At 42.0% G+C, this 71,801-nt stretch overlaps 4 protein-coding genes and 1 pseudogene across 7 annotated transcripts in view; 2 read left to right on the top strand and 3 right to left on the bottom strand.

Moving 5' to 3' along the window:
- Nucleotides 1–1,350, top strand: part of SKIP5 (SKP1/ASK-interacting protein 5) — a 4,928-nt gene extending 3,578 nt beyond the window's left edge. The window contains exons 4-5 of the mRNA XM_088899036.1: nt 755–813; nt 895–1,350. Coding sequence (XP_088755162.1) covers nt 755–813; nt 895–1,246 — 411 coding nt within the window. The 3' untranslated portion in view covers nt 1,247–1,350. The remainder of the gene's footprint in view (nt 1–754; nt 814–894) is intronic.
- A 7,797-nt stretch (nt 1,351–9,147) lies between these two features.
- On the bottom strand, nt 9,148–9,699 carry LOC148802512 (uncharacterized). Its single transcript, XM_088897914.1, has one exon. The coding sequence runs from the start codon at nt 9,697–9,699 to the stop codon at nt 9,148–9,150; it is 552 nt and encodes a 183-aa protein (XP_088754040.1).
- A 13,170-nt stretch (nt 9,700–22,869) lies between these two features.
- LOC104590937 (NagB/RpiA/CoA transferase-like superfamily protein) lies at nt 22,870–53,413 on the bottom strand. Of its 4 annotated transcripts, none has more exons than XM_088897749.1 (12): nt 53,260–53,377; nt 53,098–53,149; nt 52,892–52,965; nt 52,648–52,802; nt 51,483–51,770; nt 51,006–51,135; nt 37,459–37,566; nt 37,234–37,336; nt 36,985–37,110; nt 30,931–31,124; nt 24,097–24,232; nt 22,870–23,429 (listed from the first exon to the last, which is right to left on the bottom strand). In XM_088897749.1, the coding sequence occupies exons 3-11, from the start codon at nt 52,942–52,944 to the stop codon at nt 24,136–24,138; spliced, it is 1,254 nt and encodes a 417-aa protein (XP_088753875.1). In that variant the 5' UTR covers nt 52,945–52,965; nt 53,098–53,149; nt 53,260–53,377; the 3' UTR covers nt 22,870–23,429; nt 24,097–24,135. The 4 variants fall into 4 exon arrangements, with proteins under 4 accessions (XP_088753875.1, XP_088753877.1, XP_088753874.1 ...); XM_088897751.1 differs by having other exon boundaries at nt 53,115–53,149; XM_088897748.1 differs by lacking the exon at nt 53,098–53,149 and having other exon boundaries at nt 53,260–53,413.
- On the bottom strand, nt 37,982–47,025 carry LOC148802511 (THO complex subunit 5B pseudogene; annotated as a pseudogene).
- A 7,535-nt stretch (nt 53,414–60,948) lies between the features above and the next one.
- Nucleotides 60,949–61,746, top strand: LOC148802510 (uncharacterized). Its single transcript, XM_088897913.1, has one exon. It carries the CDS (start codon nt 60,949–60,951, stop codon nt 61,744–61,746), a length of 798 nt encoding a protein of 265 aa, XP_088754039.1.
- The last annotated feature ends 10,055 nt before the right edge of the window (nt 61,747–71,801 follow it).

Here is a 71,801-nt window from a genome sequence, read left to right as displayed (position 1 = left end):
CATTTCTTTTTGCTTTTGTACCTTTGTTGGCTGCCTTCAAACTTGCAAGCTTTTTATTTGTCAGGTGTTGATGTAGAGATAAAGTTAAAGCCCAGCACTGTCACTACTAGTCTGCTCAGATTTTATGTTGTATATGCTGTTGTTGAACCATTGACCCTTTTAATTAACATAATTCTTTTGACCCTTCTTTATTCTGCTTAGAAGGTTCCTGGTGTTGCCTTGCTAACCTCTGTTAGCAACTGAATTTTCATTCGTTGATTGTTGGTTTTTTTTCTGTAGGTAACCTAACTTCAATGCCTTTTAGTCAAGTGGCTTTGGACCAAAGTTGTATTCAAGTGGATTACCAAAACCAACCATCAAGTTTGGGGGGAATGGACAAGATGACCCTAATAACTTATATAACCTTTTACTTGACAATTTTTCTTAGCAATAATTTGTGGTAAACTACCATTCTAACATTGTGAGTTGCACAAAGTTTCTGCATGGAATTTACCACTACTCCACAATATAGGGAAAGGCACTCAGTGCTCACAGAGGAATGGAGATGTACAACATGCATTGACTGTGCTACCTAAAGTCAAGTGGATATAAAACTTATCCTGCAATCTGTGCCCCTAATTGAGCTCGGAGATGCACAAACTTGACCCCAACAAACATTGGAAGCTTTGGCCAATATCTATCAACCACCAAAATGTACCAATTTTTCCTTTTTGATTGTTTTTTTACCTCTTTTACCATTGCTTATCTTGTTCAGATTGGAGGGGGCGAGCATCCTGACGACACAGTATTAATATGTTCTCGGGGGTCAGACAGGTCTGCAAGATTCCATTTTGTTTTCTTTTCCTGTCATTCAAAAAAACTTTGCATATAAATAATGTGATTGTTCTTGGGTAGTGCATTGGAGTTCCTGTCCACTTGTAAGGTGGCAAATCTTACAGTAAGGGCTGAGCTGGGATGTTGCTTGCTTCATCGGAGTGGAAGGCTGACCATAGAGGGATGCGTACTCCAGTGTGATGATAACCCCTTAGACTACCTCTCATGCCCAATTGTGAGTACTGCCAGTGGTTCGAGTGAGTTCCCATCATCTGTAGCAAAGAACTCTAATGACAGTGTATCTGTTTCTCGGACACGGATAGAAGGTGGCGCTAAGGCTGTTTTGACCAGTGGAACCCTGGTTTTACAGCATGTACGAGTCATCTATGCTCGAACTGCTATATTTTTCTGGTTTGATGTAGTGCACAAGTAACTAATTATTGTTGTCCTTAGCTTGTGTTATAAATTAATAACTATCAACTTCTGAACTAGTTGGTTTTTTATTTTTAGTGTTAATAAATGGAATCCCATTTATCATATTGTGGCAGTAGCTTGATTTGAAATTAGTATATGGTTCTGTTGGTTTAATTCCATGTTTTGAATCATTAAAACGTGCGAGAGGTAATGAAGCTTTTGGTTCATCTTTCCTGATAAGGAAGTTGATGAGGGCAGATTTGGCCCTGCAGTGAAATTGCGACACGTGGCACCTCACGACAACTAGGCAAGCCCCCAGGCAACAACTTACCAAGTTGGTCCCCCCCCGGGCACCGGTTTGGCTGGCCTGGCGCGACCTGCGCGACCTGGCCGGATCAGCCTGCCACATGCGCCGACCTGGCAACCTGGCCCGGACACAGGCACCGACCCAGCAATCTGGCCCGGACACAGGCGTCGACCTGGCAATCTGGCCCGGACACAGGCGCCAACCTGACAACATGGCCCGGACATAGGCGTCGACCTGGCAATCTGGCCCGGACACAGGCGCTGACCTGACAACATGACCCGGACACAGGCGCCAACCTGATGACCTGACCCGGACACAGGCGCCAACCTGGCAACCTGGCCGGACACCGACCCGCTGACTGACACAGGCGCCGACCTGGCAACCTGGCCCGGACACCGACCCGCCGACTAACACAGGCGCCAACCTGGCAACCTGGCCCGGACACCGACCCGTCGACAGACACAGACGTCGGCCTGGCAACCTGGCCCGGACACCGACCCGTCGACTGACAGGCGCCGACCTGACAACCTGGCCCAGGCGCCGACCTGGCCGCCTGGCACAAGCGCCAGTCTGACAACCTCGAGGAGTTCATCACCGTACCCCGGTTCTGACAGGATATGACGTCTTACCATTTGAAGGCTTTTCACCCACCTAACCCGCGAGGGCACCACTATATAAGGACTCCGACCCCCAAAGCCAAGGAGGGGAGAAAAAGGGTATGGTAACCACCGCTCTCTAGCTCTCTCATTTCTCTCCAAGCCCTCTGTAATCAGAATGCTAACTTAGGCATCGGAGAGTCCCCATCGGGAAAATGCCCCCGGGTCCTCTGATTCAATTCCCGCAGGTCCCTCAGCTCCCGCCGTCTACAAAGGAGAGAAAATCACCTCACGCGGGGGGTAGTCGGGTAGCGCTGCACCAGGGAGCTCCACCATCCTCTGAGTTGCAAACCGCCTAGGAGCAAGTCAAGTGACGAGTTCGCCACCAGGGAGCACTGCCGGGCAGTTCGCCACCAGGCAGTTCGCCACCAGGCAGTTCGCCACCAGGCAGTTCGCCACTAGGGAGCACTGCCGGGCAGTTCGCCACCAGGAAGTTCGCCCCCAGGCAGTTCGCCACCAGGCAGTTCGCCATCAGGCAGTTCGCCACCAGGGAGCACTGCCGGGCAGTTCGCCACTAGGCAGTTCACCATCAAGCAGTTCGTCACCAGGCAGTTCACCATCAGGCAGCGCCACCAGGCAGTTCGCCATCAGGTAGTTCGCCACCAGGGAGCACTGCCGGGTAGTTCGCCACCAGGAAGTTCGCCCCCAGGCAGTTCGCCTCCAGGGAGCACTGCCGGGCAGTTCGCCACCAGGCAGTTCACCATCAGGCAGTTCGTCACCAGGCAATTCGCCATCAGGCAGCGCCACCAGGCAGTTCGCCATCAGGCAGTTCGCCACCAGGCAGTTCGCCACCAGGGAGCATCACCAGGCAGTTCGCCACTAGGCAGTTCTCCCCCAAGAAGTTCGCCACCAAGTAGCTCATCACCAAGGCACGTCACCACCAGGTCAAACACGAGGTACTTAGCCAAAAAAAAATTTTACACATCCCAAAAAATGGTACGTGACCAAAAACGGTTACATCAGAAGTCTTCTGCAAAAACGGTGCTATTGCAAAGTCGTACCTAAATAGCTGCATTGAAGCTGCTCAAAATTCATACAGGAGGTAGGTATATGGAGGAATGAAAGAGACCAAGTCATAGATTCTAGTATCTTGGCAAGGGTGATTTCGGTCGGGTTCTTGCCCTTAGCTCTTATTCAAGACTTTGGTTGATGGCAAATTTGGATTTTGGTCCTCACAAAACCGTCCTCACAGCCTTTCCAGTCTGCATTAAAAACATCTTTGTATTTGTGTGTTTTTTGCATCTGTTTGGCATCGATGCCGTTGCTCCAGAAAACAGTGACACATCAGTGCCACGTGCAGGGCTGCGGTTGGATGAGTCAAATGTGCTTATGTGGAGGTCCAAGGCGAGGGCCTCGACTTCGGCCGAAGGGAGTGTTCTGATGGTGTTGGGTGGATTGTTAGGTTTCCGAATGTGATGTGTCTTGTGGTGGCATTGATGACTTTGCCTTTTTTCTTCCCAGGGTGAGCTGTGGGAGCCTATCCCTTGAGAAGGCTTCAGCCTCGGCTTCAATGTTGTTCTCGGTAGATTGGAGAGAGATCTTGACCCCTTGTCCTACTCTGGTGATGATGTGGAAGCGAGCTCGTTGCTGCCTCGGCCTTAGTTGCGGGGGCCTTTGGCTGGGTGCCCCAGCGTTCGCATTAGTGAGTTGGCCGCCTGTGGGTGAAGCTCGTCTTCGTCAAATGGCCATGGAGGAGATGAGTTTTGGGTGAACTGGGTCGGCCTAACTAGTCGAGCCAACGGGTGATAGTGAGTCGGCCGATTTGTTCGCTCCGTGTCGTTTCGTCTTTCCAAGGCAAAGGACGCGTGTTGGCACACAGACGAGGTTGTGGAGGCGATTGCTTTGTGGCCGTCGGATGGGGTGCGATCTGGGTCGTCCATTCTTCTATAAATAGGAGCCTCATTCGCCATTTTCCCCCATACTTGCTCCTAAGTGCTTTTGCCTTCGAGTCCCTTGTTTCCCAGAGCCCTCAGCTTTAGCTCCCGTCTTCAGAACTTCCTTGTCCTCACCCTCGTCCTAGGTAAACTTCTCATCATGTCTTTCTTTGACTCCAACCCAAATGCTAGGAATTGTTGGATACCTCGGGGGCGAGCTCCTTACAAACCTCCTCTCCTATCAACTCCAGTCGATGCCAATCGGTAGCCGAGATCCTGGTCCCGTGTCCCGAGGGCGAAGTGCTAAGGGAGAGGATTGCCCCCGGTGACGCCAAGTGCGGCCGAAGGGGTGAAGACTCTCGTGGTGAGAGCGCTGGATTCGTGGCGCCTAGGGAGGCCGAGGGATCCCCCTTGGTGGTTCAGGGGGAACCGGTTCCCAAGCCGAGCCCGAGGACGGTGGCCAATTATGCCGCCCGAGGTGTGCATATACAGCTTTTGCCGCGCTTAGAGCTCGACAGCATCTTAAAAATCGACTAGGTGAAGTCTTGAGCAAAGAGGTACTACATCCCTCGATCCTACCAACTAAGGGTCCCCGACACTAGTGACTGGCCATGGACGCCGGAAGAGGGGGAGATATGTGTTTATCAACATTCCTTGAGTTTGGCCTCAGCTTCCCCCTTCATCCATTGATCTGCGAGCTACTGAACTAGTACAAGATCACTCTTAGTCAATTGGCCCCAAATGCCCTTAAGACCATCATCGCCATGATGGTGGTGGCTCAGCTCTGAGATGTGGACCTGACGTCGAAGGTGTTCCGAGCCATGTTTATGCCAAAGAAGCACACCTCTGAGGCCGACATGTATTACTTCCACCCCCGCCGAGGCCAACCTGTAGACAACCTCTCGTATGTCCATAACTAGAAGAGTAAATTCTTCTTTATCTCCTATCCTAAGGGTTGGTCCTTCAAGTCGGGCTGGGGGAGATCTACTTGTCCATCGAGAAGTCTAAGTCGATGATGCTTTGGGACGATGAAGCCGCCGTGGTAACCCATCTCCTTAGGGAACGCTTCAGGCCAAGCCCCTTGTGGAGGTTGAACTCCCCTTGGTTTTTGCGGGGCTCAGCTCTGCTCCCCTCGGTAGGAGAAGCCCTTGTATCGGCTATTTGACACGTCAGGTCTTACTTTACTTGGTACTGATTTCTTGTTTCTTCTTGTAGGGATGTCATTGGACACTAAACACATGCTGCTGGAGAGAGCTCTGGCAAAGAAGAAGGCTCCAGGAGAGGGGCCGTCGGGGCAGACGTCGAGGAGGCCTGCCAACAAACCGTGGATGCCCGCCCGTGCGAAGAGAGGTGTTGTACCCGCCGAGAAGACGTCCCAACTACAGGCCCCCACCAGTGGAGGGGGGGACAGAGGAAAGGGGCCGATGGATGCAGGTTGGCCGAAGGAGACGGGAAGGAAGAGGCCGACTGAGATGCTGAATGCGCCCCCGACGAAGAAGCTGGCGCATAAGGACCGTCTTGCCGAGGGCGGTGAACGGAGGAAGGGCGCTCCCCTTGCTTCGAGGAGGCCTTTGGCCAAGGGGCCTACAACTGGGCCTTTATCTGCCCCTCCCTCTACATCGGAGCCAATCGAGGAGGGGCAGCACCTCGCACGAGTATTCCAGCCAAATTGCAATGTTCGTGAGGGCGACTTTGTCGATGCCGAGGAGGTTGGTCGGGCCCTGGTGAAGAAGATGATCCCCTAGTGGGATCGTCTTGGCATGATGCAGATGGACCCCGTCCTCGTCCGAGATCGGGGATCGAGGACTGAGCTTCCTAGCCAATGTGAACTTCAACTATTCCTAATTTGCTTCTCTACTTGCTCCCATTTTCTTGACTAACAGAGGTGTTTACTACGGGTCTGTCGACATTATGTTGACCTAGGAGATCGGGCCACCCTCTTCCTCGATCATGTGGATTGGGTCAAGGAGAAGAACGAGCAGCTTGCAGTGTGGGCTGCCTCTGTAGAGAGCAACCGAGATGATGCCCCCAAGGCCCTAACAAACGAGAGGCAGCTCCAGCAGACACTTGAGGACAACCTGAAGGCGGAGCAGGCCCGTATTACTCAGCTTCAGGAACACTTGAAGAGAACAGACCTGGAGCAAGCTCGTCTTGGCAGGGTTGCGATGGAGGCCTCCAAGCACACTACGGAGGCCGAGGTTCGGGCGGCAGAGGCCGAGGCCAAATCTCAGAAGGCCATCCTTGCGTGGAACCAAACACCGGAGTATTAGAAGTGCCTGGTGGACTACACGAACGAGGCCAACTTGGAGGGGATCGAGGACACCAAGAAGGCGTTGGTGAAGCTGCTCCTGGAGTTCTAGGTGGATGACCTGGTGGTGCTCCCTGATACCCTTCCTCTCGAGGGTGCTTCTGAGGAGCCTACTGACAATGCTGCCGCCAAGGATCCGGGTTCCCCTCCGGCCAAGGGTGGTGCACAAACGACCTGATCTCCTTCCTTGTCTTTTTGTTTATTGCTTGTATATTTTGTAAAGGGGTCCGGCCTCCCTCTTCAAGGTCGAAGTTCTTGTAATGTGTTGAACATAACATCTAATGGAATACACTTTTTGTGCATCTTGTGCCTTCGCGTATCAACTCTCTCTCTCTCTCTCTCTCTCTCTCTCTCTCAAGGGGTCTATGCCCCCCCCCCCCCTTTCGAGAGGTCACAAGTTGCAAAAGTTATCATCGAAGTGGCTTGTTACTTAGTTGTTTGCTTTAGGAAGTTAAGGGGCGTTAGCCAAGGCCGAGCTCGTATGGACCCTTCTCCTCATCGGGGAGGGGGATGTCATCAACTCTCCTAGTTTTAACCCTTCAAGGATTGGCTAGGTGAGGCCGAGGTGAACCGCCGAGGTGGTTGTGTTCCTGGCTTATTGCGTTAAGTTCTGTGGAGTCGAGGAAGCCGATAGCCACCTAAGTGTTTGGGGCAAAGGGCCTTGCTGGACCGATGCCGCCGAGGTGCTCAAGATGGGGGCCGAGCTGGCCTGATGCCACCGAGGTGCTTGGGGCGAAGGGCTGAGCTGGCCTGATGCCGCTGAGGTGCTCAGGGTGAAAGCTAGATATTGGCCAAATGCCCTAGGGGCGGTCCTTCGGGCGGCCAACATTGTAGAGGTGCGCTAAGCCGAGGATGCCGGATCTTCCTGTTTGGCGAGGGCCCTTAATGTTAATTTGTTGTGGGCCAAGGATGCTGGCCCTTATTTGTAGCCGATGCCCCTGTTCGTCCCTACCTCAATTGCGGAGGTCGGGCGGACGTCTAGTTCGCAAAGAACTGTGCGTCCCAACTACAACCTGATCCGAGCATAGAGCCTTAGAGGAGGTTGTTTGCACCGGCCAACCGTACAACCGAGGGGTCCTGGCCACTTGACAACTTTTACACCAAAAATTGAGCCGAGGTTAGAAACGGTTAGAAACTTTGCACTAGTATTCACTATTCAGCCAATAGGAGTTACATTTATTGATGGTACATTCAGAGGTTCTCCAAGGGACGGATCTTCCACCGAGGTGTCGGGGCTGACGACTTGCTTAATTTTATAGGGACCCTCCTAGTTGGGGCCGAGCTTACCTACACCGAGCTCAGGCACCATGACCTTTCTGAGGATGAGGTCTCCTTCTTGATAGTGTCTTTCTTTCACCCTTAAGTTGTAGTAGCGAGCTACTCCCTGTTGGTAGGCTGCTACTCTTCATTGTTCTTGGTCTCATTGTATGCTTCAGTTCGGAGCATCGACTGGTCGATCTCTACTGGGATGACGGCCTCAGTGCCATATGTTAGGTTGAACGGGGTTTCTCCCGTGGCTGTCTGAGGTGTAGTCCGGTATGCTCACAGGATGCTATTCAGCTCATCTGCCCATAGGCCTTTGGCTCTTTCGAGTCTTGTCTTCAGCCCTTCTAGGATAGTTTGGTTGGTGACCCCGGCTAGGCCATTCATCCGAGGGTAGCCTACCAAGGTGTATTGTTGCTTGATGCCGAGGGAGGCACAACATTCCCGGAACCTCATGTCGTCAAATTGCTTCTCATTGTCTGTGACTAGAATGTGGGGGAAGCCAAAGCAACAGATGATGTTTTTCTAGAAGAATCTTTGGATCACCCAAGCTGTGATGGTAGCCAGGGGCTCGGCTTCAACCCACTTGGTGAAGTAGTCGATGGCGACGACGAGGTACTTCTTTTTCCTGTTGATTGAGGGAAGGGGCTGAGGAGGTCCATGCCCCACTTAGCAAAGGGCCAGGGGCTGTTGAGGGCCGATAGGGTTGTAGCCAGATGATGGGAGATGTTGGAGTGTCTCTGGCACTTGTCACATTTTCATACCAACTCGGTCATGTCTTTCTGAACTATCAGACAGAAGCACCCCTACCTTAGTGCTTTTTGGGCCAAGGCTCTGCCTCCAAGGTGGTTGCCACAGATACCTTCGTGGATCTCTCGGAGCACATACTCGCCCTCCTCCTAACAGAGGCATCGGAGGTAGGGTAAGGTGAAAAAACTACGGTATAGCTTCCCTTCAAGCAGGGCATAGTGCACGACCTGCCTTCGGACTTGTTTGGCTTTGTTTTTGTCGTCTGGCAACTGCTTTATCATGAGGAAGGTGATGATGGGGTCCATCCATGAAGCCTTGGTCTATACCGGAAGGACTTCGACTGCTTCGATGGACAGCCAGGCTAGCTTCTCCACATGGACCGTGCGGCCGAGGGCCGAGCTTGAGGTGCTTGCTAACTTGAATAGGGCGTCAGCTCTCATGTTCTCAGACTGTGGTACCTATTACAGGGAGAAGCACTGGAAGTGGTGGGCTAGTTCCTACACTTTGACGAGGTACTTGGCCATGTTTTGCTCTCTAGCCTCGTATTCACCGTTCACTTGGTTTACCACTAGCTGGGAGTCGCTAAAGGCCTCGATGTGTTGTTAGATGAGGTCCTTCGCGAGCTGCAGTCCGCCTAAGAGGGCCTCGTACTCAGCTTCATTGTTAGATGTCGAGAAGTCAAATATCAATGTCTCTAGCCTCATATTCACCATTCACTTGGTTTACCACTAGCTGGGAGTCGCTAAAGGCCTCGATGTGTTGTTAGATGAGGTCCTTCGCGAGCTGCAGTCCGCCTAAGAGGGCCTTGTACTCAGCTTCATTGTTAGATGTCGAGAAGTCAAATATCAATGCATATTCCACTTCGGTGTTGTCTGTGGTGAGAAGGATGAGGCCAGCTCCACTTCCCTTGGAATTGGATGATCCGTTGACAAACAGCTTCCATGTCTGTCGGGCCTCCTTGGCCAGCCGAGGTCTCTCTTCTTCTGGGGTTCGGCTGAGGTGGTGGCTGAAGGTGCACTCTGTTACGAAGTCTGCCAGGGCATGCACTTTGATTGCTGTCCTCGACTGGTATTGGTGGTCGAACTCGAACAACTTAACAGCCCACTTGGTTATCCGCCCTGAGCTCTCGGGCTTGGTGAGGACAGCTTTGAGGGGTTGGTTAGTTAGGATCGTGATCGTGTGGGCTTGAAAGTATGGTTTGAGTTTCCTGACTGAGATCACCAAGGCGAAGGCCAACTTCTCCACTTCAGGATATCGAGTCTCGGCATCGCAGAGGACCTTGCTGATGTAGTAGAACCAAGCTGATGGCCTCATCCCTAGCTAACAAGTATAGATATAAGATGTCTCCTAGGAGGGGCCGAGTGAGGAGGGGTGGCGAGGCGAGGTACTGCTTCAGTTCTTCGAAGGTGAGCTGGCATTCTTCGGTCCACTAGAAGTCTTTCAACTTCTTGGTGGCTCGAAAGAAGGGTAGGCAACAGTCGGCCAACTTCGACATGAAGCAGTTGAGGGTGGCCACTCAACCGGTCAATTGAGTCTCCGTGGCCAACCGAGGTGGTGCCATGTCCAATAAAGCTTGGATCTTCTCTGGGTTGGCCTCTATGTTGCACTAGGTGATGACAAAGCCTAGAAACTTTCCTGACATGACTCCGAAGGTGCACTTGCTGGGGTTGAGCTTCATGTTGTACCTCTGCAAGGTGTCGAAGGTCTCTGGTAGGTTCGAGGTGTGGTGCTTGGCCTTCGGGCTCTTCACCACCATGTCGTCCACATAGGATTCGACATTCCTCCCATCTGGTCCTTGAAGACTTTGTTGACGAGGTGCTGGTAGGTGGCCCTAGCATTCTTGAGGCCGAAGGGCATGACTCTATAGCTGTAAGTGTCATGCTCTGTGATGAACGGGGTCTTCTCTTCGTCCTCAAGGTGCATCTTGATTTGGTTGTATCCGGATAAGGCATCTATGAAGCTGAGTAGCTCATACCCTGCGGTGGCATCAATATGGTGGTTTATCCTCAGCAAAGGAAAACTGTCTTTAGGGTAGGCTCAGTTGAGGTCTGTGAAGCCAATACAAATCTACCATTTCCCATTAGCTTTCTTTACCATAACCACATTTGACAACCAGTTAGGGTAATGTACCTCTCGGATGAAGCCTGCGTCGAGTAGCTTGTCAACTTCCTCTCCTATGGCCTTCCAATAATCTGGTGCAAAGTTCCTCTTCTTTTTTCAAACTGGCCTAAAGCTCGGGTCCATGCTCAGCCTGTGAGTAATGACCGAATGGTCGATTCTGGGCATATCAGTGGTAGACCAAGCAAAGACATCGGCATTAGTTCTAAGGAAACTTACCAATTCAGATAGGCTCTCCGGGGGAAGGTTGGACCTGACACGGACTGTCTTCTTTGGCTCGGCCTCGTCTAGGTGAACTGAGACGAGGTCTTCGACCAGCTGGCCTCAGCTCGTTGTTTCCTCCCTAAGGTTGAGACCCTCGAGTGGCAGGGCTTCTTTATTCTTGCCCTTCAATGCTGCCACATAGAACTAACTCCGATGCCGTGCTCGGTGGGGAATTTGAGGGCGAGGTGGTAGGAAGAGATGGTTGCCTTGAGTGCGTGGAGGGTCGGCCTCCCAATGATGGCGTTGTAGGGGGAGCCAATCCTTACGTCCATGAACTCATTCTTCCTTCCAGCCTGACAACATTACCGGAGAAGCCAACAAGTGGGACATCGGTCGGCTGAAGGCATTCTGGCGTCAGCTTCATCTTCTCAAAGGCTTCATGGAAGAGGATGTTTGTCGAAGAGCCACTATCCACTACGATCCTCTTCATAATGAAGTTGGCTACAATGGCCAAGATCACAAGTGCATCGTTGTGGGGGACTGTGACCCCCTTCAAGTACTCGTTCGTAAAGGAGAGGGCTTCTTCTTGCTTCAGCTTCTTGGGAGTTGGCCCCTGGATGTTCAGTTGCTTGGCATAGGCCTTGCGGGTCGAGGCCGAGGCCCCACCCGAGGCTGAGCCCCCAGCTATGATGTCAACGACGCTGGCAAGCTACTAATGTTGATGTTGCTGCTGCTATTGCTGGGGGGACGAGGCCCCGACCTCTCCCCCAACGTACTACTTAAAGTGGCCATGGCGGATGAGGGACTCTATCCCGTTCTTCAACTCGTAGCAATCCTTAGTGTCGTGGCCGGTGTCGTGATGATACTTGCAGTACTTTTTTGGATTTCCCCTCTTGGGGTTCCTCTTCATCTTCTCTGGCCACTTCACATACTCCTCCTTCTCGACCTTCATCAGGATCTGGGTCCGGGTGGAGTTGAGCGGTGTGTACTGGTTGTAATCCAGTCCCGGGGTCGGTGGCTTCTTGTTGTTGCTACTGTTGTAGTTGTTGCGGTGGTCCCCGTTTTTTCTCCTCTTCTTTGGACCCCCATGTTGGCGGTCGGTCTCTCCCTCTTGACGGTCGTCGGTCGAGGCCTCCTCGGCTGCAATGTACTTTTGCGCCTTCTTATGGAACTCAGCCTTAAACTTTGGCGCAGTTTTGGCCACCGAGCACCTAAGGACCAAGTCGGGGAGGAGGCCATTGGTGGCGACATGCATGGAGACTATGGGGTTGAGGTCTTGGACCTCGAGCTCTTCCTTCTTAAAGCAGTCAATGTAAGACCGCAGGCTCTCTCCGTGCTTCTATTTGACGAACATCAGGGAAACGATGCTCTTCTGACACTATTTGTTGCTGATGAAGTGGGCGAGGAAGCGACTAGCGAACTGCTCCCACGAGCTGATGTAGCGAGGAGGGAGACCTGAGAACCAACACCGAGCTGCCCCCTTGAAGGTCGCCTGGAAAGTTCAGCACGTCAAGGCATGGGAGTACCTGTTTAGAAGCATGAGCGCCTTGAAACTTTCCAAGTGGTCATCAAGGTCGGTCATCCCATCATACATTTCCAATGTTGGGGCCTTGAATTACGGGGAGAGAGCCTCGAAGATAATATCCGAGGTGAATGCATCCATCCTCCTAGACAGATGGCTCTAGCTAGCTGAGGCTTCAGCTCGGCTTTCCCTGACTTGGTAGAGCTCATCCTTGACAGCTCCGAGCTTGGCTTCTAGGTCCGCGATCCGTGGGTCGAGGGGGGCCTATACTCCGTTCCTGTCCTCGCGGTCTCGGTAAGGGTCGGCCCAGACCCCAAAATACTCGGATGCGGAACCGCGTTCATTCCTTTTGGCCCGCCAATTGTTCAGGAGATCTCAGAGTTTCGAGACCCGTGAGGGAGAGGCCTGGCGTCGGCCTTCGGCCCTCGAGATGGGGCTATAATGGCCTGAGCGCACGCCTTCGTCCCAGGAGTTCTCTCTTCAGCGGTGGTGATGCTGATCGGAGTCTTGGCCACCATCGCAAGACTATGCTGATTCTTCCCCCCTTCGACTGGGGGGTCTTGAGGCTTTCGGAAGCTAGCTAGCACACCGACTGTTGTTAGACTCTGAGAGGTTGGCCCGGTGGGAGTCGGCGGGGCCAAGGGCCAGGGGGTCTGTAGATTCGCGTTCTCCCTAGTGGCCCGAGCCCCCGGTGGGGCGACCGCCCTGGTGGCAGCTTCCTGCCTGGGGGTACGTCGGGCAAGGTGGTCCAACCTATTGAGGACCGCTTGGAGCTGTTCTGTTGTGACCAAGTTCTGCATGTTCCTGGTGTTTCTCACCATATTGGTTAAGGCTTAGGAGTTGATCCTTTTAGTTTTAGGTTAAGTGGAGGGAAGTCTTAGCGACGTTCCCACAGACGACGTCAATTGTTAATGCTCGGATTGGCCGAGGACAACACTGTAAATTCATTTCCCAAGCCGAGGTGAAGTGAAGGGTCCGAAGCCCGAGGTCTGAGCTCCAAGGTCCAGAGGCCGAGGTCCATGGAGCGAAGTGTCTGAAGGCTTGCAAGCAAATCCTGTGAGGAGGAAGGGGTCAGAGGTCTTGGGCAAAAACCCGAGGCAAGGACTCCGACGATCAAATTAGCAATGATGTACAAGGTGGACAAGGACCCGGACAAGGCCACAGGAGAACAGGTAATCTCAAAGACTGGCAAGAGTGCTTGAGCTCCAAATTTCAAATCCTTTACATGGAGAGAGTCACCTCCTATTTATACTTGAGATCCCCTGGGGCTGCAGAGCCTAGATGGTCGAGATAGAGCCCGTAGGCAGGGAGCACGGCCATCCAAGGCCGCCATGTGACCGTGTGCCATTGGTCCCACGAAGCCCGCCAAACTCGGGTGTGCATGCGCTCTGATTGGTCCCGGCCTGAAGCACGCCCAAGGACACGTGTAGGGCTGCGGTTGGACAAGCCAAACGCGCCTACATCAGAGCCAATTGCACCTCACTCAATGATTCCATTAAAGCTCTTCTAACTCTATCTCTCTTCCACAATATTGTTGTCAAACCAGATATCGATTTCAGCCACCACTTTTTTTTTTTTTTACATTCTTCTCTCTCATTTATTTCTATATATAACTCATATGATTATCCACTCTTTCATTAATCGCTATATTTAAGGCAATTTCTCAAATTCACCTCACTAAATTTATCTAATTGGCTTACTCATACACCATTAATTTCCCCTAATCACTATAACCAATAATTTTAGGTATAAAAGCAACAAGAAGATTTAAACATTGGTCTTTAGTTTAAAAGACAAAAAAATGCACTAGTAGCCATACTCCAATTGAAAGTGAAATTGCAAGAAAAAAAAATAATCTTATTCATTGTAAGTCCAAAATCATTATGAAGTATATGATATTTTAAAGCCCAAAATCAAGATTAGAAAGAGTTCCTAAAACTATAAAGAGGTCCAACTACACATTTACAATTAAGAGCTTAAGTCCTAAAAATTATAACATCAGCTCCCATATGCAAAGCAAAATCATAATTCAATCATTGTATACAAACAGTGTTCTAAACACTTTCCTGTGAATCACCATGCTACAACTCTTTCCATATTCATTGCAAATTCCTCTAAGATCATAATACTAAAGTTTTAATGCAACTGCAGTTCCTCCCTAGGAGTTCCAACTCAACTAGGGTTTTTCCATATTCATCTTGATATTACCCAAAGTACCTGTACCAGAGTCCCAACCCGACTTGGATTCTTGGAAAAAACCCTAATTTGACTCAACTTCTTAATAGAATTAGAGCACCTTTAAAAGTGTAAATCCTTATTAAATATTCCCAAAATCATAGAATCACCCACAAAAATCCAATATGCAAAGTCTCATAGCTAAAATTCATATATTCATAAATCTTATCACAAATCAACATAAGTAAACAATTCAAGTGTGTGCTTGTTTCTAATGAAGTACTGAACGGCTTTGCATTTTTTTTTAATTCATATATTCATAAATCTTATCACAAATCCAACATAAGTAAACAATTCAAGTGTGTGCTTGTTTCTAATGAAGTACTGAATGGCTTTGTATTTTTTTTTTATCAATAACAGAAACTTTTATTAATTAAAAGGATATGGAAAACATACAACAAGAAGGGGGTAAAATCTCGTACCCCACCCAAAAAAATCAGATTACAATACAGCCCAAAAGAAACTAGTTCTTCCCACCCCTTGTTTAGCTAGATAATCTACAAAAGAATTGGCGCTCCTCTTGGACCACTGAAACTGAATTTGCATGTCTTAAGTGAGCTGGAAAATTTTTTTTTTCACTCGAGAACTTCCATAAACTAGCCTCTTCCTTCTACAGCCAGTTTAGAATCACCCTCCACCAACAACTTCATAATATTCAGCTGTTTGGCTCTTTTAATTCCTTCTAATACTGTTGAAATTTCAGCTCTCAGAGAACCCCTCCAGCCTATTGGCCCTGAAAACATAGCCATAATTCGACCTTTTTAATCCCTAAACACTCCTCCAATACCTAAAAGGTCTGGGTTCCCTTCGTTGCTACCATCAAAATTCAATTTAGTGAACCCCATAGTTGGAGGAGACCAAGTTGGAATAGTAGCATTAAACAGCCGAGTAGACCAAGCAGCTTCTTTCCAATTTCTAATGATGTCTCCTGCTGAGATACCTTCAAAAAGCTTCGTAGACTTGACCCAATGAACCACCCTAATGTAGATTAAATCAATGATGGCTTCTTTGTTCCTTTCTTTTTCCTAGAAGGTTCGTTGATTTCTTTCCTCCCACACTAACCAACATACAACTGCTTTTACTCATCTGCACAAGATCTTACCTCTTTTTTAAACCCCTCGCTAGAACATAGTTAAACAAGCTTAGTACACTTGGGGGAGTGGGCCACCTGCAACCAAAAAGAGAGAAAAACCAATACCAAATTTCTGAAACAAAAGGACAAGAAACAAATAAGTAATAACAGCTCTCACCATTCCTCTCACATAAGATACACCAGCGCGAGGACAAACACCATCTTGGCCTTTTCTTTTCATGTAAGCCACAAGTGTTACACTTTCCTAGGATAGCTTCCTAGCATAAAGCACTTACTCTGGGAGGAATTGGTCTACCCCAAACTTCTGGAACCAGGAAAGGAGGATCAAGGGCCGAATGGGAATGGGTTAATTCCTAGAAGGAAGAGCAAGAAAAAATACCTGAAGGAGTAGGAGCTCAAATCCTACTGTCCAATCTAGAGGGATCAACAACTACCTCCTCCAAAACCTTAATCAAATTAGAAATGGAATCCAATTCAGAGTCTCTAAGAGGCCTCCAGAAGCCCAAGTTCCAAACGGGGCCAGAAGTAGAATAGATTAGGAAAGTAGCAATAAGCTCATTTTTAAACCTTGAGAGAGAGAACAAAGAAGGAAACTGCTCTTTCAAATGTGAGTTACCCACTCAAATGTGTTCCCAAAATCTTACAGAATTACTAGAGCAAAGGTCATACCTGATAAAAGGAAGGAAGGATGGAAGCTCTTGTAGCCCTAGAAGAAACACCCGTGTCCCAGCCATTTGCCTCTTGCCCATGAATACTTAGGACTAGTTTAGCCCACAGATTATCCTTTTCCTTTGCCAGTCTCCATAACCATCTCCCCAACAAAGCTTCATTCTTCTTTTACAAGTTACCTAAGCCAAGACCACCATCCTTTTTAGCTCTATTTACCAAATCCCACCTAACTCTATGATCCATTTTCTCCTCCCCAAGTTCCCATAGGAAATCTCTCATGAATTTCTCCAACACCCTACACACTCCCTCAGGAATCTTAAACACAAATAGAAAATATATGGGAGGTTCGCCAATGTTGCTTTAATCAATGTTACCCTACCACCGAAAGATAGATAGTTTTTCTTCCATGAAGCTAGCCTTTTTGTGAATTTCTCAATCATTGGATTCCAAAAGTCCCTTCTACTAGGATTATCCCCCAAGGGAAGTCCCAGATATTTCAGAGGCCACTATGCAATCTTGCATCCCAATATTTGGGCCCTTTCTTCCACCTCTTCAGCCCTCATATTAATAACAATCACACAACTCTTATCAAAGTTGACTTTGTGGTTGGTCACATGTTCAAAGACATTAATCACTCGTTTTAAGTTTCTAACCCACCTTATCTCCTCCCCTCCACAAAACAGAATTGTGTCATCCGCAAATTGTAAATGAGTGATTTGAATTCCATCCCTCTCAACTTTCCAACTACTTACCAGATCCCTAGAATCTACCCTCTCCATAATCCTCCCCAAAACTTCAGCAATCAAGGTAAAAAGAAAGGGGGACAAGGGGTCCCCTTGCCTAGTAGCTGGGAAATGGTCCACCACCCTACCATTCACCAAAATGGAATAGTGACAAGTCCGAATGCACCCTTTTATCCACTTACACCACCTTTGCCCAAAACCAACGGACCCAAGCACTTCCAACAACACAGACCAATCAACCAGGTCATAAGCCTTTTCTATATCCAATTTGCATACCAACCCTTTCTTCCCATTTCTCTTGAAATCCCCCACACTCTCGTTTGCTATTAGTATTTGATCCACAATTTGCATATTCTTCACAAATGCACCTTGTTTAGGGGAGACAATTGTGGGGAGAACCTCTCTAATTCTGCGCAAGAGAACCTTGGCAATGATTTTGTATAGGCTATTAACCAAGCATATGGGTCTGAACTCCTTCGGGTGGCAAGCACCCTCCTTTTTTGGGACTAATGCAATGAAAGTAGAGTTCAAACCAGGGTTAATCACCCCTCTTTCAAATAATTTTGAGAACACCTTCTGAATGTCATCCTTAATAATCTCCCGGCAGTCTTGATAAAAAGCCATTGTAAAACCATCAGGTCCTGGGGCTTTAGCTCTATCCATAGAGAAGATGGCATCCCTTATTTCCTCCACCTCAAACTCTCTTTCCAATTAATCAATCAACTCGCTAGGGAGCCTAGGCCTATCCAAACCTCCAATCCTTAATCTCTCATTTAAGGGTCTCTTGAAAATAGATTTGAAATGATTCACAAAAGCCCCTTCAATCTCATTTTGTTGGGTTAAAGTTATACCATCAATCTCCAATTTAGAAATGCAATTCTTCTTCCTTCTATCATTAGCTATAGCATGGAAGAATTTTGTGTTCCTGTCTCCCTCATTCACCCATTTGTGTCTGGATTTTTTATTCCAACTGATCTCCTCTTTAAAAAGTAGATCCTCTAGATTTTTCCTCAATTCCCACCTCCACTCTCTATCTCTTTCCCCAAAGCAGCGTTGGTCTTCCTTTGCATCTAGCTCCTCTAACTGGTTAATCAACTATTGCTTCTTTTCTTCTAATCTCCCAAAGTGAAGAATGTTCCACTCTTTAATTTTACCTTTAAGCTCTTTTAACTTCCAATGGAATCTCATACCTGCCCAATTAACCTCCGAGTCACTTGCATTCCACCATTTCTTCACATTCTCTTTAAAATCCAGATGAAGCAACCACATATTCTCAAATCTGAATGGGGAAGGTCCTCTATTTCTAAATCTAGACTTGAAGAGTGAGATTGGCCAATGATCTAAAGTTACTCTTGGAAGGGCCCTTGACACCATGTTTCCTCAATGCTCTTCCCAATCTGCAATGAAAAGGAATTTGTCTAATTTGGAACAAATTAGATCAGCTTGGAGATTTGACCATGTGAATCTGTTATGTTGGAGTTCAAAAACATTTATAAACTCTTTGAATTTCCTCACACTGATGGTACTCCTTTGTCGTATCTTACTACACTCTTCATTAAATCTAATCACATTGAAATCCCCTCCTAGGCACCAAGGTCCATCCCATAATCCTCTAATATCTTCCAATTCTTCCCACAGTTCCTTCTTTTGTCTGTATCCAATGGGGCCATAAACATTAATTAAGACCTATTCAAACCCATCTTCCACTTGTTTGAATTTAACAAACATTGAGAATCTTCCAACTAATTCTTCAACTCCCTCTACCACTTCATTCTTCCACATAGTGACTAATCCTCCTTATGAGCCCCAAGAAAGATTCATAGCCCAGCTGAGACCGTTTGCCCTCCACACACTTCTAGCCCAACTCTTGTCAAAAGTTTAGATTCCTGGATTAAAAAAATATATGGGTTTTCTTTCCTTAGGACCTCCTTTATTAGTGCTCTCTTACTTTCTTTCCCCAATCTTCTCACATTCCAACTCACAATCTTCACTGTGCCGGAAAAAATCCACCCCACCCTTAAACTTTTCCCTTAATCTTCTCCTTTCCTTCCCCTACCCTTCCTCTCACTAAATTCCTTGTCCCCTTCTACACCATTTTTCAGCCTCTCAACCTCACTTAACCTTCTTTTTCTGACTTTCCTTTCCTCTTTCTTATTCTTCAAATGCAATTTCAGCTCATTCATATTTTTAATCTTGTAGCCTAGCTTTCCTACAAATTCGGCCAAGGAATCCTCTCTTTCAATTCCTTTTTCAACGCCTTTATTTTCGTCCTCTCTATGCCTCCCGTACACCCCCTTCTGTTCCATTCCTCCTCTATCTTCTTTAGATCCACCAACCTCACCCTCATTTGTCTTCTCCCTTTCTAATTCCACCCTATTTGTTTTCCCAAGTTCTTCCAAGACTAAATTGCACACCCCCTCCTCCTTCTCACCCTTCTGTATCTCCGCACCCCCCACACCTCTGTCAGCTTCAAGTCCATGAGTAATTAGCAGGAGGCTGGCCTGGAATCTGGGAGACAACCATCAAGAGCGGAGCAAAGATTAGTTTCAAAACCCAAAACCACAAACATACCTGGTCTGAAAGAAGAGATTGTTCAACAACAATCTGGGTTTCACAATTCGGTGGCAAAGTATGCTTATGCTGGTCACACCCTAGGCATGATTCACCCTTTCTGGTACTTCTGGGGCTCTGTCGTTCATCCCCTCCTGATATAACAAAGTCTGAATTCTGGTGTTCAGTCATTACCATCTCATTTATTCCCAGCCCCCTGTACATTATCTTGTTTGATTGTTTCCTTCCCAAGGTTTGGTTATCCCCCAGCCTCCAAGTAGAACGCAGCATCATTTGTCAGCTCACCATCAGCAAGGATTCTCAGCGTGGAGGTAAAGTCTTCCCCCTTCTCAGCGGCGGGTCTTAGCATAGATGAAGCATCTTCTACATTCTCAGCAAAAAGAATGTCAGTGTTGAAGGTGTCTTCCAGCATTTCTATCCCATCCTTAACTTGATTTTCAGCTTCCAAGTCTATCTCAGCATCGTCCTCTGAAGAGTCGCAACTTACCCAACCCACGTCTTCTTCTTCCAGCTCATCTCTCCTTGTTTTGGAGTATCTTGGGTTAGGCCTATCTTCACCGGAGATTCCTTGTTCCCCCTCATCGGATTTGGCGGCTGGAAGCCACCGAAGCTGCTGCCTCACTATAGGCTTACTCTCTGCACGCATTCTGCGTTCTTTCGAGTGCAGCAGAAGTTGGGACGACGATAGAGCAGCAATATGGTCTACCATCAAAGATTTAGGAGCCCGACTCACGTGACTACTTAAAGAGTCACCTGAGTCGGTATTAGCACCCTAGGCCTCAATGTTTGGCTCGCACAGACCCGCTATCAAACCGGTTGGGTCAGAGCGGATTAATTTAACTCCAAACCCGGCTTTACTTGAACCCTCCCTATATCTGACTGTGTTCCCCTTTTAATTAGATCTGCATAGGACAAACCGGCTATTAACCTTTTTTTAATTTCAAAATTACGTGAGAACTTTTCATTAATTACTGCTGTATTTTCAGTTCCCAAAACAATCTTCGCCTTTTCTCTAGAAGGAACTTCTTCTCTCCTATTGCTGACGTGGCTAAGCAACTTATCTTTGTTCCCGCCAAGTGTTATCCGTCTTGCCAACTCATCATCATCCTCATGCTTCGGCCTTCTGCACCACTGCAACACTTCAACTTCTGAAGCGACCCAAACCTTGTACCAGTATCCATCTGCACAAATGTTGATCGTTCTCGGCACAGCTTCAGCCATTAAACCAGTGATCTTTAAGTGAGCCACTCTCAGGTCTGAAGTTTTATACGAGAGAAGAACACCTCACATCGCCATGACTAATTTCTCCAAAATGGTTCTCCACCATAGGTGAAAAGGTAAACCCAGGATTTTCAATCTAAAGCTTCCAACAACAGGACTTACTGAGTTAGCCAAAGGACACAAATTTTCAATCACTACAGTTCCTTCCTTTGTTTCCACTGTGGTGAAGTCAACCGTTGCCTCCCCCACATCAAGCAGTGCTCTCTTTTCATTGAATGGGATTAGGATAACAGTCCCAGGGAGCCTTAGTTTCTCCAACACCTCCTCTAATAACCCTTTCCAATCTTTAACCTCTGTCTTGGTTGAGATTACCAGATTCCTTTCTGTCCTACCAGTGAGAGTTTTGGTTCTAAAATTGTGAAAGCCACCGTTGGTTGATCCTGGCTTTCCACAGGCTCGTCTGGACCCAACTTTTCTAATCTTTTCCTTCTTTCTGCCATTTCCTCCTTCTTGCTCAATCCATTGTCAACTCTATCTACCTTATACTTCAGCGTCCCTGACTCCAACTTAGCAAGTCTTCCATGGAGTGCATTAGCCATCATGATCCAGCCCTGTAATTTGTCACCTTCAGGGATGATGATTGTTTGTTTCTTCTTTTTTTCGAACCTTTCTTCCAGAGAAACAACCCACCCTTTATCATTTCTCCTTCTCTCAACATGGTATTCCCTCCGTAGCTGTCTGAAAGTACTACACCATTTTTCGCACCAGCTTACATGGATTGCTCCGTCCAGAAAGCTTTGAAACCAAGGAACAGCTCCACCCACAAGCAGTATCGAGCCTCTTCTTCCTTCTCTTATTTTTATCGTGAACTCTTTCTGATAATAAATCTCCTCCAAAAGAAAGTCTTTCCTTTCCACTATCAGTGTCTTTCTCCATTTTCTAGCCGGTGAGAAACCGTTGGCCTCCATCTGTCAACAATCTTCCTTAAATCCACACTTCCTTGCTTCAGCTTCTCCCCCTCTGAAATCCCCTCCTTAACTTCCTCCCTCGAACGGCTTTGTATTTTAATGGATAAAATAGTTAAATAATAAAATATTTAAAGACATAGTAATCCATCTAACTTCGGCCTCAACCATGAATGAGACCACAACTTTCTAAACAATAAGCTTTTTGGTTCAACCACTACAGTTTTATCAAATGGCCCTTTATAGTCATCTAAAACTTTAAATAGTGTTAGTAATAAATTCTTGATTGAAAATGTCCATGCACATCTTAATTTTTCACCATATCCATCTATATCTAAAACATATCAAATACTTTTTTCGGTATTTAACACCAAGGTTATAGATATCGATACGTCATACGCCTAATACACCGCTACGAGCGTATTGGGCAGTATCAATACTTTTTTTATTTTTTTTATTTTTTTTTCAAAACTGGTTCAGGGGGCAGTTTAAGGTTCCTCCACCCCCCCTAAACCAGTCAAAACCCCAATACACCATCTATAAGGGCTTATCGAGGTGTTCCCGATACGATACATATCGGCCGATACGTGTCGATACTTTGAACCTTGTTTAACACAACACATTAACAACTCACAGAGGTAAATGGTAATAACGGGATTCGAATCGGCATATACAATTGCAATACCAATGCTTTGAACATTGGAATCAGGCTTGCTCGTGAGTAATTTGGGAGAAATCCCTGCTACCAAAGAGGCAGGAAGGCACGGGATCATGTTGGATTCAACATGACCCAGTTAACGCTGACTCTCCAAGGGAGCATAAAGCACAAGCATAATCAAAATGGCTACTTTGATTCAGGAGTATATCAATGATGCACACCTATTGGCATTCTCAGCGCTGACTCCATTTCAAGGAAGCATCGAGATATATGATTCTGTATGTTTTAAGTCTTGGCCTTTAAGTTGCAAATATTAAGTTTTCAGCTCAAGTAAGCATCGTGATATATGTTTATAAATCTGTTTAAGCCTGTTTATGGAGTAACAAAATCCACAAACCAGCAGGGAAGCTGATAATGTCACACCTTGAATAGTTTCAATGTTCATAGGATTGGGCCTACCATTTGGTGGTGGAAGATTTCAGTTCGGCTTTAAACATGAACACAATTATGTGCAGTATGTTTGGTTTAGACATTTGGAAAGGAGAAAAGCTCAAACAAATGGCTGAAGTAAGTTATGACTAATGGCTCCATTCTTCCAGGTACACATCAAGCTACAAGGACTCCAGATGACAACCATACAGTCCTTCAGCCCAAGACAAGACAGAGAGAGATGCAGAGACATTAAAGCCTAAAAGCATGCTGAAACCTGAAAATCAACCTCAGGCGCACACAAAACTTTTCCAAAATTTCACTGGTGGATCTGATGATTTTACACATTGAGAAATGTAAAATAAATAAATCAAGCCCTTCAACGCCATAGCTCTCTACAGACTGCAGCTTTTCCCTCACCATTACTGCAGATGTGATCATTCTTTTTTCTTAATAGCATCAAACACCTAATATTTGTCCCACAGCCATCCGTAACAAAGAATTATGGCCTCCTCATATCACCACAACCACGTGGATTACAATAGAAACGATGCAGTAACCTATGCATGCATATTTTGTCTGTTGTTTCTCTGTGAATACCTCATCGGAGATAACCCTACAAAGTGAAAAAAGATAACAATACATAGCAATTAACCATCAAAAAACAGAGAATTGTGAGCTAAAGAAAAAATAGCATGTCAAATAAATATTTCAGAATTGGAGGTGGCATTCATAAGAGCAAGAGCGTGCAATTGCAATGGTTTTCACAAGAGGCTAGAATCAGGGGATTTTTTAGGTGGGGGAAAGTATGGCATGGAGGCAAAGCATTGATTTTCAAGGAGGTTGGTTGATTTTCAAAGGGGCGCCACCACCTGGTAATGTTAAGGGTGCTACTAAGAGCAATAGTGCAACTCAACTATTGGTGCTTCAGAGTCCAGTCCAAGTTCCCATCTGCTATTTGAAGTCAAAAAATCAAGTAATACATTCTACTCCAAAGCGAGGAATATATTCATTGCAGGAACCTAATTTAACCTTACAAAAGCAGTAACAATCAGAACAATGTGAGTATAATTTTGGTACATACAGAAAATATGCAGTAGCATTTTATGCAGTCAAAAAATCAAGTAATACATGATACTCCAAAGTGAGGGATATATTCATTGCAGGGACCTAATATTCCTTTATAAAAGCAGTAATAATAAGAATAATGTGATAGTATTATTTTGCTACATATAGGAAATATACAGTAGTATTTTATGCCTAGCGAATGAGCAAGAACTTACTCAAGATGCCTTTTATGGTGGCACTCAGGAGAGCTTCACTTAATTTCCAGAAGCCGGTCTCTGTTGTAAAGAAAGGTCTTCAGCAGAGTAATAATCTGCAATGAGCCGGTACATATATGATGGGTTATGCCCTCCTCTGTCAAAGAAGTAATGAATGGTCAGAGAACTGCCAAATAAATGCAAGAACATCGCAAAAATCACATGTAGATGTAAGAACAATCCAAAAACCATGTCCATCTAGAGGTTAATGAACTCTTAAAATCGAAGTCCAGGAGGTGTAAGATAAGGAACAAAATACCCAAAAGAATAAAAAATGTTTTGTCCAATGTATTAAAGTAACTCAAAATCGAGGTCCAACTGTCCAAGGGTGTGCAGCAATGGTTTTTGGTTGGTCTGTGTATGTTCTTGCAGCTTTGCTGGTGTGGCAGTTAGGCTATGCTGCCTTCCCTCTTGAAGTGGTACAGTACATTTTATGGGCTATACCTGTGTGTTTTCTTGTTGGCAAGTTGGGCTTCTTTTTATGTTTCAGTGTTGCTTCATTCCCTCTCAGGGTTGTGTGACTTTATACCAATTTTTTAAAAGCAGAAGGCACAAGAAGCACAAGAAAAAAAATAAATAACAAAAATATTAATACATAGAAATTATGAAAAGATTATTTTATAAGAAACTAAATATGTTAAAATCTTATTGACTCGGATCAAAATACATATGAATGGTATATAAGACATTCAAAACAAAAATGAAAGCAAACAAATGTGAATCATACCAAGGTGCTTCAAGCACATGACAATTCAAGCATGTTAAACTCTAAATGTGTTTGTCAATCTCCTAGTTGCATTACTTCGATTAGCGAATGTAATATTAGACACCTTCCTAATCCTAAGATTGGGACTTGGGACCTGCATAGAAGTGGAGGGCCCATTGGCCCAAGCAAGTCCATGTGGGTTGGGCACTCAGGGAAATCATGATCGGTTTTGTGATTTTGGTCACAACTCATAATATTTTAGGGTTAGAGATCAGAGATAGTTGTATTTCTGTTGATTCTTTAGTGAAAATTTTTCTAAGATTTTTCTTTTTTTTATTGAAAAAAGGTAAAGTAAATAGACCTATACTGATGCACAACTATGATACATTGTTACTCGTGTGTGGCAAGGCCACGGCCAGATATGATATTAACACTAAAAATTTGAATAAACGAGTTTTCATGGAGCGAGCTGGAGAAAGTTTTCACCAGTTGGGTGCTGGAGAAGATTCATCAAGGTGGAGACAAAAGAACTGGAAGAGATGTTTCATCAAAAGGAGTTTACACTGAAGATTAGAGAAGGTAAAAAAGGGACAGTGTATTTGGTAGGGGCAGCGGTATTCTGGTTTCAAAGCTTCCTTGATGGTGCAGCGAATGTACGTTGGCTCTCAGAATGGAGAGATAATTTCAGAATATTAAGAAAAGAATATGTAGCTACAAGAAGAAGGAACTCGACAAGTTGGTTCGTGTTCCTGGAAGAGATTTGAAAAGAGGATGAAACAAATTATTGTCCTACCAGAAGGAAAAATCTGGAAGGATGGGTAGCAAACGAACTGCATAAAGTTGTGACTAGGATTTGGATGACAGAGCAGGGGCAGATGGAGAAGCAGGAGCAGAGGAAATGTTGGCAGGAGGGGTGGGTCGAAGGAGGAGCTAAAGGAGTGGAGGAAGAGGCTGGAAAAGCTGGGGATCAAAGAAAAAGAGGAGACTGATGCTGTGACGGTTGCCCTTTCTGTTCCAGTACCTAACCTAAGTTACTGGTAGAAGGGGAAAATGGAGATTGGAAGAGAAGACTGGTGTTCTCTGCGAAAAACAGGATGAAGGATTGGAAGCCGGTAGTGTAATAGATTTCGAAGAAGCTGGGCCTCAAACAGACAGCTATACTCATGCTGTTTCAAGAGAACAAAGCAGTGCTGGATGTGGGATTCGAAGAGGTCAATTTCACTACTTTGAAACTCTGGAGGGAACTATAATGGTCGAAAATTGGTGCTCTTCATGCAACTTGAAGATCTTCAGCGATGGAAGCTTTCGCTTGAAGCTTTTAGGGTTGTCATTCAATCTGTGGTATAAGCCCATTCTGGACAAGATTGCTGTTGCCATGGGTGGAGTGCCTCTTTCCTACAAGAAGTGGACTTGAGGGCAGTAGAGCTGAGAATCGTTGGCACTATGCCTGAAGCCATCCCACGTTCATTCGATTCGCTGGCTGAGGGTCTATGGAGCAAGGTCTAGGCTGCATTGGAATTGGAAGAGACGCTTTGGAGTGGGAGATCGAAGGTTGAAGAAGATGGTGATGTGGCTGGGTGGGTGACACGTGGAGGAGAAAGAGAAAAAGCAAGTGTCTCCGTAAGCAGACAAGTGGAGGAGGGTACAGTAGTGGAAGATAAAGAGACATGCTCTGGCGTGACGATTTCTAGGGCGAGACTTTTTCAAAAAATGGGGCTTGCAAAGCGGGAGTTTTCTCCTGTAAGGAAATACTAAAAAGGGGGACAGGTTCTGAGGCAGGAGCATGTAGGGCCCACATGTAACCCCGCTGGTAGTTGGGTTCCTAGAGGGGCCTCCTGTAAGGAAATACTAAAAAGGGGGACAGGTTCTGAGGCAGGAGCATGTAGGGCCCACATGTAACCCCGCTGGTAGTTGGGTTCCTAGAGGAGCCAAGTTGGCTAATCCATCATTGTTTTCTTATTTTCTTAAATAACTCATATGGACTTCATAGTTGCTTGTTAGTGTCTTGGTTTTTATTTAAGTTGTCATACAACTGTCATGTGAGTCACTTAAGTGGGGTTATTTTTGTCAAACTATGTGTTAGGGCGTCCCTTTGCTTGGAGGCAGCTATACAAGTCTCATATCATGTTTGTAGAGGATCTTTTCATTGTTTTGAAAACCTAAAGACTTGAACTATCCACTGAAGTGGTGATTTCAGCCATAAAAGAGGGGTGTTCTTCGTTCCAGCTTCAAGTATATACTATTTCACCTCAAGATTTTAACATATTCTGTTGCTGTTTTCTACTGGTTTTATATTTTTGCTGCATCAGATTCGGTGAGTGGAGCGGGTCCACAAGGGGTCAAGGTGCAATGACAATCAACCACCTAAGAATCAGTGGGGCAAGTGGGAAGGGCTTAAATTTCATAGGAAGCTCCAGAACTAAAAAGAAAAAATCAAGTGGAATCTTAATACATTTGGGAGAATAGAAGAGTGGAAAGCAAATTTAATTAGAATTGAAGAGATAAATAGAAAGGAGTGAGGACTGCAAGGTGCCAACCAGCTGGATGGTAAGGCCTCCTACTGGTCGTAGCAAAGACTTGGGATCGAATCTCACGCCTGCACCTGGGTTGGGGATGGGCTCCCCCCCCCAGGTGCAAATGCTACGCTCTTTCCTTTGATTCCATAAAACTCTGGTGCTTGCCACCCCAAGGATTTTTAGGCCAATCCAACCAAGGTTCTCTTCCTTCGGTTAAAAAAGGTCCTCCCTTCAATTATCTCTTAGTTTCAAGGGGCTTTTATCCAGGAAAGATAAATATTTGATCAAAATACTCATTGTCAATGAATGCGTGGAGGAGTTTAAGAAATCTGGGAGAAAGAGCATTGTGTGTAAGTTGAATTTAGAGAAAACCTATGATTTTGTGGATTGGGAGTTCTTGATTGAGGCGCTAAGGAATTGCGCCTTTTGGAGCAAGATGGTGCAAATGAATCAAAGGGTGCTACAATCTTGCATTTCTCAGTCCTGGTAAACGGGGTAGAAGATTTTTTTGGTTCTCAAGAGGTGTGAGACGAGGGAATCCACTGTCCCCCTTCCTTTTCACTATATTAGCATAGGTTTTTAGGAGACTGATATAAAAAGCTGATAAGGTGGGTTTATTAAAGGAGTGGAGAATTGGAAGAGAGAGAGTGGTGGTAACTCAACTACAATTTGTGGATGACAACATTAGTTTTTGTGAGAAAGGGGATGAGTTAAGCACACGAAATTCAAGGATGATGGTAAATATCTTTGAAAAAGTACCAAACTTGAAGATGAATCTCAATAAAAGTGTGGTGGCTGGGGTCAATTTAGGTCAAGAAGAGATCAATTTGTGGGCTAGAGAACTAGGTTGTTTATGGAGTGAGTGGCCACTAAAGTATCTAGGACTTCCCCTTGGTGCAAACCCTAGATCCTTGGGTTTCTAGAATCCAGTAGTGGAAAGGTTTGAAAAGAAGTTGGCCGCATGGAAAAGGAGTTATATTTCTTTGGGGGGCAGGATTACACTCATTAAGTCTACCCTAGAAAATCTTCCAATGTACTACCTCTCGGTGTTTTGTAAGCCTCAAGCTATTGGAAAGAAATTAAAGAAGATAATGAGAGATTTTTTTGTGGGAACCATGCAAGAAGAAGAAAGATCATTTAGTAAGGTGGGAAGTAGTGAGTAAAAGGAAGGAGTTCGGAGGTTTGGGTTTAAGGAGACTAGAAGAAAGGAATGAGGCTTACTAGGAAAGTGATTGTGGCGATTTCCACGTGAGACAGACAAACTATGGTACAAAATTGTGGTTAGCATACACGGGCTCTCAAAGAATGGTTGGGATGCTGGAATATCTAGCAGGGCCTCTAGCACCTCACCCTAGAAAGCGATTCACAAACTCCCACTGTTTCTCAGTCACGTCAGGTTTGATCTCAACTCGAACAACAAAATCAACTTTTGGGAAGATGTGTGGGTGGGTGATTCTCCTTTAAAGACCTTTTTCCTTCAATTTTTGCCCTTTCTTCCCTCAATGGAAAACTGGTTTCTGAATTTATAATCCCCTCTCCCTCTTTGTCTAGGTATGCTTGGAATTTGAGTCTTCGCAGAAATGTAAGGGATTCCGAGCTGGTCTTCATGTAAATTCTTGTTCAATTGCTTGATGGGGTGTTCCTTGACACTACTAAACAAGATAGTAGACTTTGGGCCCTTCACCCCTTTGGAGTATTTAGTTGTACATTCTTCTTTAAATCCTTGTCCCCTCCTGCTCAACTTGGGGTACCTTTCCCAGTTCAAAAAGTTAGGTGTCACCCTATTCCTCCCAAAGTGGGTGCTTCTTGTTGGGAGGTCTACCATGGTGCAATTAATACCTATGATTTGCTGCAGAAGAAGAGACCTGGCTGGTGCCTTCTACCTATTGGTGTTGTTTGAGTAAGTCGAGTGGTGAAACTGCCTATCATGTTTGTATCTCCTGCCCTGTTGCTAGTTGTATTTGGGATTGGTTCTTCTCTCTTTGGATGTAGATGGGATACCCCGGTTAGCTTGGAAAGGCTGTTTGATTCCTCTACTTTCAGGTGACCAAAAAGAAGAGGGAGAACACTTTGAAGATGCACCAGGGCAGCAGTGATTTGGGTGTTGTGGGAAGAAAGAAACTTAAGGATTTTTTAGGAGAAGAAAAGGAGTAAGGAAGATTTGATAGAAGGGATTACGATAAAGGTGACATCATGGGTAAAGTTTTTGGGATTGTTCTCAGACTTTACTGTTGATGATATAATCAGGAATTGGAGAAAAGTTGCAGCCTCTTAATCAGTAAAGAAGTCCTAAGAAACTGGGACCCCTCCCCCCGAATCCGGTTTTCTCAAATTAAATTCCGATGGAAGCAGTTTTGGTAATCTGAAATGTCTGGAATTGGCGGGGTGATAAGGAATGACAAGGGGTTTATTGTGGTGTTGTATTCAGGCCCTATTGAAATGGGAGATTCCACTACAGCTGAACGAAATGCAGTGGTTTTTGGGATGCAAAAAGCTATGGAAGTGAGAATGATAAAGTTAGTATTGGAAGGCGACTCCAAAGCAGTTATAAGCTGGCTGAAACAGAATGAAAAGACTCCTTGGTTCTTCAGAAATGAAATCAAGAAGTTTAAAAGCCTCTCCAAGGACATGCAGCTGTAAATTCAGTGGACTCCAAGATCGGACAAACAGTCTAGCAGATCAGTTAGCAAAACAAGGGGTTAACAGGGAACATTGTTTTTGGCCTCAGCTATAAGGTTGAAAAGTTAAAAAGCTTAGTTTGGCAAGGTTTAAGTCCTAGTGGGGTAGCCAAGGCTACTCATAATCTGTATTTGTTTCCTCTTACTATTTTAATAAATATTTTCGTTACTGATAAAAAAACACTAAAAATTGAGGTATCTGACACAATATGGTTCCCTTGTACAAGTATCTAGGTACCATAGGTGCACAAGCACCAATAGAAGGTATTAAGAAGTCAATAGGGCATTCAGAGGTGTAAAACTAAAAAGAATTGTATAAAGAGTAACAAAAAAACTGTAACATAGAGAAGGCACATGCCTGGGATGAGGTGCAAAGCATACCAGGCACACACCTTCTACAGGGAGCATTGCCTGGGTTCAAGCAAGGAGCACATCTTAAAATTTGCTTTGGTTGTGCACCAAGGCACACCTTTTGAAACAATGCTTTATACCGTTTGTTTTTACTTTTAACAAGATTTAGTTATTTACCAAAAGAGAGCTACTTAGTTAGTGCACCTCCCTCAAGAGTAGTTAAGTTAAAATAGTAACTACACATGCTGAATATAACTAAAATTGCCCAGTATGTAAAAAGATTGAATCATGTAACAGTAAGACTTTACAATGGTCTAAAACCCACTTCCTAACCTCTACAGCAATTTCTTTTAGAAATACGAAAAATTCAGAACCTTGTAACCATAATAAGTGATCATGCAATTTCCTCAAACTTGGGTTTATTTGATAATTGTTATGAAATACAAATTGTAGATTACATCATCATTCTCCATGTAATAAAGAAACAAAGGGGCCCTGGAATTTTCCTTTAACTTCATGAATAGGAAAGGGATAGAAAACTTACGTGTCAGTGATGAAAAGACTAACAAGGTTTGGTGGCACGTAATCAAATGCAGGATTGACAACATGGAGAAGAGGAGCACCATTGCCACTTGAAAAGTTCATGCAATCAGAGAACTCCCCAAAGTCCAATAGCTCAGATGGGGATTTCAGATCATTCAAGAGAACTTCAGGATTGTGTGGATACAAGGGGCACAACTGTCAACAAAGTACCAAATTAAAAATCAGGATCAAGGTTTCAAGGCAATATTTTATATCACTAAAAGCAAGACAATGCTCACAGGAAAAACTTCCACAGGAAAACAGGAACAATGAACTGAAAGTGGTAATGCATATTTTTGTTTATTTATTTATATAATTTCATTTTGAGATATAAACCGGAATTATAACAAAGATGATAAATGTAAGAATTTATGATGCCCAGGTTTGTTGTAGCATGTTGGATACTTTCAGTTTTTAGTGTAAAATCTATGTCCAACACCTTGTCTAGTGGCTAAAAGAAGACATGCAACTAAGAAAACCAGCTAATCCTACCCACTAATCCACAACTCTGCTAAAAACAGGACAAATTTTCAATGAACAAATTGCTGAACTAAGCCAATCTACATTTACTGCATAAAGATAATTACTTTTGGTAAAACCACTACAACAAATCAGTTATTCAATTCTGACAATTCTGATGATATAAAAAAGATGCTAATGGAATGTTCGTATGGTGCACTTGTCATTATGAATAATTACATGTCTCAGAAATAAAACAAGAAAAATCTCATTGATTGACAAAGAAAACTGCATGAATAAAAAATAAAAAATAAAGTAAATAGATAATGATATGCAGATTACTTATTTCTTAAAAAATTTATGATATACATGCTATTGGAAAATAATTTGCTTATGAAAACCACCATTTCTTCTGAGCTTATGCAGGAGGATGCCTATAATCAGAAATGCTTGCTAGAGTGGGTTAAGAAAGTTATAGATTCAAAAGATGACCTTTCCAAATGTAGTGTTTCAAGGATCAACCTTGGAGAAGATGAGGGTAGGGTCTTTGAGAGTCTTTTTGTTCAACATAGCTCCATGGCCTTTGAAATACTTAGGTTTTCCACTAGGATTGAAACCTATGGCTATCTCATTTGGATTCAATGAAGTTCTCTAAAAAATTGGCAGCTTGAAAAAAAAAAGCATATATATACTTAGGAAATAGTATATATACTTCCTTAGTTTACTTCCTTTCAGTCTTTCACATTCCCATGAAAACTATTGAAAATTGTGAAGATTGTGTGGGATTTTATTTGGGAGCCACGTTAAACTAATAAGAATCACCTAATAAATTGGGCATGTATCTGCAAAGAGGAGAGAAGTTGGTGGAGTTGAGTAACTTTCTGAGTAAATAATTGCTTGAGTTCCTATTGAAAATCAAGCTTTCTAGTTCCCTTTCCTGCAATACAATTTAACTCCTGTTGACTAAAATAGGACCATTTCAATGTTGGTCAAGCTATCTCGGGTTTTGGGAGGAGTAGACTGGGCACAGTCCTAATCTTTGGCATTTTTTGCACAGTGGCTGTCCTCAGACTCCAACCTGTGTTCCCATGCTTGCCAGCCCAAGATTTTACCATTACTACATATAAAAAAAAAAAAATCAAGTTCTCTAGCAACATCTCCGTTTGATTTAGGATGGCAAGATCTCATTAACCCTGGTAGCAATCTCTCCCCCTCCCCTCCATTCTAGGGCTTCAAAGTTTCTCTTTTCCATCACTATGTAACAAAGGATACACAAAAAACACCTGATTAGACCAAAATAAGCGTATACAAACAACTAAGGTACAAAATGCATTTACAAAAAGGAATGCAATTAAGCAATTTGCCAAGCACCATTCAGAAGGGGACCTGTCTAGGATAGACGCATCCTAAAGTGCCTCCCTTACACACATAGGACCATTACCCAATTTCCGTCCCACCTATCTGGGGTCTTAGGACACTGGTAGCATTCAATTCCGAAAAGATGATCTTCAAGTAGGGGTGAGCATTCAATTTATTCAGTTAAAAGCTGAACCGAAAAAAAACCCAAATTTTATAAAACAAAAACTGAACCCAAACCAAAATTTTTGGTTTGGTTTTCTGTTATTTCAGTTAAAACCAAATTTCATTATAATATATTATATGGTATACATTATATACCAATATTTTGTTTATCAATAACAGAAACTTTTATTAATAAAGGAGAAGGAAGAAGATACAACAGGAGGGAGGGTAAAACTCTTACCCCACCCTAAAAGAAAAACATCATATTACAACATAGCCCAAAAGAAACTAGCTCTTCCCACCCCTTGTTTAGCTAAACAGTCTGCGAAAGAATTGGCACTCCTCTTTGACCATTGAAACTGACTCTTACCCCACCTTAAAAGAAAAACATCATATTACAACACAGCCTAAAAGAAACTAGCTCTTCCCACCCCTTGTTTAGCTAAACAGTCTGCGAAAGAATTGGCACTCCTCTTTGACCATTGAAACTGAATTTGCATGTCTTGAGTAAGCTGGTAGATTTTCTTTTTTTCATTCGAGAATTTCCACATACAAACATCTTCCTTTTGCAGCCAGTTAATAGTCGATTTAGAGTCACCCTCCACCAGCAACTTCCTAATATTCATCTAGTTGGCTCTTTTTATTCCTTCTAATACTGCTGAAATTTCAGCTCTCAAAGAATCCCCCCAACCTATAGGTCCTGAAAACATGGCCAAAACTCGACCATCTTCGTCTCTGAACACTCCACCTATACCTGAAGGGCCTGGATTTCCTTCGCTCCTGCCATCAAAGTTCAATTTAGTGAACCCCAAAGTTGGAGGAGACCAAGTTGGAGCCGGGGGAATTAATCAACCGAGCAGACCAGGCAACTTCTTTCCAATTTCTAATGATATCTCCTGCTGAGAATCCTTCAAATAGCTTCATAGACTTGACCCAGTGAATCACCCTAACATAGATCAAGTCAACGATGGCTTCTTTGTTCTTTTCTTTATCATGGAAAGTACATTGGTTCCTTTCCTCCCATACTGTCCAGCATACAGCTGCTCTTACACATCTCCACAAGATTTTACCTCTCTTTTTTAATCCCCTCACTCAAGTAGAAACAAACAAACTTTGCACACTTGGAGGGGTGGGCCACCTGCAACCAAAGAGAGAGAAAAACCAACACCAGATTTCTGAAACAAAAGGACAGGAGACTAATAAGTGATAACAGCTCTCACCATTCTTCTTACATAAGATGCACCAGTGCGGGGATAAACGCCAATTTGGCCTTTTCTTTTGAAGTAAATTACAAGTGTTACACTTTCTTAGGATAGCTTCCCAGCAGAAAGCACCTACTCTGGGGGGAATTGGTCTACCCCAAACTTCCGGAACCGGGAAAGGAGAAGCAAGGTCTGATTGGGAATGGGTTAATTCCTTGAAAAAGGAAGAGCAAGAAAAAATACCCAAAGGAGTAGGAGCCCAAATCCTATAGTCCATTCTAGATGGGTCAATAACCACCTCCTCCAAAATCTTAAGCAAATTAGAAATGGAATCCAATTCAGAGTCTCTAAGAGACCTTTGAAAGCCCATGTTCCAATCAGGGGCAGAATTGGAAAAGGTTAGGAAGGAAGCAACAGGCTCATTTTTAAACCTTGAAAGAGAAAACAAAGAGGGAAACTGCTCTTTCAAAGGTGTGTCACCCACCTAGATATGTTCCCAAAATCTTACAGAGTTACCAAAGCAATGATGAAAGGAAGGAAGGAAGAATAGCATGAAGAGATTTCCAGGGAGAAGCTCTTGTGGCCCTAGATGAAACACCCGTGTCCCAGCCATCTTCCTCTTGCCCATGTATACTTAAGATAATTTTAGCCCACAGGTTATCCCTTTCCTTTGTCAGTCTCCATAATCATTTCCCCAACAAAGCTTCATTCTTCTTCTGCAAGTTACCCAAGCCAAGACCACCATCCTCTTTAGCTCTAGTGACGAGATCCCACCTAACTCTATGATCCCTTTTCTCCTCCTCAGGTTCCCATAAGAAATCTCTCATAAGTTTCTCCAACACCCTACACACTCCCTCAGGAAATTTAAACACAGACAAAAAGTAGATAGGGAGGTTCGCCAAAGTAGCTTTAATCAAGGTTATCCTACCACCCAAGGACAGGTAGTTTTTCTTCCAAGAAGCAAGCCTACTTGTGAACTTCTCAATCACTGGATTCCAAAAGCCCCTTTTGCAAGGATTATCCCCTAACGGAAGCCCTAAATACTTCATTGGCCACTGAGCAATCTAGCATCCCAATACTTGGGCCCTTTCTTCCACCTCTCCAACACTCGTATTAATGCAAATCACACAACTCTTATCAAGGTTGACTTTAAGGTTGGTCACTTTTTCAAACACATTAACACCTGTTTTAAGTTTCTAACCCACCTAATCCCATCCCCTCCACAAAACAGAATTGTGTCATCCGCAAACTGTAAATGAGTGACCGGAACCCCATCCCTCTCAATTCTCCAACCACTAACCAAACCACCCCCTTCTTCCCATTTCTTTTTAGATCTTCCACACTCTCGTTTGCTATTAATATTTGATCCACAATTTGTCTATTCTTCAAAAATGCGCCTTGGTTGGGGGAGATGATTGTGGGGAGAACCTCTCTAATTCTACGTGAAAGAACCTTAGCAATAATTTTGTAGAGGCTATTGACCAAACTGATGGGTCTAAACTCCTTAGGGTGACAAGCTCTCTCCTTTTTTCGAATGAATGCAATAAAAGTAGAGTTCAGACCTGGGTTAATCACCCCTCTCTCAAAGAATTCAGAGAACACAATCTGGATGTCATCCTTAATTATCTCCCAGCAGTCTTGGTAAAAAGCCATCGTGAAACCATCAGGTTTTGGGGCTTTAGCTCTATCCATAGAGAAAATGGCATCCCTTATTTCTTCCAATTCAAACTCCCTATCCACCCATTCCATCATCTCTTCTAGGAGCCTGGGCCAATCCAAACCTTCAATCCTTAATCTCTCATTCAGAGGCCTCCTGAAAATAGATTTGAAATGATTCACAAAAGCCTCTGCAATCTCATTTTGTTGGGTTAAAGTTATACTATCAACCACCAACTTAGAAATGGAGTTCTTCTTCTACCATTCGCTATAGCATGGAAAAATTTTGTGTTCCAGTCTCCTCCTTCACCCATTTGTGTCTGAATTTTTGCTTCCAAGTGATCTCTTCTTTGAACAAAAGATCCTCCAAATTGTTTCTCAACTCTTTATCCCTTTCCCCAAAGCAGCCTTGTACTTCCTTTGCATCTAAATCCTCTATCTAGTTAATCAACGGTTGCTTCCTTTCTTCTATTCTCCCAAAGTAATGAAGATTCCACTCCTTGGTTTTAACTTTAAGCTCTTTTAACTTCCAATGGCAAACTTTAAGCACCCATCGTCTGTTTCCATTTTATTCTTAAATAGTCAGGCATTCCTTTCACACCAAATGGCAAACTATCTGCAAACGGAGAAAGCTCCCATATACTAGTACCCCTTTTTTCTTAAACCTCTCAACAACTGTGTAAAAATGCTTCAGGACAACAGCCTGTCACTCCAAATCCAAATATACCCCTTACCCACATCCAAAGATACTCTACCAAGCTACCATGCAAGAAAACATGGTTAACCAATTACTCACAACCATTATGCTGCACACATGTCGTGCTGTCCACACCACCACCCTCTGCATGTTTTCTTTTGTCAGGCTTTTTTACAATGGCTAATCATACAACAAAAGCCATCTTCAAGGGAGATGCAGAGTACCACATTTTGGATACCTGGAAGTTGGTAATACCTTGTGTAATTAGTTTATTGTAAAATATCTTATTCCATTTGGCATATATCTTTAGTCAGACACTTTTTTTACTGTGTATGTTCACTCCCATGCTTGTTTTGTGCATTTGGTGTTCTGTATGTGTTGGCAGATGGGCTTTGGACACAGGCAAGGGTGGGCATGTTATAAATGTAGTAGCTACAATGTCAACATATCTTACTTATCAAAAAAAAAAATGCCAGCATACCTTGTGACTACCACCAACAACAACAAATGGGACAGCATGTCTTTGAGCTGCAAGTGCAACCATATTCAATCCAACAGGCGCTATAACCCCGCCATTGGCCATGATAGCATGAGCTCCAATTATTACCTATTACAATTTCAAGTTAAAGCAGAAAAAAAAAATGTCCTAAGAAACCTAATAGTTTTTGGTAATGCAAGAAACCTAATAATAATAAAAGAAAAAGGAGGTAAAATCAAAGTGATTGTTTACCATATTCACACGAGAAATCATGGCAAAAACTGCAGAATCAGTAATGACAGTGGTCTGTAAGCCTCTTGCAACCAACTCTTTTGCAAGAACATGCCCCTGGTACCTATATGATTCAAGTAATAACAAAGCAGGTTGAGTTACAAAGAGAAAACAGGAAAATCCCAAATGGAGGATGCTTATACCATTGTCTTGTGACAAAAAGCTAGCACTGTACAAACAGCAAACCTTGGAGCACCCTCTGCAACAAATACACGGAATGATCGCTTTTTCTCCTTCGCAGCACAAAGGAACTCCATCACTGTTCTTGAGCGGCCTAAAGTTAATATTACCTCACTGGAAAACATAATTAAATGGTTACATGCAATGTATTAAGCAAATGAGGTGGACTTTAAAGAAAACATCCAAATTCAAATGCATAAAAACCATCTAATGGGGTGTTCAGCTTCAGCAAGCCAATCAGTTCATACTGCTGCCTTCATTAAATGGGACACAAGCCTCTTCGCAAGAAATGGTTTAAAAAGTTGGCAGATAGCCTAGCCAAGCAAGGGGTACATAGAGCACATGTTTTGGGCTCAAATGTAATTTGTATTGGGACAGCTCCTAAAGATGGTTTCTTTCACAACTTCTTGTTGCAATCCTGATTTCTTCTAATTAATGAAATCTTTTTCTGTATTGCTGATCAAAAAAAAAGAAAAACATTTTCCGAAAACATGTTAGTATATGATAAATTTCTTGTCTTGCACACTTTTCAATGCTGCATCAGCATCATGTGGAAGAAAGAGTTTTTACTTATTGAAGGCTATCTTTCTCAGTTTTAAAATACTGGTGTTTCTTCAAAAAGTGAAAACAAGGTCAGCAAATGAGTTTCCACATTTTCCTGACATGGCATTCACAAAAAATATATATATATACAAAGAAAACTAAACAAACCAACTTGCTGATTACCCCCTCTAGTGTGTATGTATACATTTTCTTTTTTGATAATTTGTGTGTAGACATCCAATATGTATCTATATCTATACTACTATTAATGTGGGAATGAGGTCTAGATTCTGGAATTTTTCTCGACTAAAACAGCCCGTTTTTTACTTTGAACCCTCTTTATTATGAGAGCAAAAAAGGTACTTTGAACTACTACATATATTAATTCATCTATTCCCTCTCATTAAGTCCTATGTTTAAGGTATTAACTCCCATTACCTCTCATTAAATTATATATTTAAGGTTCTTAAATAAATGAGCTTTGTGGACTTTTTCTTGACCAAAACACCCCTACTTTTGAATTTGGTCCAACTTTAACTAAGAGGGCAAAAAATGTAATTTATACTATACTTTCACTTCATTCAATTCCCTCTTACTAAGATGTTAACTCCAATTCTCTCTCATAGATCTTTTATTTAAGGTATTTTTGTTTCTCACCAATAAATTATATTAATTATATATGTATACAATAATTTCAATAACATAAAACTTATGCACTCAAAACTGACATGAAAATTAAGCCATTCTTCTGTTTGGGTGGTGGATAAGTAGTTCAACCATCCAGGTCAAATGGATCAACCAATGGTCTCATAGTTAAATAATAAAATTTTCAAAATAAATATAATAAAAATATAAAATTACAAAAAAAATGAAAAATTTTGGGCATATTCTAATATTATATATCTATCATATTAAACAAAAATAAGTATGATAAATAAGAAGTATTTTAATTAATGAAATACAAAATTTAACAGACCCAGAAATGAAACTACTTTCCTATTCAAGTAGTGGGTCAATGGTCCAACTCTTCAAATTAAATGAGACCCATGATGTCATAATTAAATAATAAAATTTAAAAAATAGAAGCACAAAACATATTAAAAGATATAGGAATTTTGTATAAAACATTTGGGTACATCTCTAAAAGTATGTATTCATCATATTAAACAAAAATAAGTGTGATAAATAAGTCATTTTTAGGGTCATTTACTAGAACATGCCTTACAGTTTCACAGATTTACTTAAACCTGTCCTATAGTTTTATTTTAATAAAACATCCCCTATAGTTTGCAACTTATTTAATTTATTGACCTTTCATTAAAAATTATCCGTTTTGCCATATGAAAATAGAAACATGATCACCTAAACAAAGTGGAAATGTTCAAGGGCATGGGCCCATGGTTGTTTATTCCAAAAGTATGTTATGGGCCCGGGAATAGGATCGCGTCACGGGTCGGTCCACGGGGAAAAGCTCCTGTTTCCCCTTGTTCCTCCCCTTCCTAGCTGAACCTATCTTGGCGTCCTAGAGGGTGATTTGTCCAAGAGATCACCGAACTCTCCTTTTACTCTCTTTCTTGACTGGAAATTTTGATATCCTCATTCAATAATGGGGTCTCCTTAAATAGGAGATTACAAGAGTCCTAATCAAAGGGAGTCTCCTTGTTGAATAGGGAGACTTCCAGTTCTATCTTGCTAAGGATAAGATAAGCTAATCCTAATCTGATAAGCTACTAACAAGATAAGATAAGAGAAATAGAATAAGATAAGAACAAGCAAGATGATCTAATCTAATCTAGATAAGGCTGCTATTGCCGAACTGGGTAGGATGGGAATCATTGAATCACTGCTGCTGCTGGCGGTGGGTCAGGTGCCTGTTGCTGCCGGTGGCGATGGTACGTCTTCCCAAGGAATGTGTCCATAACATTACTCCCCTCCTGACTACGAGCTTGTCCTCAAGCTCGAACTCTGGCAATGGAAGCCATGTGGCTTCGACCGATGGTAAATTACACCATTCTACCAAGACTTCAACAGCAGCAACAACAAAGAGCTTAGCTGACTAATAGGGAAGCTCAGTACCAGTATCATCAGGAAACAAGTTGCATAAGATGTTGTTCTGAGGTCCTTCTTGAGAGCCATCAATCCCAACACATACAACATTCAACTTCAATAAGTATTCAAACCTCAGAGTAACCAAATTTGCAGGCTTGGGATTTGAAACCTCATCATCATGTATATGAAGGATGATTTTAAGAGGATGAGATTGATAGATTCCTGATTGGTCAAGGTTCTCTTTTCTAGTAACCTTCTTTGGCCGCTTTCTCCTTCTTTGGCCCTCCTCTTCCTCATCAGGCGCATCACCCTCCAACTTATTCATTTCTGTATTTGTAGAAACACCATTTGGCCGCTTGAGCATCCTTCATGCTTCCTATAATTTCCAATTCAATACTCTCCCCAAATGCCTCCTTCTGAGCCAGCAATTGTGAGTAAATCACATAGAGTGGAGGTGGCAGTAATTCTGCTAAATTATGCTGCTTTAATTTCTTTGTATGCAGAACCCCTAGTTGGTGTTGGACAGGCAAGGATGCTTTCTTCAGAGATTTTGGGAGACTTGAAAGGAACTTCTTTCGGTGTGCAATGGTCTCCATAAGGCTTTTCTTGTGTTGCTCCAATTTCTCATGAAGTTTGCAGAGTTCTTTTCGCCGGAAAAGCTCAAAATTAAGCCACTTTAGCATCAGGTCATGTGCACTGTCTTTTGATAGTACAGATCCTTTAATATCTTGAGGGGTTGAACTGAAAAACTCTTCCCCAAGCACAAGTTCAATATCCGGATACTTTGACTTGAAATCTTTGTGCACCTTTATGGCTTTCACAAAATGAATTTTCTCATACATCAAATTGTGGAGCTGCAATGTAGTGAAATCTACTGGTGCCTTAGCACGTTTTGTTTCTGCTTTAACACGATCCTCTTCTAGCAATATAGAACGATTTACCTTATCCCGGCCATCTATCCGTTGATTCCGAAAAAACTGCTCACAGCGATACAGCCAGCCTAAGGGGTCTCCGTTGCCGTTGTACGATGGGAATTCCAGCTTGCTGTACTTAGGGATGACTGCGGCTACCGAAGTGACGACCTACTATTCGCCGGACAACTCCGTCAAGTCTAGTCGGCGGCTGTTTGTGGTTACAGCCCCTTCTGGATTCCTCTCCTTGTTAGAGAAATATGATTCCAACAAGCGTCGCAGCTCTCGGACATCGTCTTTGACCTCACAAACCTCCATGCTGGTTTTCACGAGCCTATGCTCCAGTTCGTGGACCCTGGATGATAGCTGCTCCAGGTCTCCCATGACGGTTGGCTCTGATACCAAGTTGTTATGGGCCCGGGAATAGGATCGCGTCATGGGTCGGTCCACGGGGAAAAGCTCATGTTTTCCCTTGTTCCTCCCCTTCCTAGCTGAACCTATCTTGGCATCCTAGAGGGTAATTTGTCCAAGAGATCACCGAACTCTCCTTTTACTCTCTTTCTTGACTGGAAATTTTGATATCCTCATTCAATAATGGGGTCTCCTTAAATAGGAGATTACAAGAGTCCTAATCAAAGGGAGTCTCCTTGCTGAATAGGGAGACTTCTAGTTCTATCTTGCTAAGGATAAGATAAGCTAATCCTAATCTGATAAGCTACTAACAAGATAAGATAAGAGCAATAGAATAAGATAAGAACAATAAGATAAGAACAAGCAAGATGATCTAATCTAATCTAGATAAGGCTGTTGTTGCCGAACTGGGTAGGATGGGAATCATTGAATCACTGCTGCTGCTGGCGGTGGGTCAGGTGTTTGTTGCTGCCGGTGGCGACGGTATGTCTTCCCGAGGAATGCATCCATAACAAAGTATCCCTAACACTTTTTTCGTATAGAGAACAAAATTTACCAACTAGAGCCAAATAGAGTGGTTGCTCATGTCTTACTAGGGGCAAAAATGGTATTTTGATTTTTATTTTCTTTTGATTAAATTTATTTGAATAGATGTTAGGGTCAAAACTATCATTTTCCACTTTCATCTAATGAAAGGTCAATTAAGTAAATTGATTGTGAACTATAGGGGATGTTTTAGTAAAACACAGACTATAAAGTAGGTTTTAGTAAATCCATGAAACTATAGGGGGTGTTTTAGAAAATGACCCTTATTTTAGGGAAATTGTCTAAAACTCACCGTGAGTTTTTAACATCTCACCACAACTTTTCAAAATGTCTAAAACTCACCATGTCAGTAAGTTTATATTTTCCAAAACTCACCAAACGTTAGTGCACCGTTAATGCTTCTTAACAGAGGTGTCCATGTCAGCATAAATAACAATTTTCATGACCAAATTGCCCTTGAATGGTGAGTTAGAGGAAAAATGGTCTTTTTCAGTTTTTTTTGCATTTTTAGTGTTTTGTTATCATTTCCAATATCTTTTATAATTTCTGCTTTTTTACATTTTTCTATTTCTACCATCTATAAACTTTCCTGTATTTTTTTATTTATTTGCAATTTCTGTGTTTTTCTATAATTTTTGGTGTTTTTTTTACATTTTTTATTTTCTGATTTTGTTTTTCAATTTCTATAGTTTCTAAGATTTGAAAATAATTTTTTATTTTGTTTGCAATTTCTAGAATTTTTTATATTTTTTGTAATTTCTATGTTTTTATGTATTTTATATTTGAAAATATTTTTTGAACTTTTTCCTTGTTTCATGTCTAAATATTAAAATGGTAATATATTAAGACCCGTTAGTCTGTTTAACGTCAAGTTAGTGACATGGTGAGTTTTAGACATTTTGAAAAGTTGTGGTGAGTTTAAGAAAAATGCTGAAAACTCATGGTGAGTTTTCTAGAATTTTTTATATTTTTTGTAATTTCTATGTTTTTATGTATTTTATATTTGAAAATATTTTTTGAACTTTTTCCTTGTTTCATGTCTAAATATTAAAATGGTAATATATTAAGACCCGTTAGTCTATTTAACGTCAAGTTAGTGACATGGTGAGTTTTAGACATTTTGAAAAGTTGTGGTGAGTTTAAGAAAAATGCTGAAAACTCATGGTGAGTTTTAGACAATTTCCCTTATTTTTATTAATGATGGAAATAGAATAAAAAACTAAACTAACTCAAAACGTAAAACTACTTTTCCATCTAATTGGTGGTCAATGGTCCATAGGGGTGCGAATTGGGCAAGCTTAACTCAAGCCCAAAATGACCTAGTCTGCAAAATTTTAGATTGGCTGGCTTGGTTTCAGTCCAGGCTAGGTGTTTGCCCAAAAGTTGGGGCTCTTCTATTTTCAGGTTATAGACATGATTTTTTTATATAAATGCATACATATATTACACACATACATTTATGTCATGTTTTATTATGGGCTGATTAACCAACCTGAACCTGAGCCTGAGCCTAACCCAAGTTCAAATTTTGGTGCAAGTTGTCCCAGGTTGAACATATTAGACTTTACCTTAGGCTCAAGTTGTAGGCCCAATGCATAGGATTGGGCCTGGGCTGAGCTAAAAGCCTAAAACACGACCCAACATGACTGACTGTTTGACTCACACCCTAACAGTCCAACAGTTGAGTAAAATGAACCAACAAATGATGCCATAATTAAAAAATAAAAAATAGATAGAAATACAAAATTATAAAAATAGAAAATTTATGTAAAATTTTGACATATCGCAAATATTATAAATTTATCATATTAAACAAAGATAAGTGTGAAACAAGAATTATATAATTAATTATGAAATGGAATAGATTTTTTTTTTGATAAACGAGATTAGGTTTTATTAATTCTGAAGGATATAATCATTACAAGCATCTCTTAGAGAGGCACGAGATGCTACCTCTCTATAAACAAAACAGAACAGAAAATATTAGAAGTGAGCCCAGAACAAAGATTGTCTATTCACCCCTTGCTTGGCTAGAGTATCAGCTAACTCATTTGTCAATCTCCTCACCCATTGTATCCCCAAGTTCATATTCTTGGTGATCCATAAAAACTTTTTTATCTCATCCCTATAGCACAATATTACAGATTCTGGATCGTTTAACGAACCCACCACCAATTTTAGTCCCCTTCAATCACCAAATTGATTATGTTCGGTTCATTAGCAATTTGTGCTCCTTGTAAGGCTGCCTTGAGAGAGTCCCCGATCCCCACTGGGCCAGAAAACAAGGCTATCAGTTTGCCTTCCATGTCTCTCACAACCCATCCTATAGAAAATTTAAGATTGTATTTTCTTTCAAGTCAAATCACATGATGTCATAATTATATAATAAAAACTTCAAAAATAGATAGAAATAAAAAATACAGAAAATACAAAAATTTGTCAAAAAAGTAAACATGCACATCTCTAATATTATATATTTATCATATTAAACAAAAATAAATATGACAAGAAGTATTTTTATTAACAATGGAAATGAAATACAAAATTTAAATCTACCAGCACACCATATTTTTTTATGAATAAACCGAACTTCTATTAATCTTCAAGAAAAGACTTTACAAGCATCCCTTAGAGAGGCACGAGATGCTACCTCTCTATAAAAAGCAAAGAAAAGATACGATTGAGCCCAAAACAATAAATCCCTATTCACCCCTGCTCAGCCAATGCATCTGCCATCCCATTTGCAAATCTCCTCACCCAATGTATCCTGAGATTCATGTTCCTAGTAAGCCACTTAAATTTCTTCATTTCATTACTGTAGCACCAGATTATACAGTCTAGGTCCTTTAAACACCCACCCAACCACCACTTTTAAATCCCCTTCTATCACCACATCTGCTAAATGTAACTCATTGGCAATCTGCACCCCTTCTAACTGATTATCTTCATTCTTCCTGTCTCTTTTTCCCCTTCTTCCTATTCTATCTATTCCTCTGATTCCCCCCTCCTCTCACTGAATTCCATATCTCCCTCCACATCTCTTCTCACTCTCTCCACTTCACTCAGCTTTCTCTTCCCGATCTTCCCATCCTCCTTATTTTTTCTTAAATAAGTTTTTAATTCGTTTGGGTTTTTAGTAAAGTGGTTAACTACTAATATGAGAGTTGAGGTAAAATGGGTAAGCAGGTCAGCTAATACTATGGCTGATTCTTTGGCCAAACAGGGGGTTTCCAGGGAGGATCTTTTTTGTGCTACATTGTAACTTGTTATAGTATATTGGAAAGCTGTACTTAACTAGCTTGGAGAGGTTGCATCTCGTGCCTCTCCTTGGGGACATTGTACTATTTACCATTGCTGATTAATAAATTTCTTTCAATTATCAAAAAAAAGTCATTTGGGTTTTTTTTATAAGTTTTAAGTCATTTGGATTTTGCAATCTGCACCCAAGTTTTTCCACAAATTCATCCACTGAATCACTCAACTCAGAGATATTTTCTCTCAAACTTGAATCACCCAAGTATTCCCTGAATTTTTCTACCAGGGGATCTAAAACTTCTCTCCTCCTTGAGTCATCTAAATCTTCTCCAAGATTCATTATAAGAGTTTCAGAACTAGTCCCACCCTCTCGCTCCTTATTACTACTTTCCTTCTCAAGTTCATCTATTTTTAGGTCCTCAAATAAACTTTCAAACATTTCCCAAATTTTTATTCCCCTCTCCACCATTCCATGTTTCCAACCCCAACTTTCCTTTCTGCAACTACCCTATCATCAGCTTGCGGCTTTGTAGCTTCTCTAGAACCTAGAAATACTTGGTTCCAAGAGAAGAGGAGGCTCCAAAGTCTTTTCTTGTTCAAAAGTTTGGATCAAACTATTCATCCTACTTGGAGTTTTTGCTGGGAAGTCTTCTGAAAATATATTAACACTCTCATCACATTCATTGACCTGTCATTCCTCCTTACCTGGCCTCTCCCTACTCAGCCCCAAGTGAACCTCCACTACTTCCTTACGAAAACACTCTACCTAGAAGAAGTAATTGGTACCAGTGTCTCATTGTTTGGGCTATGGTATCCCACCCCAACAGTCTCCCTATTCTCCACAATGTTAACACCTCCACTATTTGTCATTGGGCACGAAGGTGGGGCCTCTTTCGATACAAGTCTTCCTCTTGAAATAGAATATTTGTGTTCAGGAAATTCTCTTGTTTGTCGTACAAATCCTCCTCATCTTCACCGTCACCTACTGTAGCAGCCTCTAAAGTCTAAGCCAAATTCTTCATCTTCCGACTCATCGCAATCCTCCCAGCCACTATCATCAACATCAGTATCCTCCAATCAATGACTTGCATATCCAGGGTTGGGGCAATCCATCATATATTTTTCTTTAGAGCTTCAACATCGCCTCCAATCTCAGAACCCACTGCACCGTAGTCCTTACCTTCAAACTTAAGTTTGAGCTTTCATGGTCTTCAATTTGGGACAATGATAGAGTAGTTTTTCAGTCCCTAGACTGTTGCTTCTTAGGGAGTCTCATGTGACCACTAAGCTTACCACATCAGAAACCAGTTTCCAACTCACCAAAATTCTTAAGCAAGTTCCAAATTTTTCCACAAAACAAAACACAAGGTTCAATCAAAGTCTCGCCTTTACCTCAGCCTATATGAACCTTCTTCTCAGTTGGGCCCCATAAAGGATCATCCCTTTTTTACTACTTCAGCATAGGTGGGACTACCCGGTCCCATTGAATTAGTTACAATTATTTGAATAAATTTCCTTCCCCATGCTTTTCTCGACTCCCCCCCCCCACTAGCCAACTATTCACTTTCCTTATTTAACTTGGCTACCAAAGTATTTTCTCTACCCACTTTTCTTCTTCAACCTCTCAACTCTCTCTCCAAAGTGACGCCTCACGTTCCGTCACAATCCACGGTTTCATCCAAACCTCATCCAAGAATACATCGATAGATCTAGGAACTTCCCTCAGTTTCACTCCGGCAATCTCTAACTTTGCAGCTCGAAGACTGGAGGTATTAGAAGATATGGGGGCACCTCCAATCACCATCTCAATCTTCTCCAAAGAGGATTTCATCCAAAGGTTGAAGGGAAGTCCCACCATTTTAATTACAAAGGCACCATCATGCAGCTCTTTGCTATTACAAGACACAGTCTAGCTTTGGACTGGTATTACACCCAGTTCTGTGTCCACACTATAGGAATCCACCACTTTGTCTTTTTTTCATTAAAATAGAAAAAGTACATCCTAAATGGATGCTAAGGCAACACCTAACAGAAAACGTAAACATAATGGAGACCACCACTAATCATCATCCTAAATTCAAAATACAACTTTGAAATTTGAACACCCAACACCTCCCAAAAACTTTCCCCTAAACCTTTCTCTTGACTTGAAAAAAATTCAGCCAATATTAAGACTCAAACTGCCACTGAATGCCAACAGCCGCCACCAACTTGTCCAATTTCCTTTTCTTATCTTCAAAAAGTCTTCTCTTTCTTTCCATCCCCAGAAAATGGCAAATGGAAACTAGCACCCAATTATCTTGGCCAACTTTCCACCTCTGATTCTTGGCCCTGATGATAAAATCTCTGTAGGTAATCTTGGTTGGAAGTTTCTGACTCCAAGGATTGTCATGAAGAGGAATCAAAAGAAGCCAGAAGCTGATCTGAAAAGAAAAGGTGGCTAACAGGATAAAACCCTTCTTCTCCCATCTCTCAAGCCTCTAACAATCCAGGAGAACCAAGGAGCTGATAGAGATGGCTTGTTTTGGGCTAAAATGTAATCTGATGCATTTTGGGATATTGGGAACTTATTAGCCTTTTTGGGATTTCTTGGTAACTGTAACTTGATAAGCTCTTGGGGATGACATCCCTGTCATCATATTGTACTGCTATAGCATTCTTTAATTATAATAAAATAATTTCTGCTGATCAAAAAAAACACTCCAGGAGAACAATCTCATTCTTAACAGCCTCCTTTTCCAACTCAGCCTTCACTTCCCCTTTCTATCTTTTGCTTCAGGCAATCAATCATCCCCTCCACTCTTCTTCTACCAAATCCTCTCCCTTCCCTTCTCCTTCCTCCCACTCCCCTCCCCCTTCCCCTACGATTTTTATCTTATTTACTTCTCTCTTGCTTCTTTCAAACTACTTGATTGCCTTTCTGACCATTTTTTCCCCTCCCAAGAAGAACAAACCCAGAGATTTACCCACCTCCGCCTGTCTCTCCACTGGCTTCTCAATCTCCACCCTACATCTCCCTCTTTTGTGCCATCCTTCCCCTCAACGCCCTCAGCCCTCCTTTATCCCCTCTCCCAAGATCTCCCGCACTCTCACATCCTCCATACGATTCCCTTCTTCATCAATTCCTTGATGGTTCAAACTTCTTTTTTGTTGTGTATTCTTTTCTGTTGTCCATCTCGTTTATCCAGTATAGGAAGTTTTCTCTTTCTTCTGTCTCCCCTGACAACCCCTTCAACAGTTCCGCTGTCTTCCTCTTCCCTTAAACTATTACTTCTGTAACATATCCGAAGACAGTAAAGGGTTCAAACCTCAGCATTCAAGCAGGGCACAATCTCCATAGATCTTGAGCCAATTGCATCAGTCTCCTTTCCTCCTAATGTCACCAAACAGTCCACCTGGTTGGCATTGTCACCTTCCCTGTCTTCAGCTTCTGCAATCCTCAACTGTTGATATTTCCATAATAAGGTATTTGCACATCTCAATTTGAAATTTGCTAGTATACCTTAATTTGGAAATATCAACAGTGGGGCTACAATGTAACTGAAATCAATATCTAAGAACAGTGTGGTCGGGTAACAGGTGCGAGCCTAGCATCCTTGTTAATAACTCCTGTATATAATATTCTTTTTGTTTTTATAAACAAATTTCATGGTTAGCAATCAAATATATATCTAGTTTACTTACTATTTTTATTCACAACATAGATCCTCCAAAACAATGATTTTTTTAATCAGTAACAAGGAAGAGATTTTTAGCAAACTAAGAAAAAAGAGACTACAAAAAATGGAAACATTGGAGGACCATAGCTTCCCCATATAACCTCAAAGAAAAAAGAGATTAGTTACATAGGCCAGGCCTTAACCCTTGCTAAACTAACAACTAGGGAATTTACAGACCACAACACTAATTTGAATAAGTTGTCCGTCCTATATTGCCAAACATCATAGATCTTACCTCCCTAATATGATGAAGAAGCATTCAAAAGTCATCCTAACCATTTAAGTAGCACTAAATCATCTTTCCTACATGTGCAACTTCCAATAAACAACTTCTCTCAAGTGGGTAAAGAAATTCATATATTCTTTTTATCTATAATTAAAAAAACCAGGCTTCTTACAGACCACAACTATGTAATTCTTCTTTTCTTTTTTTATTGGTTATATAGTCAATGAAATTTAGAGAAATAAGTAAATATCCTTAACCACTAAAAAAATCCATGCAAGACCTCAAATTTTCAAAATTAAGAGAAAGACAGCCATGAATCTTATCTTTTGTCCTCCAAACATACAATTGACTTGAAACCTGTGATGTAATCCTCAAAGAGAGAAGGGATGTAGATCAGAAATCTTATAATCTATCTCCCGGGACTCTCAATGAAATATTGAGGGTTTGTACATTTTCACCTCCTACAGACCTTCCTCAAAAATTGCCAACCCCTTCGAAAAAAGATTGTATCAACTTTCTATCCAAACAAATCCACGCAGCCATATCACCATTGATTTTAAAATCAACCAACACAAAATCCACTTCATAGAAGTATACCCATCCTCGTAATCAAAATAAGATTTCCTTTTCAAGAAAAGATAAGGGATCAAATTTCTCTTTTTTATTTTTTTTATCAGCATGAAATTGATTTTACTAATTAATTATATTTAAGATAACAATACAGTTTGATGACAATAAAGTCATCCCAAGTAATGTTTGCTAGGTTACATAGAAGCCCAAAACAACTTCTGCCTTTCCGCTCCCTGTTTAGCAAGGGAATCAGCAAGGATCAAAAAAAAAAATCATAGATAGCAGGCTCTGCCCAAACAATCTATAAGCAAAGCCACCTATACAGACCCTACCACCATTAACATGAGAAAGTGATAAGAAACCACTGTGGAAATAAAAGACAGACCCTACCATCAATAACAAGAACCAAAACCACTTAACAACATCAGGCGAATATCCACCCTGGACCAATATTATAAAACAAAAATCAACACCTTCAACTTCTGGAAACACCAATTACCATTCAGTGAAGAATACACATTTGCTACAGATCACTAAGACACCCAAACCTCCATAACCAAGGTTCTGCTTTTCTTCTTAATAATGCCTAATAAACTACACAACCCCCATTTGTAGGGATGCAAACAGATCAGATCAGATTAGAATCAGTGTATATCTGAATCCGATCTGATAAACCGTAGATCTGACTCAATCCAATCAGATCTCATAAATATTAATTCAAATTCAAATCCAATAAGGATGTCGGATATCCAAATCTGATCCAATCCAATCCGATTTAATTTTTAAAAAAATTAATAAATTATTAAAAGAAAATGTGACAGTTTAAATAAAGAAAAACAAAAAAATACAAGTATTTTTTCACCTATCTTCATCATATTTATATATATATACATGTTTTTATAAAATAAATAAATAATATACAAAAATTACAAAAATGCAATATAAATAACACATCTATACACTAATTGTTCCAACAAGGCTAGTTTTATGAAAATCCACCCCCCCCCCAAAAAAAACAATACTATTGTGCATCCTGTAAGACCTCTACTTCTAACTAAAAACTACAAATCATTAATTATCAAAAGAATATGGGGATCATTTTTATCAGTAAAATAATATGGAGACCAATACCAGAAGTTTCATGAATATCTGTTCTAAGTATCAAATGTTGTATAAATTATAATCAGTCTGATACTCTATTATACAACTTGAAGAGATTATTTAAATCTTAAACCATATACGTTTAAACAGAAAAATGCATCTGACAAAAAAACAAATGCCTGCATATAAGGAGACAACTCCAAAAGTGTTTAAAGGCAATACTTTTGATGAATGTGTTCCACTGCTTGTTCAGCAATCTGTTCATGGCAAGTGTCAATGTCCTGAATGAGCTCATTAATGGCCTCAATGACATCGTGCTTAAGCTTCCGGCTCCGTGTACTTTTATCAGCCGCTGTAAAGGAGAATATATTATTAAATATCAAAGTCAAAAACCATCAACCACTTGGATGTGAGAGTGTTTCTTTTACACATTTACCCAATCATTAATAAAATCTTTCTTGCTGATAGATAGATAGATAGATATCAAACAACAAAGGTGGTACATCAACATAAGAAATGTCCAAACACAGTTTAAAATTTCATTTACAGTTAAAAGAGATTCACCTATGCAAGGTACATAAGTCACTAAACTAAATTGATTAAAACCTTCAAATGCTAAAAGAATACCAACAAAGAAAAAAAGAGTATGAACTGTAATTAAAACAATCTTTGCAAAGACAGAAACATTGGACAGCTTACATTTGCTTTTTCCTTCAGAATCACCTCCTGAAGAAGAAGCATGTGGAACAGCTCCTGAGTCTGGTACACCCTCAAGAAGAGCATGCAACGAAGGTGGGCGCAAAGTACTTCTAAAAGCAGCAGCAACTGCTGCAGCAGACAATGCCGGGTGATCATCTTTTGCAGCATCATCTTCATCATCACTTCCAACTGATAAACCCAATCCACCAATAGCATTCGTGGCAAGAGAAATATCCTCCTCCCTGATGATATGCAAAACACGTCTCACAATGTTTCCAACTGCGAGTTCTGCAATCCCATCCATGTATCAATGTTACAGATAATTAATATAAGAGACTCAATCAGATCCATACCACTTGGAACATAGCATAGTAGTTGTACAAGCATAACACATGACAACTAGAGCAAGCCAACACATCCATGCACCATAACAACCTCTTAATCCACTCTAAATATGAGTGCTTAGAAAAAAGAAATGCTATGCCATGATGGCCCCTTGCCCACAGTTAACCCCAGGTGCATATCAAGGCTTTGGAATCCAAGAGCAATTACCTGGAATGCAGTGTGGTCACAAGGACAAGTTTAGCTATTATTTTAATGTGAATGTCCTAAACATGGCAACAGCATCCAAAAACCAATTTTACAAAACACTGAGTGCCTTCCAATACATTCATTAAGATTCCACTCTCATCAAATAAACTATCATTAGGTCTAATTACTTCTTTGGTGATTTTTTATCACCACTTCTTGTGTTATTAACTTTCTAAATGAAGTTTTTCTTTTGCTATCATATTTTTCTGATTGCTTTATTCAGCCATATCGCTTTCTTAAGGCTGTATTTTTCCCACCTAAAATGGATGGAAAAATTTTTTTAGAGATAGATATTTAAGCTATTACTTCCACAGTTCCACCTCTTTGCAGTGAACATTGTTGTCCTCCCTTTTAATTTGTTTAAATGTAGATGACAATGAAAACAAAGTTTTCATCATAAATGTGGTCAAGTATATAGCTCAAGTATTTCATCCTGAAAAGTTTTCCGTCCATTTTACTTTTAAGCAAGCAGAGCTAAGGGAGAAAAAGAAGAGCAAACCAAGAGCGAGAAGAAAATAATCTGCGCATTCTGAATTGTACCATGACGAGCAGCAAAAGTGGTTAGAAAGCATACCAACGGGATTCGCCGCTACCAGCTGCTCTCCAACAGCTTTTACAGCATCAATTAAAGCCCCGGCTTGATTCGTATAAGGCACTCTTTGTTGAGAAATCACAGATCGTAGCAACTCAGCTGTCTGTCTAGCAGTTGCATGTGATCCCTCAACCTTACTGCCGGAAATTGAAAAGCGAAATCAATCATTAGGCCAAAAAAATCCAATAAAAGTAAGCCCTGAATAACAAGCTAAATGGAAGATCACCGTCTCTTAAGCTTGATAACAAAATCATTCACAAGGGATTGTGTGTCTGGCATGATTAATACCAATTCCTTTACCTGGAGAACAACAAAAACAGTTCAAATGATTTGCGTTCTTAAAATTAAAATCAGTAGCAAAATGAAAGGGAATAAATAAAAAGAAGATGATGACGATAATGGTAACGAAGAGAGATTGCTCAGAACCGTAACTAGAGGAATTGAATTACATTAACTTGTACTAATCAGTAAGAAATTAGAGAACCTGAAAAAACAATGCACTTAAATTTGTAGGGTTTATAAGGAGGGGACAAAGAAAACACTACAATTGAACCGGATTCCATTAAAAATTGAATGAAACAGATTGGCGCTTACACAAGAAACCGAAGAATAAAATGAAGGATAGATTGAAGTATAAATCTAGGGTTTTAGAGCTTCAAAACTTCCTGCAAGTTTGTTTGGGTTTTCAATTTTACGGAAGCCAGAAAAAATATGGTGAGTTCTCGGAATCGGACCGTATCACGGAGTAAAACGGAATATGGATATGAAATGCCACGGCCCGGTCCGTACAGGTGATCGGGTGGGGTCAATGAGGAACCATGCTACCCATGTGATGTGATCGGACCCGGTAAGGGCAAAACATGATGGCAAGTGGCTATATAAGAAAAAAAAAATTGTGAAAGGTAAATTTTTTAATTAAAAGTTTATTGAAAAAATTTATTAAAATAAATAAAACTTTATGCATAATAATATATTTAATTTAATAAATTAAACTAATAAATAAATAATCACGGCCATAGGCAATAGAGTGAAAGAGGAAGAGATAACTTTTGTTATTGTATTTTTGTTTTATATAATGGAATAATTACAAATAGTTAAACAATAATTACTTTAATTTAATAAATAAATAAATTAGATAAATAAACAATCAAGTGAGAGAGTAAATATATATAAGGGCAAATTTCTTTAACTACCCCTAAGGTTTAGGAAATTAACTAACTATACCCCTATTGTTTTAATATTGTCTTAAAGTACCTTTATTGTTTCTAACAATTGTCGCACAACTCCCTTCTCGTTAAGTCTCCATCACAGGCCATTTACACGAGACTTCACGTATTTGATTTAATTTTAAATTATACCCAAAATACCCTTTTCTAGCAAAGATAATTGTCTTCTCTCTCTCTCTACTCCCAATGATAATGGAAACACTTATCTAGTTCCGCTCCTGGACCGATGCACACAACAACCTCCACTTGCAACATGGCAACACCTGTATTTCCCATGGTTACTCGTTTTTCTCTCTCTTTGGTGCACCCACTGATCAATGATCATGTTTTCCTTATCACTACAAGCCATAGAGGATATCATGAAATTCTGGCCTTCAAAGCTCGTTATTTGGGAGAAAATATCCAGAGAGAGAATGATCACCATCATTGAAAGCAACACCTGAAAACAAGCAATGGTACTCGACCAACCACTATGGGACGAAGAAATCGAGCCTGTGAAAAAGAGAGAACGAGAGATAGGGAGACATTGCCAAATCCGCGAGAAAGAGAGAACGAGAATGAGAGAGAGGTTGTTATCAAATTTGTCGCTGCAAGCGGTAGTGGTGGAACAAGGGAAGTGAAAGAGTAAGGGAGAGAGAAAGAGTAGGAAAGAGAACTGTCACCGTTTAAAGGAGCTCAGATCAAATCATCGTTGCTAGTTTGCCATAATAGAATTAAACCATAGCCATTCTATCAACAATATTCAGTACGATGAATTGATCTAAGAGGTAAAATAAAGAAAGAGACAATTGGTTAAAAAGAAAGAAATCGCATAATTTATTATGAAATTTGAGGGTAAAATAGGTTTTAATCTCTAAAGAGAAAACAATAACCTAAACCTAAATCTGGATTGGTACTAAGAGGTACCTGGGCTGAGTCAACCTTTCCCTTTACTCCCAACTCTAGATGCCGATAAAACTCTAGGAGAAAGAAAACCTGAACACACAGATTGAGAGAAGGGATTACTTGAGGAGAATATGATCTGAGAACGATATGCACGAAAGAACGAATGGTCAATGTTTACTCTGACTTGTGGTTAATGAATGGATGGAATCAACCTCCGAACCAGACGGCTGATGTTGTGATGGACTTCGATTCGATATGATCAGATAGTGGTCGATTTCAGTCTTTCGAGCACCAGTGACGGGTTTTTCGGTAAACAACGGAGATTGAGAAGGGGAGAGACTTCAATCAGCAGTACCGATGAGCGAGCCGACGATGAAGATTGAGGCGATAACCAATAATCGGACATGAAACACTTCATAACGTTGATTCAATGAGAGGAGGCAACTAAGAAAATGGAAACGAAAGAATAAAGAAAAACAGGGAAGAAAGCAGCGGACTGGAGGAAGAAGAAGAAGAAGGAGAAAGGTGGGAGGGAGAGGCACCGGTGATTGGAGGATTTATTCCAATGCTGCTCCTTGGTACCAAGTGAAGACGAAGGTCTATAGTGAGTGTTTCCAAGATTTAGAAGAAGAAGAAGAAGAAGAAGAAGAAGAAGAAGAAGAAGAAAGAAGAGGAAGATGAGAGAATGAGATCGAGAGAAAGAGAGGGCAAAATCGGAGGTTGCCACTACTCTTTGTCGCTTGAAGGGAGGAGATGACGAATGGTCAATTTTAGGGGGCTTTCCAAAAGAAGAAGAAAAAGAAGGAATGAAGAAGGAGAGGAAAGAATAAGGAAGAGAGAAGAAAGAGAGGGGGTGTCGTCGCCGCCTCTGCTTTTGGTTCGAACGGGAAAGAAGGGGAATAGTCGATTAGGTTTAATGAGAAGTTTAGGTTAAATTTATATTAGGGCTAAGGGGAAGTTTTGTAAATTTGAAGAAATTTAAGGGTGTTTTGGTAATTTTCAAAAAGTTGGGTCAAACTGAGTCAAAAAGGGGTCAAACCCGGGTTTCCAGTTCAATGGTCGGGATTTTTGGGTCAAATATTAGAGGGTTGAGGTGGCCCTGACCGTAAAGAGTGGTTTTGTGTATACAGGTTCACGAGATTAACTGAACCAGAATATTCTTAGATGAATGGGTAAATGGGAGTATTTTCTTAATGAAATTTAGCAGGGTGAGGTTTTTGGAGATTCTGAGTTGTTTGGTGGAGTCGGATTTGGGCCAAATGGGCACAGATTGGACAGATTTGGAAAGGGATTGATTCAGCTAATATGAAGTTTCATAATGGAATCTATGTGTGATCAAGGGGTAAACGAAGGTTGTTTTGGGTGAAATTTCATAGGGTAGGTTTTCTAGGTAGTTTGAGGTGATTGGTAAGGTTAGATCAGGCCATTTAGGCCCAAATCCGGTGGATTTAGAATTCAGTCAATCTGAAACCTTGAAATAGAATCTTTATGTGATGGAAGGGCAAAAGATGGTATTTTAGGCTGAAATTTCACAGGTGGGTATTTGGTGGTGTCGGGGATATGATGGTGAGGTACGATCCGCCTTTAGAGGGTTAAGGTCATAGGAATTTGGGTCAACATGATGCTTTCGAGTAGAATCTTTGTTTGACGGATGGGCAAATGGGGGAATCTAGGGCTTAAACTTTATGGCTAGGTTTTTTTATGTATTCAAAGTTTAATGGTGTGGTTTGACCGGTTCGGATGTGTCAATATCAAGGAAATCTGGGTTCTGAGTGTTTAGAGCAATAAGATAAGTCAAAATGGAATCTTCGTTTGGTGAGGGGGTAAATAGGGGAGTCTTGAGTTGAAATTTTATGGGTAGGTGTTTTGAGAGGTCATGGGTCTGATGGTTGTGTCCGATCTAATGGTTGAGGTGTAATTGGGTGTTGATCGGGGCCATCGGATAGGTATCAGGCATGTTTAACAGTGAATGTGAGGACTTTGGGGCTGAAAGTTGGGATTTTTTTGCGCTTTGGAGAGATCAGATGGGTTTGATTAAGCATTTGGGTGAGTTGGAGGTTCAGGTGGTGGGCTGAGCAAAACTCGAATGGTGACAATTAAGATATATAGGAGATGATTTTATAAGATATCACCATTTTGCTTTAAATTAAAGGTTAGATGACATAAAAAAAGGTGGAGATGTTCATTTAGTTTTAGGTGAAATGTCTAGTGATGAAGAAGAAAATGATATTGATAGCATAAAAAATAATAAATATTTTACATAAATTAGATATGTATAATATTTTTATCATTATTGAAGTCTATTTTAATTTATAAAATTTTATATTATATGAAATGTAAGAGAAAATTAGGATTTTGGACTTCATACGGAAGTATGTAATTATTGTGGAGCAATTCTTTGGTATGAAGAAAGAAATTAGAATACATGGAAACCTTTTACTCGAAATTTTTCAATTTATTGTCAAGTTGAAAGAATTAAATTGTTTTAACTACAAGAAACTCTTGGCTCATTAAAATAGCTTTTAGATTATAATGGAGGAAGCAGATCTACAAAGTTTAGAGACAATATTAGAGCTTATAATTGCACATTTACCTTTATTTTTGTGGGAAGAAAGATTGGTAATAAGATAAATGATAATAAGGGTCCTTAAGCATTTTGTTTAAATGGGCAAAACAACAAAATAATTAGATCTTTACTCTCATTGTGTTGAAAATGACTAGAATTTGTACAACTCTACATATGATGCAATTAATGAGGTATCGAATAGAATGAATGCAGTAAATGATAGTGACAGTTAAAATGGCTTTGATAGAGAAATTGTTGAAGGGTTATTTAGTATGTTTGATGAATATAATGTTTTTTCAAAGGTATTTAAAGTGGTGAGAGATAGATTTTGTGAGGAAAATTTCATTCCGATCCGATTAAGACTCATTGGTAATCGTTGTAGAAATGAATTGCAATACAACTTATCAACTACATGTAAGATTGCAACAATTATTTTTGGAAAATGAAATAAATATGATGCATATTGAGATATAATCATTAAAAAAAGATAAGATGGTCTCATTAGAATTAATGAAATGCATCCAAGTTTGATGGCAATGAAATATCTATTATTATTTCCATATGTAGATGATGAATTTAAAGTTGATTATTGTTAACAAATCCTCAAAATGGGCACGTAAAGAAAAGCACGAACATGACCATGCGTGTATTACAACAAAGGCGGTTTGAAAGGCAAACATTAAGTTAAGGTGGACATTTATTTCATTAATTTGTTGTTGAGTCATAAACATGCATAGAAGAGAACAAGTTGATTTTTTTCAGGAATAGGTAGTCAAAACATTAGAGTTGGACTTTATAAGGGTCTAAGATATGCAGTTGTTTTAGGAGACACTAATGCATCATTTGTAGGAGGATGCGTGGTATTACAATCAAATTTCATTGAATGTCTAAGATATATGGTACAAAATTATCAGGATCCAATGGCAATCTATAGATAAATAGAAGTGTTTGATCTCTTTCTTACATTCACGTATAATCCAAAATGAAATAAAATAAAGACATTTGTAGAGATGATACCTGGTTAGAAAAAAGAAGAAAAACTAGACATTGTTGCTTGTATTATCAAGATTAAATTAGACCAACTCATGAGATATTTGAGGAAGAATTCCTTATGTTTAAGAATAATCATTGTAGGTATTGATGAGGGGTGATTTGGCCCAACCTAATAAACATAGGACACGTGGTGCGACCTGACAGCCAGACGATGACTCAGCACTTCCCGCTACCTCGGCACACTAGGGCACTTCGGCAGCCTCAATCACTTCGAATAGTACTGAAGCTAGGGGACCTCGGTGACCACATGCACCGAGGTGACATGTAAGGATTCTAGAAACTCGCCAGCTGTCCCCAAGCGTTTCGAAATCATACCACGTAACCGTAGGCCTTATTCTCATTCTGCCCAAATTGAATGAACACGATAAGCCTTATCAACTAGTACATTGGCCACCTTCCGAAACGTAACAAACTCCTATAACTCGGTCCGAAGATCCCAGAGAGGTTTCTTGGGGCTCGCGACAACTCAACTATATAAGGGCATTAACCCCCATAGCACAAGGTACGTGCGATTACTTGCTCACTAGCTTACTTGCATTCAAGCTTTTAGTTCGCTACTAGAATATAGTACTAACTTAAGCATTGGAGCAACCTCGCCGGGTTAGCCTCCCCGAGTTCTCTGATTCACTTTCTTGCAGTTTGAACCAGCTCACTAAGTGACTAGCATCTAAGAAACCTTCCAGCTATGAGTTTTTAGATCGCGCACCATCAATTGGCGCTGTTTGTGGGAACCAATCGAAAAGCTAACCTTCATACCTTACTATTTCACTCATTCAATGGCTTCTACAAGGAACATCGTGAAGAGCGTCGAGATGACCGTCTCTAGGGACAAGAGCAGACTGTGGCTAGCCAGGAGTTCCCCATGGTTTGCATTGGCCAGTTCACCATCCCCCTCACTGTCTCGGGGATCCCTACCATATCAACACAATAGACTCAGTACCGAACACAGCCACTGAACGTCCCGGTGCCCCAGGTAAGCACTACCTTCTCCGTGCCGGAGCTCTCTATAGTCCCCCCTGGGGTCGGGCACCATCAGTTCAACAAGTTAGTCCAGAGTGTTCGAACCATGCAGTTACAGATGCAACAAATGCACCAGTTCCAGCAGTACTACTTTTACAACAGTACTAGTAGCAATTTCCACTACTACAGCCGAACCAACATCAGAATCAGCATCAGAGTCAATACCAGAACCAAAACCAAAACCAGCACCGCGCCCATAATCGGCAGCAACAAGGTGTTCGCCGATCTCTTCCTCAGAGTGTGGGAAACCCACAAGTCCTAGTCCCTCCCTAGGAATGGACTCCACCTTGGGGTAGAGTTGACGATCAACGTACACCCCCACCTTCTCAGAGAGGAAACTCGAAAGATAGGCCCGAAGTCAGTTAGCGCATGAGGATCGATCAGCCATAGCACTCGCGGCCTGAGAATCGCGAGTCACAAGTTAATGACCACCAACTTGGGGCAAGAGGCGTGGGCTCACGACGAGACCCCTCGGCTCCCCACAATAGTCAGCAGCAAGTTCACGACCGAGAAGATGTCGGAGGTCGGAACCTACTCCCACCTCGCGATAGTGTTCGAGAGCGAGAATGAACCAAAGCCTAAGTGCCAGACAACACCAAGGTCAACAGTACCATTGTGGAAGCAACAAAGAAGTGACGACATCGCAAGGCGCGTCGATCATCAGCTAGGAACAGTTCGCCGCCAAGAAGCAATCAGTCACTATAACCGAGCAGGGTGAGGGAGGAAGTGAGTTCGATAGCTACATAGTTGGCTCCCGTATTGTTGAGCTGACCCTCCTCCCTATCGCCCGAGATACTTGTGGCCCCGAGGCCAAAAGATTTCAAGACGCCTACACTAGAGATGTATAATGGGAAGTTTGACGCTAATGATCACGTCGACGCATTCCAATCTCAAATGCACCTTGCTAGGGCAGACGAGGCGTGCATGTGCGTGGCCTTTTCCACCACCTTCAGAGGATTACCCAGGCAGTGGTACAAAAATATCGCACCAGGCTCGATCAAAAGTTGGGCATAGTTTGCCGATATGTTTAATGCCCACTTCGTCACTAGTAAGAAATGCCCAAAGTTACAAGAGAGCCTTCTGAATGTGGTCCAGAGGGAGAATGAATCAATTCGAAGCAACATCAAATGTTTCAATGAGGAGTGTTTACAGATACCAGATCTTGATCTGGCTGTACACCTCACTACGACACGAAAGGGAGTTAAGCACAATGAGTTCGCATGGTATTTTAGAGTAAATCAATAAAACACAATCGTTGAGTTCCTTGACTATGCCAAGAGGTTCATGAGCACAGAAGAAGCTCTTGACTTAAAGACAAAGAATCAACAATGCGAGAAAAGGAAGAGAGAAGACGAAGGAGCCGGTAGCAGCAAGTACCGGTAGAAGAAGAGCAAGTCACCGAGGAGAAGCAAGTCTCCCCGTCAGAGAAGTAAGTCACCATCTCGGGGTCCTAGGTTAGGTTGGCGATCTAGGACCCCTCCAATTAAAAGGACCTCCTATACCCCCCTCAACGCAAAGCGAGGTGAGATTCTAATGGCGATCAAGGATTCTTCCTATGTCAAGTGGCCACCTAGGCTGCGGGGGGATTTGACGATTAGGAACACGAATGTCTATTGTCACTTTCACCGCGACATCGGGCACAATACTGAGAACTGTCGAAACCGCCACAACGAGATTGAAGAGTTGATCCGCCGTGGGTACTTAAAGAAGTACATTCAGCATGAGAGCAGGGAGTCGTCAGACCGACAAGCCGACCAGGGAAGGGAAGCTCTGGAGTTGAACAGAAGAAATGACCAGCCACCTCGACAACAACAGCCCCTTGAAGACAGGCCGATCCGCGGGGTGATCAACATGATCACCAGTGCGTCCATTGTTGTGGGATGCATTACATCGGCGGGAAAGAGCTCAATTTGGAAACTAGAGCATGAAGCAGAGAACCCACCAAAGCGACCTCGGGTAGAAGAGCCTATCTACTTCACCAAGGACGATGCGTGTGGGATACAATATCTGCATGATGACTCCCTCGTCGTCAAGCTTGTGATCAACGACTTCAAGGTAAAGCGGGTTCTGGTAGACTCAGGGAGTTCGATAGACATCATATTCTTAGAAGCATTCGATAAATTGCAACTACAACGAAGTGACATGAAGTTGGTAGATTCACCACTGGTGGGATTCAGTGGTGAAGTAGTCAGGCCCCTTGGTCGAGTGACAGTACCAGTTGCAGTAGGAACATGGCCTAAGTCAGTGCGCTTCAAGCACACATTCCTAGTGGTCGTGACCCCGTCTCCTTACAACGCAATTCTAGGTCAACCTATTCAACATGCCCTGTAGGCAGTAGTGTCCACCTATTATCTGTCGATGAAATTCCCGATGAGTTGCAGAGTGGGGGTAGTGACTAGTTGGAATTGCGCAAGTGCTACGTGGCAGCGTTGAAAGGCAAGGCAAAGTTGGTAGAGGATGTCAAACTAGAGCCTCTACCAGAGCACACAGAGGAGTGAGTTGCCCCTGTGGAGAAAATAGTCCATGTAACGGTCCCTAAAGCTGAGCTGACAAAGACCCTCCAGATTGGCGCTCTACTTGGCAAACCTCTTCGATCGCAGCTGGTAAGTTTTCTACTCAGTAAGTTAGATGTTTTTGCTTGGTCCGTGACAGAAATGCTTGGTATTGACCCTAGTATAATTACTCATAAACTTAATGTGGACCCCTAAGTCAGGCCAATTAAACAAAGGAAACGAAACCTCACCCCAGAGCGGTGGAGGGTAGTTGACGAGGAGGTCAGGAAGCTCCTCGCAACAGACTTCGTTAAGGAGGTCCAATACCCGAGCTGGGTGGCCAACCCCGTGCTGGTGAAGAAGGCCAATGGAAAGTGGCGCATGTGCGTCGACTACACCGACCTCAATAGAACCTGCCTAAAGGACTGCTTTCCACTCCCTAGAATAGACCGCCTGGTAGACACGACCTTGGGGCATGAGTTGCTAAGCTTCATGGACGCCTACTCTAGTTACAACCAAATTAGGATGGATGTAACTGACTAGGACAAGACTGCCTTTGTAACCGAACTGGGGCTATATTGCTATAAAGTGATGCCCTTCAGATTGAAAAACACTAGAGCAACTTTCTAACGAACGACTTGTAAATAAAGTTTTTATTGGAAATAAAGTAGAATGTTATATTGATGACATGGCCGTGAAGACCCAGTTTTTGAACTCTCTAATTGACGATCTAAATTTTGTTTTTCAAATATTAAAAAAATGTAGGCTCTGTTTGATGATTATGTACTTGTTAAAAGAAGTAGTTGTTCAATTCACAAGTACTTCTAAGAAGTACTTATTTTAACAATCACTTAAGACTGTTTGGTAATCCACTTTTCAAATCACTTATTATGTTTTTAAGCATTTGTTGGGGTGGGAATGTTTGGTAAGCTACTTTCCCCATAAGTGCTTATATTGACACAAATGACAGTTTAGCCCTCACTTCACTCATACATATATACAATGGTTTTCACATGTTATAATATACATTTCAAGTGCAGCCCATGTGGACCCCCACGTGGGCTGCCATGTGGATCCAATTAATAATAATAATAATAACTAATATTAACAATAATAATAATAAATAACTAATCATAATAGGGGAAGACAACAGAGAACAAGTCTCCAAGCTGACGCAAGATGCCAATGAGTACGGCCAGGGTAACGCTTTCAAGTAGCACTTCAGGGTCATCTCTTTACTCTATACAGCTCTGGATCGACGATGTTGTACTCGTTTCTTATCTGGTACCTTGTAATGGGCATTTTGTCCAAGTATCACAAACTGACAATGTGATGAATCCTTATTGAAATTGACAGAAATGGCGATGTTGTACTTGACAACTCTCCCAACGATGATTAATTTCACCGCTACATTTCCGCCATTAACCGTTGCTAGGAGCAATTACAGGGCAGAGATCGGGAGAGGAACTTACGAAGAGGGGCCAATATTTGGCGACTAGAAGAAAAGAAAGAAGAAAGGTTTCCAATGGCAGAGTTGGTCGGCAGGGAGGTGAGGTAGATGAAGGGATAGAGCAAGGAAGGGAGGGGCAGAAGGAAGATGACAAAGTTGAAGCTGTGTAGTGTCAAAATAGGGAGTGGGGACAAGTCAGGGAAGAAGATGATGAATAGTGCTTTTTGGGAACAGGGGTATTTTAGGCATTATAGAATTTTATTAGGGACTGATTCGTCCTGTTTTTTTGAAGTACTTAAAAAAAGCCAACTTGAAGTCACTTCTTCAAAGTACTTTAAAAAAAGTACTTTTTCTCCACTTCTTTACCAAACACCCATAAGTACTTAAAAAACCACTTAATGTGTGGCCCCATGTCTTAAAAGAAGCACTTGTTAAAAGAAGTACTTCTTTTAAGTGTTCTCAAACAGGGCCTTAATATGAAGCTCAACCCGAACAAGTGTGTCTTCGGGGTCACATCAGGAAAGTTCCTTGGCTACATAGTAAACCGACGTGGCATCGAGGCCAACCCGGATAAAATAAAGGCTATATTAGATATGAGACCACCCCAAAAGATAAAAGAAGTTCAAAGGTTAACTAGCTGGGTAGCCGCCCTAAACCGGTTTATGTTTAAATCGATGGGTCGATGCCTACCTTTCTTTAAGGCAATAAAGAAGATTGAAGACTTTGTGTGGACCGAAGAATGCCAGCTCGTGTTTGACGAGCTGAAAAAGTACTTAAGTACCGCACCGGTTTTGACCCGACCTGAGGAAGGTGACGAACTGAAGTTGTACCTCTCTGCGAGTGATGAGGTGGTCAGCTCAGTACTGATCAGAGAAGTAAACCAGGTCCAACGACCCATCTACTATGTAAGTAAAGTCTTCTAGGCTATAGAAACCAGATACTACGATATTGAGAAGCTAGCGTACGTGCAGTAATAGCAGCTCAGAAATTGCGTTCGTACTTCCAAGCCCACACGATCATCATTCTCACCAAAAAACCATTGAGGCACGTTCTATTGAAGCCCGAGGTGTTAAGAAGATTGATGAAGTGGGCCATCAAGCTGAGCAAGTATGACATTCGGCTCGAGCCATGTCCAACGATCAAAGCCCAAGTCTTGGCGGATTTCGTAGCAGAATGTACATTCAGCACGCCGGCCCTTGAAGTGACTAAGTTGGCTGGCACGTCGGAGGTCTTGACCAGCGTGGCGCCAGTCCCGGTCAGAGAAAGCCCGACCTGGGACGAGGAGCCCTGGATCCTCCACGTAGACGACTCATCTAATCAGCGAGGAAGCAGTGCTGGATTGATACTATACGGGTCGAGCTAGGTGAAGCTGGAGTATGCTCTCCAGCTTGGATTTGAGGCATCGAACATTGAGGTGGAGTACGAGGCATTGATTTTCAGGCTAAGTCTAGCAAAGGAAATCAGCATAAAGCACCTCGTAGTGTGTAGCGACTCCGAGTTGGTGGTGAACCAGGTCAACGGTGACTACGAACCTCGAGACCCGGCTATGGCAGCCTATCTAGCTAAAGTAAGAGAGCTCTTGCCGACCTTCCTCTCTTAGTTCATCTGACATATACCAAGATCCGAGAATGCTGAGGCCGACACCCTATCGTAGTTAGCAAGCATTAGTGACAACATGATGCGAACAGTATACATAGAAGACCTGCCTCGACCCAGCATTCTCGAGGGGCAAAAGAGGTCGCTCTCGTGTTGCAAGAAGAACTGAGATGGATTGATCCGCTTGTCGATTATCTGCTCCATGGGACCCTACCAACATATCGTAATGTAGCTCGAAGAGTAGAGCGTCAGTAAGCTCAGTACGTTATTATCGACAGGCAGCTGTATAAGAGGTCCTTCACACTCCCCTACCTACGATGCTTGTGACGTTCGGAAGCAGATTGGGTATTTCGTGACATCCATGAAGGACTTTGTGGAGGACACTTGGGGGGTAGGGTGCTAGCCCAAAAGGCACTAAGACAAGGGTACTATTGGCCCACTATGAAGGTAGATGCACTTGAGCTCGTTAAGAAATGCGACAACTGTCAAAGGCATGCCAACATCCTTCATGGTCATAGCAGAGAAGATTCTTGGTCATGGCAGTTGACTACTTTACAAAGTGGGTGGAGGCTGAGCCGCTGGTAACGATTGCAGCCCGGAACGTGTAGAACTTCTTCCAAAAGAACATAGTGTGTTGCTTCGGACTACCAAAGTTGTTGATATCGGACAATGAGAAGTAGTTCGAGGACATCAAGTTCCAAAACTATTGCACCGAGATGGGGATCAAACAGAATTTCATTTCGGTTGTACACCCTCAAGCGAATGGACAGGCCGAGGTGACGAACAGGGCAATCCTTCACAGACAAAAAGCTTGCTTGGCATGTGCTAAGGGGTTATGGGTGGACGAGCTGCCCAATGTTCTCTGGGCCTACTGAACAACCATCAAGGCTGCAGCTAGGGAAACACCTTTCAACTTGACATATGGGATGGAGGCTGTAATCCCTGCCGAGATCGAAGTACCGACTCTGAGGCTTGATGTGTATGACTAGGACGCAAACGGTGATGAGCTCTGAGATCAATGTACCGACGCTGCCTACCAACAGCGGGAAGCTCTGTACTATAATGCCCGGGTCAACAGACAACTCCGAGTTGGCGACCTGGTGCTCTATAAGGTGAGGGTACTTGAGCCCGGCGTAGGTAAGCTCGGCCTGAACTGGAAGGGTCTGTACAGGGTGAGACGTGTGTTTGGAGAAGGCACGCACGAGCTAGAGATGATAGAAGGGAAGCAGGTACCCCGACTAAGGAATGTTGACAACCTAAAAAAGTACTACCTGTGAGCTCGAGAGTTAGACATCCACCAAAATTAACTAAGTCTAGATGACCACTGAGCTAGACAAGTTACGCATCAGAGAGAGGACTATGAGTTGCTCCCAGAGCCTAAGGGCCGCAATGCCGAGCTAATAACCTCAACGTAACCTAAGACCTAGTCACTTCGACATAGGCAACCTAAGACCTAGTCGCTTCGGCATGGGCAATCTAAGACCTAGTCGCCTCTTCGGCATGGGCAGGTGAGAAGTAGCTCGTGTGCAAACAAGTCAGACACATACCCTATAGTGTTTGCCCATTTCAGCGTACATTGACATCGGATTATTCTCTTATGCCTAGCTCGCCAGCTTGGCATTTTGAAGTAATCCACACTTAGAAAAAATTTTTGCACCATCAAGATTTTTGCAAAAAGATTCAATTCATTCAGAGGCTCGGGACATCAAGTATATATGGGAGGTCCAAGAAAAGAGGCAACTAAGGTCTGACATTCTGGGGCTCCTCGCCCCCACCAGCAACATCCCCGGGCAGATCGGTCTCCATTGCATCCTCGGCAATGGTCTCTTCCGCGACCTTTTTTGCTATCTCTTCTTCGAGGTCATCATTATCGCTCCCCTTTTCGGAGTCCAGGTCTCTCGCCGCCTCGTCAGCCATTTCACGAGTTACCCCGATCATAGTGATAGCCTTGAGATCGAGCCCAGGGATACTCATGCCGCTTTAGCCATCTACTGAGCTTGAAGCCTTTCCGGTAAGCAGTTGTGTCGATCTCTATCCTTACTTGGTAGAATTCCTCCGAACTCTTGTAAGCCTTGATGGCATTACTCGTGGCCTCTGTTATCGCTTCGTTGAATATGGAATCACGCTCCTTCAGAAGAGCTTAAATGTTCTCCTTCTCCCATTGAAGGTCTTCCTTCTCCTTCATCAAGAGCTCGATCAGCCCTTTCTGAGCCCGAATGTCATTTTCCAATTTATGGACTTGACCGAGGGCCTTCTGCAATTCACTTTGAGCCTTCTTAGAGGAGTCCTCGGCTATCAGGGCCCTCTTCAGATGCAGGTCAAATTGCCATGCCAAAGAATGAATCATAGAGTTCACCTGCCAAAAGAAAGAAGAAAATTTCTAAGTATTGAAAGAGAACGAGGAAAAAGCACTGTCCGAGGTCTAAATACGTACCACCATAGAATGGATAGCAGCCTTTTGCCTGAGCTGAGCGACCGGTAGCTCAAAAAATTGGATGACCTCCGAAGCGTAGATCACTTCCTTGCTCTTGAGGAGGCTATACTTTGGGTTCATGATGCTCGGCTGCACTTCGGGGCCCTCTTTTGAAGAGCTGGCCCCGCAGGTGGCTTAGAGCTAGGGCGTCGGAATCTCCTCGAGTAGGTGAGGCAGGGAACTTCAACCTTGGTCCTCTTCGACCAGGTTAATAACGGGAGGCTCCATAGTGACAGCATCCTTGGCGAGGTGGGGATATCCTCCTTGGCTCCTATAGAAAGTAATAGTAAGATTAGCCAGAATACTTAAGGATGAACTCAAAGTAAAAGATAAGTGTGTGCACTGAGGTGGCGACCTACTTGGAGGACTCAACCTGGCTTTTATGAGCTTTCCTTCGAAAAAGAAGTCTTCTAGCTTCATTCCGAGCTTCGCCCAAGAGCGGATTTCCTTATTTGTCTCCTTATCTAACTTGATGTCGGGGTCCAAGATGGTCGGCCTCCAATGAGTAGGGAATGCCCACCCCACGGTGTTGCGAACCACGAAGTAGTGCCTCTTCTAGGCCGAGACCTTATTAGGGGCGTCATGTAAGACCTTATACTTGGGATGAGGAGACATGTAATAGCTATGCCTATTCTCCGGGAGGACATAGGCAAAGTTCTTTTTAATGGAAAAGATTGAACTAAAGATGTCAAGGGTTAAAGGCCTATTATAGTCATGGAAGAGGGAAATGGTACCTACAATGGTGCGGATCGAATTGGGGTGGATTTGATCTATGGTGATGTCAAAAAACTTGACAACCTCAATGATGAAGGGGTGAAGTGGGAAGTGCAGCCCGACCGCGAGTGCTCCTCGAATACCACGATCTCGTTGTGATCCTGGTCCCAAGGATACCTACCTAAGGGAATGCTATACACCAGGTGTTAGGAAGCCTGTAGCAAGCAACCAGGGCCAGGAGCCTATCAACCGTCAAAGTTGAAGGGCTGAAGCTATCCGGCCCCCGAGTGCGGTGCGAGGTGGAGGCTCCCTTCCCAAAAGCCTCGCGTTCTAGTAGAGCCATGTTTGCCTCGGACGGGTTGGAGTCCGAACCATGTACCGAAGTGCTCACCTCGACAAGGTTCAACTCTTCAACCTGTGCCGAGGTCCCCACCTCAACTCCGACGGACTCCTCACTCAAGTAAAAAAGACTACCCGTGCTAATGCTATATTGAACTAACTGGAAAAAGACAAGCAGGAAACGAAAACAAAGACAAGACGAACTCACCAAAAAGTCGAAGAGAATGGACGACCTCGGACACAAGGGCAACTGACATCAACCTAGAGACAGATGTGCGACCTCAAAAACTTGAATACGTGATATGTGGCGAGAAAAATGGGCCCCATAGGCTCCTATTTATAACCACCACGCCCGATGTTCGACGGTCGAGATCTAAGAAAGCTGACGACTTTCATGGAAACCGGTTGCACGCTTACCGAGATCAAAATCGGTTGAGCGCATGTTTTGGTGTCTGCAGAGCCTATAAAGTGCGTGACATCTACATGTCCCCGGTACACAATCTGGGTTATCCTGATCGAGCCAAGTGAGTCAATGTGTTCCAACCAAAGAACTAGCCTCCCGACCAAGAGAACTTAGGCCAAATCCACCTAGGCTTGTCATGAACTCCTAACACCGGGTCGGGACCCCTGGCATAGGGAGTAGGGGGCAATTGATGAGGGGTGATTTGGCCCGACCTGATAAACAGAGGACACGTGGACGCGACCTGCCAGTTAGACGATGACTCAGCACTTCCTGCCACCTCGGTAGCCTCAGTCACTTCGAATAGTACCGAAGCTAGGGGACCTCGATGACCACATGCGCCGAGGTGACACGTAACAGATTCTAGAAGCTCGCCAGTTGTCCCCGAGTCTTTCGGGATCATACTGCGTAACCGTAGGCCTTATCCTTGTTCCGCCCGAATTAGATGAACACGATAAGCCTTATTAGCTAGTACGTTGGCCACCTTTCGAAACGGAACAGACTCCTGCCTCTTAGTCCGAAAGATCCGAGAGAGGTTTTTTGGGGCTCACGACCACTCAACTATATAAGGGCATTAACCCCCATAGCACAAGGTACGCGCGATTACTTGCATTCAAGCTTTCAGCTTGCTACTAGAATATAGTACTAACTTAAGCATTAAAGCAACCTCTCTGGGTCAGCCACCTCGAGTTCTCTGATTCGCTTTCTTGCAGTTTGAACCAGCTTGCTAAGCGACTAGCATCTAGGTAACCTTCCAGCTAGATTCTTCCAAATCGCGCACCATCAAGTATTATAACTAATTGTTACTTATGTTCATGTATTTTTTAAAATTAAATAATATTATTAATAAAGTTATTTTAATATATAACTATTTTTTTGCAGCAATTTATACTTTTGAATTTTAAAAACAATGGCTCCCATATACACATATTTTGTTATTCATGCATCCAAAAGATAAACATTTGACACCAACAAAAGTTGATAGAATTATTTATTTAAGTAGAGCTATCAAATAAAGATAAAAATCCTAAGGCATATGAAATAATGATTTAGTTTATAGTTCATGGTTCTATGTGGAAATTTAAACCCAAATGCTTCATGTATGATTAACGGAAAATGCTCTAAGCATTACCCTAAGGAATTTTGCAATGAAATCACATTTGATAGAAATAGATATCCTTTATATAGGAGAATAAATAATCGACGGATTGCAATGAAGAATAGTCATGTAGTGGATAATAGATGGATTATCCCTTATTATATTGATCTATCTTATTGGTTCCAATATAGAATTATGCAATCGTTCAAGATCTATTAAGTACTTATTTAAGTGCGTTAATAAAGGCCAAGATAGGGCCATTGTTGTTGAGGAAAATGTTGTATAAGGGAATCAATGTAAAATTCAGAAGATGAAAATCAAAACATATTTGGACTACCAATATATTTCTACATCAAAATTTAAAGATAACAACAATTCAGTTAGTGTTTTGAATAGGTTTGACTTGGAACAAACAAAGTTACTCAATTGATGTTTGTAAGTACTATATATGATGATGAAAGGGATCTGACACATGCCGATTTCCCTACAAATTGAGCATGGAATTAAAAAAACACAATTTGAACAAGAATAAAGTTTTTGGTAAATCAATTGGGAGAATTTATTATGTACATCCAACTTTGGGTACATGATTTTATTTTTGAATGCTTTTAAATATTGTAAAAGGTCTTTGGAGTTTTGAAAAATTAGAACCATGAATGAAATCATCCACCCTACCTTTAAATCAATATATTCAGCGTTTGGATTATTATATGACGATTATAAGTGGCATGATGCTATTGAGAAGGTCGAATTGTGGTTTACAAGTCAACAGTTGAGTGAAAGTTTTGTTAATATTTTTATTATTTTGTGAGTTTTTAGATCTTTTGGAATTATGAAATAAACATTGCGAATTGTATTCAAGTGATATTTTGTGTCATCAAAGAAAAATAGTACAAAATAGATAAATTGAGTTGTTGTATGAGTAGTTGAAGAATTATTTATATGAAATTGAGAAGATTTTAAACAAGTGCAATAGTTCTCTTAAATTTTCCAAACTTCCATTTCCAAATATGTCATTTTAATCTCGAGTTGAAAATCAACTAATTCGAGAAGAAATGAATTATAATGGTGTACTAGTGGGGAAAATCTGAAAGATTTAATAATTTTATTTACTATTACTTAATATTAGATTAATAATCAAAATTTGTTGCTAATTGACTAAAAGTATTAAAAGTTATTGTTAATATCTAAAATTTTAATAGTTTTATTTTCATTTAATGTTGATTTATAGAAAATAATTATTGCTAATTTAATATGAATAAATATTTTTAATAAATTTAGTTTTATTAATAATTTATAGTAATTTTAATAATTATTATTATTTTTAAATGAAATTTTGATTAACTTTAAATAAATAAAAGTAATTACAAAAGCTAACATTTTTATTAATTTCACTAATAATTAACAATTATATAAGAATGACAATGGGGTGGTTTAAGGGTGGGGCACCCCATCCCTGTTCCTGTCCCATAGTCAATACACTCTACCCCATCCCTAGTGTTAGGCGGGTTCAAGGCAAGGCAACCACTCCTTAATGTTGGGCGAGTTCAGGGGCAAGACACTCCTCACCAAGGAAGGGGAATATCAAAATAAAATTGCAACAACAAATTGAAAATATCAAAATAAAATTTAATTACACAAAGTATCTAACAAATTGGAAACACAAAGTATTTAACAAAATTGCAACAACAAATTGGAAGCACATAAATCACTTAAATAAAGCAAACATTTTCAAATAGATTGCAACAACAAAAACACAAATA

Source organism: Nelumbo nucifera, chromosome 2 (assembly GCF_055504915.1).
Source record: "Nelumbo nucifera cultivar China Antique chromosome 2, China Antique-T2T, whole genome shotgun sequence".
Lineage (NCBI taxonomy): Eukaryota > Viridiplantae > Streptophyta > Magnoliopsida > Proteales > Nelumbonaceae > Nelumbo > Nelumbo nucifera.
This window is presented reverse-complemented; position numbering and strand designations above follow the sequence as displayed.

Excerpts from the sequence above, each read along its gene's own strand:
- LOC148802512 (XM_088897914.1), bottom strand. The coding sequence starts at position 9,699 with ATGAGGCCATCAGCTTGGTTCTACTACATCAGCAAGGTCCTCTGCGAT.
- LOC104590937 (XM_088897748.1), bottom strand. The coding sequence starts at position 52,944 with ATGCCAGACACACAATCCCTTGTGAATGATTTTGTTATCAAGCTTAAG. Across the intron at positions 37,567-51,005 it reads GTGGAACACATTCATCAAAA|TGAGGTAATATTAACTTTAG; the intron begins GTATTGCCTTTA and ends TATGTTTTCCAG. Across the intron at positions 31,125-36,984 it reads TTGTTGGTGGTAGTCACAAG|TTGTGCCCCTTGTATCCACA; the intron begins GTATGCTGGCAT and ends CTTTGTTGACAG.
- LOC148802510 (XM_088897913.1), top strand. The coding sequence starts at position 60,949 with ATGGCGATCAAGGATTCTTCCTATGTCAAGTGGCCACCTAGGCTGCGG.